Source organism: Phascolarctos cinereus, unplaced genomic scaffold (genome assembly GCF_003287225.1).
Source record: "Phascolarctos cinereus isolate Bilbo 61053 unplaced genomic scaffold, phaCin_HiC Scaffold_2;HRSCAF=192, whole genome shotgun sequence".
Taxonomy (NCBI): Eukaryota; Metazoa; Chordata; class Mammalia; order Diprotodontia; family Phascolarctidae; genus Phascolarctos; species Phascolarctos cinereus.
The window spans coordinates 42,388,156-42,460,047 of record NW_027555625.1 but is presented as its reverse complement, the minus strand read 5'-3'; the positions used below and the strand labels follow the sequence as shown (position 1 = coordinate 42,460,047).

General features: G+C 44.2%; 2 protein-coding genes across 2 annotated transcripts in view; both read left to right on the top strand.

The window, feature by feature from the left end:
* The first annotated feature begins 29,324 nt into the window (after positions 1-29,324).
* On the top strand, positions 29,325-60,243 carry CALB2 (calbindin 2). The gene is made up of 11 exons (XM_020963574.2): positions 29,325-29,518; positions 44,012-44,088; positions 46,352-46,441; positions 48,032-48,112; positions 51,776-51,832; positions 52,672-52,749; positions 53,468-53,523; positions 55,197-55,236; positions 55,414-55,467; positions 56,104-56,175; positions 59,556-60,243. The coding sequence occupies exons 1-11, from the start codon at positions 29,428-29,430 to the stop codon at positions 59,670-59,672; spliced, it is 813 nt and encodes a 270-aa protein (XP_020819233.1). The 5' UTR covers positions 29,325-29,427; the 3' UTR covers positions 59,673-60,243.
* Positions 60,244-67,782: 7,539 nt separating this feature from the next.
* The window catches only part of GOT2 (glutamic-oxaloacetic transaminase 2), a 17,544-nt gene continuing 13,434 nt past the window's right edge, over positions 67,783-71,892 (top strand). The window contains 1 exon segment of the mRNA XM_020963573.2: positions 67,783-67,969. Within this exon segment, the coding sequence (XP_020819232.1) occupies positions 67,884-67,969 (86 nt within the window). The 5' untranslated portion in view covers positions 67,783-67,883.

Genomic DNA, 71,892 nt, shown 5'->3' with positions numbered 1-71,892 from the left:
ATAGAGGGGATGTCTACCTCAAATACGTGGAGACTTTCCCTGGTGGACCAGGGGGATGAGGATGACTTGTTCCAATGGCCATGAAAGGGGCTGCAGCAGGCTCTGTGGAGAGCTTGGTCAGACACTGAAGACATCACGGACACTTTTGTCCCGCCACTGGACTTCAGTGAGTAAGGAAGAGAGAGTAAAGCTAATGACTTTGGGCAGCTCGGCCTCGCTTCAATCCAATTTACTCACAAATCAAGACATCACCCATGATCTCATCAGTCCTCTTCCAAAACAAAGAATGAGCAACAACAACCCAACACATAACAGTGTCAAGCACTGGGTGATGTGTGGGTATGCAAAGACAAAAAGGGAAGCAGTTCCTTCCCTCAACGAGCTTATATTCTATCAAGAGAGACAATATGTATATATGTGAATACGTAGAGAATAAATATAAGGGAGTTTAGAGGACATGAGCCTTTAGGGGTATCAGGAAAGGCTTCATGGAAAATGGAGGGCTTGAACTTTTATGGAAGCAAGGGACTCTCAGGCCAAGTCAAGAAGGGAATGCATTTCCCCCTGGAGGACGGCCAGGGCAAAGATACAGAAAAGAAAGGGAAAACAGAGTGTGTGAAGAATACTAGCAAGGCCAGGTTGGCCAGACGGCCAAGTTCAGGAAGGGGAATACTGCGTAATAAGGCTGGAAAGGTAAATGGCCAGGTCACAAAGGGCTTTCAAAACCAAACAGAGGAGTCTATATTTGATCCCAGAGTCAATAGCGTATCACTGGCATTTATTAAGTAAGAGGGTGACCCGGTCAGACCTGTGCGTTAGGAAATTCACTGTGGCAGCTGTGTAGAGAACGAACTGGAGAGAGGAGAGGCTTCAGGAAGGCAGATGAATTAAGAGGCAATTGCAACAGCCCCGGCAAGAGGTAACGAGGACCTGACTAAGGCAATAGCTACGTGAGTAGTGAGAGACAGAAGGACGTAAGAAATGTTGGGGAAGTAGAAAGGGCAAAACTTTGCAAATGACTATGTGGGATTAGAGAGAGGTAGGAGTCAAGGATACTCCCAACCGTGTGAATTTAGGTGACTGGGAGCACGGTGGTGCCCTCAACATATCTGAGGAAGCTCAGAAGAGGAGTGGACATGGGTGGGAAAGATAATAGGCTAAATTTGAGATACGTTGAATTTGACATGTCTCCTGGATATCCAGTTTGAAACATAAAACAGGAAGTTGCCAACACAGGCCTGGAGCACTGAAAGGGGCTACGTATCTAGATCTTGGAGTCATCTGCACAGGGACAATAATGAAACCCGTGGGAGATGACGAGGTCACAAGTGAGAGTATGTTGTTGTTATTGTTATCGTTCAGTTATTTTTCAGTTATATCCAACTCTCCTTGACCCTATTTGGGGTTTTCTTGGCAAAGGCACCAGAGTAGTTTGATATTTCCTTCTCCAGCTCATTTTACAAATGAGGAAACTGAGGCAAAGAGAGTTAAGTGACTTGCCCAGGGTCCCGCAGCTAGTAAGTGTCTGAGGCCAGATTTGAACTCAGGAAGATGAGTCTCCATGCCTGGCACTCTGTGCACTGCACTGCCCAACTGGAGTAGAGAGAGAGGGAGCATAAAAGAGGCAAAGACAGAGCCTCAGTGTACACTAATGGTTGGATCTTGCACGGTATCAATGGAAAGCAGTGAGGGAGATAAAGAACAAATGATAAGAGGAGAACCACAAAAGAGGAGCATTATGGAAATGCAGAGGTGAAAGGGCAGTCAGGAGTGCCATCGAGAGATCAAGAAGGTTGTAGAGGAAGAGACAAATCATCATGTTTGGCAATGATAAGTTCACGAATAACTATGGAGACAGCAGTTTCACTTGGGTGATGAGATCAGAACCCAGAAGGCAGAGCTGACAATTAAGGGGGCAGAAGAAGCAGAAATGAATCTCGGTGGCTTTTTCAAGGAGTTTGTCTGAGAAAGGGAAGAAAGGTATAGCTTAGCCTGGGTTCAAGTCCTGTCTCTGACATACAATGGCTGGAGGACCCTAAATAGGGGTTCACCTCTTGGTGCTTTAGGCAGCTCAATAAGATGATGAGTTGCAGAGGAGACAATGTGCATTGGTAGAGGGAGTTTGCTTACTGGGAGATCCATATTCCAATGAAATCAGTTGAAAAAAATATGTACCGTGGGTAAACTTATTTCCAATATGCTTTCATGTGTATGTGTTGTCTCCCCCTATAGAATACAAGCCTCTCAAGGACAAGAAATGTTTCATTTGTGTCCTGGTCTATGGTGGACCTAGTTTGTTGACCGATCAATTGATCCTGACAAAACCAGTCTTTGTCTACTTGGTTTTTTTGTATGTGGAAGTTTTGGCTTAGCACTTTTGAGTGATTGCGGATATTACTTAGGGGACTTAGTTATGTTCCAGGGCCTGATTCAATTAGTTTGCAAACCTGCACACTGGAGCGGCTGGAGGACCTTGTGATCTATAAGAAATACTACTTTCGTGAGTATTCTGTGCTTGACATCCTCTACGACAGTGGTGGGCCCTGCCACCCCATACAACCTTGGTGTAACCCTAAGAGCTATGAGATCAACCAGTCAAAGGTTGGGAATATGGCTCACTTCCCACTCTCCTTGCCACAGCCAATCACAAACTCGTCTCTGATTCAACTACTCATCACTCAACAGTCTACCACTCCACCAATTCCCACAGCAGGACTCTGGTTGACCCAGCGGTCAGCCCCTCAGATGGTTGTAACCTAACCACAATCCAGGCCCTTGCATCAACTGCATAGGCAAAATTACACACACACACACACACACACACACACACACACACACACACACACATACAGAGTGCACATAACCTTCTCTCCAGGCCACCTCAATACTCCAAGGCAGTGACTGCTTAGTAAGAGGTCTGCCCTCTCCTTTTTCATTTTCAGTGGAACAGAGTGAGTCACACAAGATAATCAGGCATGGATGGATTGTGTTCTATACTGTATATGCCATTACATTATCCTTCTTTCCCCCCCAAAAATATTCACCCTTCTATTGAACTTCCCTATTTTTGTCAAGGGATACCACTGTATGTCCAGTCATCCAGGTTTTCAACCTCACCCCACATATCCAATCAATTGCCAAATCTCATCATTTCTATTTCCACATCTCAAAAACCCATCCCCTTTTCTCCATGCACATTCAGCATTCTTCTAGTTCAAGGTCTCATCACTTCCTCCCTGGATGATTGCAATGGCCTCCCAATTGGTCTCCCAGACTCAAGTCTCCTCCCACTCAAATCAATGACCAATTGATATTCCTAAAGCACAAATCTGACCATGTCACTTCCCTACTCCAGTTGTAGCCTACTGACTCTAGAATCATAAGTGATTTTATTTTTCTCCAATCGTTTTTCATCTCAATTTTTGTAAACTTAATAATGTACACAATTAGGAGTAAATTAGTACACATACATAATATATAAACTAGTAAAACATATATATTTTATATATCAATATGTTTATATATGTAGATATATTTGGTGTGAACTGATAGATGTATGTAATCAAAAAAGTCTGGAGACCATGTTCTATGACAGTGGCAAATGGCATTCCTCTTCTTGCTTGATGCCTCACTTGCTAACAGTCTGAGGGTTGTCAAACGGACTTACCTCTGTTATATCTTCTAACAAAAGCTTCTGTGATTTTCACACAGTCATAAGAAATACCTGGTTGGAAGGCAGCCTTGAAAGTGATACTTTGCCAAGAGGCAAGATAGACGGTACAATGCATAGAGCATTGGACTCAGAGTCAGGAAAACCTGAGTTTAAATCCAGCCTCAGATACTTCCAAGCTGTGTAACCCTGGGCAAGTCACCTAATCTCTGCTTCAGTTTCCTTAAATCTAAAATGAGGATAAAAATGTCACCTATCTCCCAGGGCTATTGTGAGGACAAATGAAATAATTGTTGGTGAAGTGCTTAGCACAGTCCCTAGCTGTTATTCAGTTCATTTTTCAGTCATGTCCAACTTCTCATGATCCAGTGTGGTTTTCTTGGTAAAGATACTGGAGAAGCTTGCCATTTCCTTCTCCAGCTCATTTTAAAGATGAGGAAACAGAGGCAAACAGGGCTAAGTGACTTGCCCAGGGTCACACAGCGAGTAAATGTCTGAGACCAGATTTGAACTCAGGATAATCTTCCTGACTCCAGGCCCAGCACTCTATCCACTGCACCACCTAGCTGCCCCCCTAGTATGAAGTTAGCACTTAATAAATGCTTATTCCCTTCCCTTCCCTTTGTTCTACCAAACCATGTGCTCTTTTTTAGCTAAACAGTAAGTTCAGTGGTCTTTTATTCTGTATGCTTTTCAGTCAATTATGTGATTGTAATGATGTGATGTGATGTAAAGTATTGTTTGTAAAAGCCTACCCACTTTCTCCTTAAATCTTCATCAAGGATGCCTTTGACGTGTTTATAGATGATTATTGAAAAGATTTTCCATCAAAGAGATGCAGAAGTAGGCATTTCAGTTGGTGGTTATGGCTATTTTCTTTTTTTGTTGTTTTAACATGTATTTCTCTAATCAATAATGATGTAGAGCATTTTTATTTGACCGTAAAATGATTTGAATTCATCAATAGAAAACTGCTTGTTCACATCCTTTGATCATTTGTCAATTAGAAAATGACTCATATTTTTATAGATTTGACAAAGTTCTTTCTATATTTTAGATATAAGACTTTACCTGAGAAACAGTCTTTACGAATGTCCCCCACCCCCACCAATTTTCTGCTTTCTTTCTGATATTGGTTACATTTTTTTATTTGTATAAAACCTTTTTTAATTTAATGTAATCAAAATTACCCATTTTACACTCTACACTGCTCGCTATCTCTTGTTTATTCATAAACCATTCACCTATCCATAAGTCTTACAGGTAATATGTTCCATGTTCTTCATATTTTCTTGTAATCTCTCTCTTTTTTATTTTACTCTAAAGAAGCTTATGTTTTATTAGTGTCAACAATAGGTACATTTTTTTTCTTTTTTAAATTTTTAATTTCTTGGGGAGGGAGGTGGGGAGGGGGAGAAAAATGCAAAATGCAAAAGCTTATGGAAGTGATTGTTGATAATTCCAAATAAATTAATTAAAATTTTTTAAAAATGGTTATGGCTATTGTCTTGGTCACCTTTCTTGATAATTATAACATCTATGATTTTTTCCAAACATTTGTTATTCAGCCCTCTTTCAGATATTTGGGGAATTAATCCCTCAACAATCTCCAAATTGTGTCGTGCCTAGCATAGAACTCCTTTATGTGTACTTAATTTAGTTTCAATTAATTCCCTCCTTTGTTTTCTTCAGCATCATTTCTATTTCCTCATCTAGTACATTGGGAACTGTGATGCTAGAATCCAAATTTGGTGGTTCCATTGTTATTGATGGTAAAATAATTTGTTATAGAAATTTGACTGATCTTTTCTATTTTTATCTAATTATTGTCTCTTTCCAGGTCCATCCTTAAATGTCCCTGTATGTGTTCTCACCAAAGGTATTTGTCACTGTTGTAGCTTAACTGGGACTCTGACCAAGTGCTTTGCAAACATGTCTTTCTTTTCACTGATTCTCACTTTTTTTGGTTTTGGGTTTTTTTTCTTGTTGTTGTTGGTTTGTTGCTTTTGTTTTTGTTTTTGTTTTTGTTTTTTGTTTGCTTTTTGGTGAGGAAATTGGGGTTAAGTGACTAGCCCAGGGTCACACAGCTAGTGTCTGAGGCTGGATTTGAACTTAGGTCCTCCTGACTCTAAGGCCAGAGCTCTATTCACTGCACCACCTAGCTGCCCTTGATTCTCACTGTTTTATGAAGTGATATTATTCAGAATCATCCACCACCCTCTTCCAAAAGATTTTACAAACAAATTTATACCCAAAACCAGTATTACTTTAGCTGCCATTTTTGTATGCTTGTCAATAGACCTTGTATTTGCTAACTGAGGCAGTTTCTAGGCTTGTTTAGTCCATCAGTAAGCACTTATTAATCATCTAATAAGGGCAAGGCACTGTGCTAAGCATTGGGAATACAAATAAAGATCAAAAAACCCAGTCCCTGCTCTCAAGGAACTCATGATCATTTAATCTCCTTATTATGAAGACTGATTTATGTAGTTGATATCTCCTTGAAAAACAGTAATTTGTGTTTAATATGATTGTACATGTATAACCTATATCAGATTGCATGCCATCTTGGGGAGGAGGAAGGGGAAGGGAAAGGAGAGAAAATTTGGAACTCAAAATCTTATAAAAGTGAATGTTGAAAACTATTAATTAATTAAAAAAGAAAAGAAGAATTTGAGAATGAGTAAAAATTACATGAATGTGATTACAGGGGAAAAAAAGAAAAAGTAGTAGTTGCTTCTGCTGATGCCTATTCTTTTATCTTTTCTAATTTTTCAGCACTAATAGATTGTTTACATAAGTTAGATTGGAGTTGCCTCAATTACATACCCTGTCTTCTCATTTTTATTCTTTCTTATCATTTGGTATTGATTTTTATCTTTACTCTTACAAGCCAATGGTCTGACTATATGCCCACATTTACTTCAAAAATAACTCCAAGATCAGTAATCAGATGACTCCTACCTGTTAAGATAAAGTAAGTTTCCTTTTTCATACTATTTGATATTTATTATGTCCAGTACCTCATAAAGCTCTTATTAAAGAAAGTATTCCTGATCTATAGGCATGAGGATTCAATATAATTTATAAATCTATAAATCTTTTATGCCTGCTTGAACCATGTTTTCAAAAATATTATTCACCATTCTCCCCATGCCCATTTTGTCATCAGTCACCAAGCATTAAAGCAGAAATTGGTTTAATTTGAAGGTTCTAATCAAGCTCTTTATAGAATTTTTATACTTTCTCATCCTCTGCAACAGATGTTGGTGCATAAGCTACAATTATTTTCATGATGATCTTTTTGCAAATGCTTGTCATGAGCACTGCAGTTTTGAAATGATGACCAAATGTCCGATAAAATCATGTTTCCTATTGCCTTTGGACACATAATACTGAATCTGCCAACTCTTTTATCTATGTCTCCAAGGAAAACCAGGGGCCCTCCTTCCATTTAGTTGCAGTTTTCCTATGTCTTCTGATTTCATTTATAGTGAGAATGTTGAGACTTATATAATTCTGATCCTCTAGCAGTATGTCTGATCATTTGGTCACTGGACAAGACAAGTACCAACAACAAAGTTAAGGTTTATTGGTGACTAAACAACAATATTCAATAAGCATTTATTAAGTGCCTACTATGTCCAGAGGGTATGCTAAGTGCTGGAGATACTAAAAGAGGCAAAACCAGTCCCTGCCCTCAAGGAGTTCACAATATAATAGGGGAATCAAAAAATATACACAAACTATATACAAGATAAATAGGAAATAATTAACAGAGGAAAGGATCTAGAATAAAGAGGGGTTGGGAAAGACATCCAGTAGAACATGGGATTTTAGTTGGAATTTAGTTAGAGATGAGGAAGGAGAGCATTCCAGACGTGGGTGACAGCCAGAGAAGTTGCCTGGTGCCAAGAGCTAGATTATCTTGTTCATAGAACAGCAAGGAGGCTAGTGTCACTGGATCAAAGAATATATGGGCAAGGATTAAGGTATGAGAAGACTGGAAAGGTGGGAGGGAAGTAGATTATGAAGGGCTTTAAGAAAAGTGTTAGTAAGCATATCCTAGTGAGCCATGATCAGCACTGTGGACAGTTCCTCAGAGAAGGCAGCATGGAAAGAGTAGGGGCATGAGAACATAGAACTTGTTTTCAAGCAAGGTAACCTTTTTTTTTTAAGAAAAGGATATTCCTGTTCAATTTTGTTTTGATAGAACATCACTGTCTCTCATCTAAGTGAAGTTATATATAATTTTTCCATCTCCCTATCCACAAGACAGGCAGCTATCAGGATACAGTTGAGTACAGAAAGCCACTACAAATATTTCAAAAGTTCTATTAAGTCAGGGAATGTGGATGTGCATTTGGGTATAGTGGAGTGAAATCTGAATTGTGTCAAATAACCATTCTGATAGATTGGTTGTTGTCTAAGTAGTGGGGACAAAGCTTAAGGAATTACCCCATCTTCCAGCATGTACAGATCTGCCTGTGAATTTAAAAGTCCTGATTTTGGAACACAGGCTAAATAAATATCAGCACAGGAGGGGAAAAAACCTATTGTTTGCATTAGATTAGAACAATAGGATTTTAGAGCTGGAAGGAATCTTATCTACCGCACAGCCGCCAAAGCGATTTTTCTAAAGTGCAGGTTTGATAATGTTACACCTTTTCCTCAACTCAACCAATCCCAGTGTCTCTCTCTTTCCTCCTTCTTCAGTTGACATTTAAAGCTCTTCACAAGAAGGCTCCTTCTTTCCTATCTTTCTAGGCTTCTTACACTTTACTCCCCACCTGCCATATTGAGCTACTCATTGTTCTGTACATGAGGCTCTATCTCCTCTCTGCAATAGCTGCCCCTATGCCTGGAATGTACTCTTAGAATCTTTGGTTTCCTTCAGCATCACCTTCTGCAGGAAGTCTGTCCCAGTTCTCCCACACCCAATCATAAGATATCCCTTCCCAAATCACCTTGTCCTCACTTTGCATTTTTTTTTTGTGAGGCAATTGGGGTTAAGTGACTTGCCCAGAGTCACATAGCTAAGTGAGTGTTAATGTGCCTGAGGCCGGATTTGAACTCAGTTCCTTCTGACTCCAGGGCCAGTGCTCTATCCACTACACCACCTAGCTGCCCCTTCACTTTGCATATAATCTGAATGTAAGCTTCTTGAGGACAAACCATTTCACTCTCATCTTTATATGCGTAATGCTTAGCACAGAGCTTCACACATAGTAAATGCTCAATAAATGCTTAACGATTGATGGGGATGAGAAAATTCAGCGCCACATCCAAGGTCACATGAGTGTCTGAGCAGGGAGTAGGGCTCATATTTCCTGATTTCAAAGCTGGCATTCTTTCCTTTCAAGCTGGGTTTTTCTTTTTCTTATGATAAGTTCATGGGGGTAAATATAATGATAAAATTAAAAATTATCACCATAACCACAACCACTCTTTTCATTAAGGCGTTGCTGAATATTTTGTCTACATATGTGTATGTGTGTGCGCACATGTATTCTTGCTACAATCCAGTAATATGAACATGGAAAGTCACTAAGCTAGAGAGACCTTATTACTGCCACAGTCTCATCATTGTGGGTAGAGTAAACATTATTGGCTAGTCTCCATTTTTTATTGCTCCCAGTTTAAATTCAGCTTCCTCCATTTATACAATTTTTCTTTACCAATAGCAAAATGCTATTTTGTGCCCACCTCCAGCTCTGGAAAGATAGACCAAGACCAAAGGTCATTCTTTATTCATACCTGAAATTTCTCTTCTGAATGTAGGAACAGGGCTGTTCAGTGGCACAGCGGATAGAGTGCCAGCCCTGGATAGAGTGCCAGCCCTGGATTCAGGAGGACCTGAGTTCAATTCCGGCCTCAGACACATAACACTCACTAGCTGTGTGACCCTGGGCAAGTCACTTAACCCGGATTGCCTAACCAAAAAAAAAAGAAATATAAATACTGAATGTAGGAACAATCCCATGGGCCTTCAAAGAGACTTTCCTGGCTATGAGGGAGTTCTGCTGGATGCCTCAGGAGGTAGGAATCAAAACCTGAGCAGTTTTGATCCCATGATGCTGGTCTCCTAGCTCCTCCTCCCACAAGCCACTCCACCTCTTAGCTCCAGGTATCTGTTCCGGCTGTCCCCCATGCCTATAATGCTCATTCTCCTCTGCTCTGCCTCCTGCCTTCCCTCCTTGGCTTACTTCTAGACTCAACTCAAATCCAGACTTCTTCAGGAAGCCTTTCTTTCCACACCCAGTTTCTTCCTCTGAATTTACCCCCCTTTTAAACTGTATATTATTTTGTTTATACTCACTTGTTTGCATGTTGTCTCCCCTGTTAGAATCTGAGCTTCTTGAGAGAAGGGATAATGGTTTCCCCTTTCTTTGTACCCCCAACACTTAGCTCAGTGTCTGGTACAAATAATAATAATTATAAATTCTTGTTGATGATTCACAGGGAAAGACATGTGCCTAGTCCACAGACTGCCTCGACCCAGACAGGCTTCCTCAGCTTTCTTGCAACTGAAAACTTCAACCTTCCCTGACCTTCACTGTTCGCTCCTCAGTAGCAAAAGTTCTAATGAGCATCAGCTGTCATTCGGTGGCATGATATGTGAGAAAAAGACAGGGACTTAAGAGATCCAGGCTCAGGCTCTATGTCTGTCTTATGTGTAGTACTAAACAAAATGTTTCACTTTCCTGTGCCTCAGCCTCACTATCAGTCAAATGGGGGTGGCAGTCCACATTTTACCCACAGAATTTTTTTTTGACAGATGGCACCAAAGTGCAGATATAAAGTATTATAGAAAACCTAATATAATAATAATAATAATAATAATAATAATTAGTGTAGACACTCGACTGAACTGCAATCTCTATTGCATTTCAATAGCCCTCACACTTAGAATTCACGATTAGATGCTAACAGGTTTCAGGCAGCGCTGCTTTAGCTAGATTCAAACCATTCAACTAGAGATAAAGACTCCAGGTCCCAGTTCCAAGCCTCTCATTGTCCAGTCCCTTTAAAATGACTGCTTCTATTAAAACAACCTCTAAACACCCACAGGACCCTACAGTATATCTGAGACTGCTGTTATTTTAACCAGTTGTAGGTATCATTATTTATTGTTGTTATTTTAACCAGTTGTAGGGTAAAGGTGATAAAGGTGGGGCAGAGAGGAGGAGTTAAATCATTAGCACTATATTCCCAAATAGTAAAATAAATGTATGCCATTCATTCATTCAACAAACATTTATTGAACATCAACCCTATAGGAGTTCCCATGCTAGTCACTAAGAAAAATACAAAGATAAGGAAAGGCAGCATGGATGGCATAGGGGGCCATGATCAGAGTCAGAAAGACCTGGGTTCAAATCCTGCTTCTGATATACACAGGTTGTGTGACCCTAGACAAGTCACTTAATTTCTCAGCACCTCAGGCAACTCTAAGACTAAAAACAGCAGAACAGATGCCAATCCATACTGGTAAAGAGAATTTTCTTACTATGAGTTCCCTACATCAATGAAAATACAAGCTTGCCTCCCCCAGTCAATTTAAAAATAGACTCTAAGAAGCAAATGGGAGGTCTGAACAATATCTTGTGAGAGCTTTTAAACAGGAAGCATTACTTACAATTGAAGAAATTAGGAAAAATTTTATAGAGGAGGAAGTAGAATGTGAAATGGGCTTTGAAGGTTGGGACATTTCAGCAGGTGATGCAGAGTGCATAGGGGCTTCATGGACAACACTACCCCATACACACATATCCATCAAGAGAAGCTAACAAGGACAATAGCACTTAGCTATGGTCTCCCTCCCATGGACTGTAAGCTTTCTTTTGTTTCGCTCTGATGCACACAAGAAGGAACTCTCTCAAGTATCACTTTCAAAACTTCCAGATTAAATAATACTGATCTGTTCTCCTTCCAAAATCTTCAATGGAATACTGACTGTCTTCTAACCCACTCTGTCCCTAAATGGAGTTCATGGTGGGGAGAGACCAAAGGCCCTTTAATAATGTAAAGGTGGGCTACAAAGACATCCCTCATTCCCCCATCTAATGCCTATCATGACATAGCTTTCCTGGTAGTTGATTATAATATCCCCAAACTGCAGAGTCCAAAGTAGACACTATCTGGGCAAACCACACTAAACAATAAGTCATCATACTTCAGGGAGATTTCCCTGGACCAACAAGGCACAGGGGCCATGCTCAGTATTTATTCCAGCTTTTCCTAAGCTTTCTAGCATGATCATCCTAGTCACTCAATAAGACGACAAGAATTTTAAAAATATTTTAATTAAAATTAAATTTAAATTAATTAAATTAAATAATTTTAATACCCAGAATTTTTTAAAATTTTGAGTTCCAAATTCTATTCTTCCTTCCCTCCCCTCCCCCTCTCCCTGAGAGGGCAAGTTATGCGCGTGCAATCATTCAACAAGAATTTATTAAGCATTTACTACATGCCAGGCCCAGTGCTAAGCATAAGGGGCACAAAGAAAGGCAAAAATGGTCCTTGCCCTGAAGTAGCTTAATTCTAATGGGCAAAACAACATGTAAAGAAAGAGGTTCATAGCATGATATAGTACAGTATAGCTAGCCAGTTGACTCAGTGGATACAGCACTGGGCCTGAAGTCAGGAAAACCCAAGTTCAGTTCTGGCCTCAGACACATCCAAGCTGAGTGACCCTGGGCGTGGCAATTAACTCCTGAATGCCTCAGTTTCCTCAACTGTAAAATGGCAATAATAGTAGCACCTGCCTCACAAGGCTGTTTTGAGGATCAAATGAGATCCTATTTGTAAAATGTACTCAGCATAGTGTGACACACACAGTCAACACTTAATAGACGCTCATTCTTATCATCATCATCATAGCAAACATTGATATAGCACTTTAAGACTTGCTTAAGATAGATAGATAGGTCCTATTTAATATGAAGTAGGTGCCATTATTATAGAAAATTCCTCCAGAGTAGACAGAAATTCCTATTAGAAGAGGCAAGGCACTAGCAGCTAAGGGGATCAGGAAAGGCCTCCTACAAAAAACGGAGTTTGAGCTGAGTCTTGATGGAAGCTGGAGATTCTAGAATGTGGAAGGAAGGAAGCCTAGGAAATGGAGAGTCATGTTCAAGGAACAACAAATAGGCCAGAATACCTGTTGGCCTCAGATAATACCATAAAGTGATCCCAGAGGGAACAGAAGACAATAAACATAACAAGACGGAAGAGGTAGAAAGAGAACAGGTAGATCTTACAGAAGAGTGCAGTCCAAATCATCTAGCACACATGTATTAGGCAGCTACAGTGTGGAAGGGGCTTTATAATAATTGCTGGTGATGGAAAGACAATACACACACACACACACACACACACACACACACAAGCCAAGCCAGTTCTACTCAATGAGTAGGTAGGTTTCTACTGGTGATAGAGGGAGGATTGTTTGGATTATATAACATACAAACAGATTAGCATCTACATGATAATTGGGAAAAGCTGCTGTTCAGTCATTTTCCAGTCATGTCCTACTCTTCATGACCCCCTTTGGGGTTTTCTTGGCAGAGATACTAGAGTGGTTTGCCATTTCCTTCTCCAGCTCATTTTACAGGTGAGGAAACCAAGACAACCAGTGACTTGCCCAGGGTCACACAGCTAGTAAACATCTGAGGCCAGACTTGAACTCAGGAAGATGAGTCTTCCTAATTCCAAGCCCAGTGCTGTCTCCACTGCACCACCTAGCTGTGAGGCTGGTGACTTTGCACAGCACTGCCTCACTTAAATCCAATTCACTTGCAAATCAAGACATCACCCTCCTGATGTCATTGGTCCTCTTTGAGAAGGAAGGACAAACAACAACAACATGGTGGGTAGTGCATTAACTTAACCCTGAAGAAAGCTAAGGGCTCTCTGAGTGAAGGTGAGGAAGAAATACCTCCAACTCTGGCGTTCAGGCACAGTACAGCATGGAAGATGGGGGGCTCAGTGTGGGGCACAGAAGGTAGACCAGTTTGGCTGGCATGTAAAGGAAAGTTTGGACTGCAGTGAAGTAATATGAAACAACTCCCAAAAGGTAGGCTGGGTCTAGACTGTGAAAGGCTTTGAATGCCGGGCTGACAAGGTTGTGTCTTATTCCACAAACCACAGGCAGCCACTGACACCTTCTGAGCAACAGAAGTGGTGTAATGTAATGAATATTCACTGGCTAGGGGTGGAACTATCAGGGGGAGAAACGATACTCTTCAAAATAAGAGGCTTGGGAGTAGGGGGGGGAGGGGAATTGCATCAGAAGTAATTCCTGAGCTCCAACTGACTTCAGAACACCTTTGTATATTCCTGACCTGGTGACTACAAAGGAAAAATTATATACTTTTAATTTAAACACATATGGGGGCAGTTAGGTGGCACAGTGGATAGAGCACCAGCCCTAAAGTCAGGAGGACCTGAGTTCAAATCTGACCTCAGACCAAACACTTGACACTTACTAGCTGTGTGATCCTGGGCAAGTCACTTAACCCCAATTGCCTTAAAAAAATTAAACATATATCCTTTTAATGTAAAAGTTCTGTTCTTTTAATCTTCTATCAGTTTTTTTTTTAATTTTTGTTTTCTTTTCAGTTTTCAACATTCACTTTTATAAGATTTTGAGTTCCAAATTGTTTTTTTCCTCCCTCCACTCCTCATTCCCCAATCATAATGCAATCTGATATAGGCTACATGTGTACAATCATATTAACCATAATCAGTCGTTTTTAATTGCATTTTTTTTCCAAACGTGCCTTATTGCATTTTAACCCCCAAGTCTGAATCAGTTGGACTGACCTAGCTTAGGCCTGCCCCAGAACAGCCTCTGACCTATAACTATGTGTATGACTTTGGGCAAATCACTAAACTTCTTTGCTGTTGCTTGGTCATTCCAGTGGTGTCAGGCTCTTCACGATCCCATCTGGGGTTTTCTTGGCAAAGTTACTGAAATGGTTTGCCATTTCCTTCTCCAGCACATTTTACAGATGAGGAAACTGAGGCAAGCAGGATTCAGTGATTTGCCCAGGGTCATATAGTTAGTAAGTGTCTGAAGCTGGATTTGAGCTCAGATCTTCCTGACTCCAGGCTTGGCACTCTTATCCACTATGCCACCTGGCTGCCCCTAAATTTTCCTGGACCTCAGTTTCCTTACCTGTAAAATTAGGGGGTTAGATTACATGACCTCTGAGGTTCCTTCCAGCTTTGAACCTATCCACCTATGGTGTTTTAGTCCTGGGATCAGTGACTCAGCTGAGCTCAAGAATAGTATCCTCCACATTCTGAATGCCTCCTGACAGGCAGGGCTCTATCTCTTGAATATAGATGGGAAGCAAAGCATTAAGGCAGCCCTGCAGTGCTCCTGTGGGGCATCCCAGCAGCTCTGGTAAGGTCCAGTTAGCATGTGAGGCAGAGATCCATTAAATGGACGACTTCTCCCTACAGATAGGGCCCTGGCAGCAGGGGAAGAGAAGTCTGACTGAGTCTGAGCTCAGTCTGGAACTGGCCCAGAATACCTGCCTGATATTGGCAGATGATCCCCATTCTTCTCCTCTCATCATCTCTCCCTAGGCGATGGGGCATCTGCAGAGACACTCCAGGGAGAAGACTAGGATGGGGTCATGATGCCGTGGTAGTTCAAGAGATGGCAAAGCCACTGGGACAGCGGGGAAAGGCCCTCCTCTGGTTCAACCAATTTGCTCCCATTGATTTTTCAGATCAAAGGGGCTGGCTCACAAATCAAAAGATGCTCCTTTCCTTTGCCTGCTAAACTCAACCTGGCATCTTGCAGATTCCCCCTTTCGGCCTTGATTAGACTTGCTGCCAAGGACACACATAATCAGCAGCATGGAGTTGGGCCAGGGTGGGGAGGAGAATGGGGAGGTGAATCAGCTGGCTGGTCCAAGGTCACCCAGGCAGGCAGTGCCAACCCAGATTCAGCACCCAGAACCCCCGGGACATGTATCTTATCATTAGTTAAACCAATTTGCCTCTGGCCTAGTCAACCCTGCCCCCGCCCCCAACTCCCCCAACCAGGGGCTTCTTTTGTTATATTTTCAACAAGGCAGCATGATCTCCTAGAAAAAGAAAAAAAAAACAAACTAGTAGAAAAGAAGCCAGGCTGTGCTGCACCACTGACTCACTGTGTGAGTGACATCCTCTGTGCCTCAGTTTCCTCATGTCTAAAATAAAGATAATATGTCTTGTCTGGCATTTTTATGAGGGTCAGTTGAGATAGAAAGATCCAGAAAAGCTGGTTGGTATTTAGACAGCTAGGTGACACTCTGCATAGAGTATTGGAATTGGAGTCAGGAAGACCTGAGTTCAAATTCAGCTTCAAACATGTGTAACTTTGGTCAAGTCATCGATCTTAGCCTCAGCTTCCCCATCTGTCAAGCGGGAAAAAACAATGACACCCTACTCAGAGAGTTGTTTTGAGGATCAACTGATATAACATATGAAAAGTACTCTGCAAATCTACATAAATGCTGGTTAATATTATTATTAGAAAGTACTTTGAAAAGTTATTTTTAAAATTATAATACCACTGTAGCTAATGGTTATAGAGTATTGCAGTTTATAAATTACTCTCATCAGAGAAACTCTAATAGGTAGGTAGTGCAAGTATCATTATAGCTGCCGCCACCCCCTTTCAGCTTCCATTTGTGTGTTTTCTTCCCCCCGTTAGATTGCAAAATGCTGGAGAGCAGGGACTATCTTTCTTTTTTCATATTTGTATCACCAGGTTTTAAGAACAGTGATAGGTGCTTAAGAAATGCTTATTTCCTTCCTTCCCTGCCCATTGGCTTGACATCATTAGGACTTGCCTCACTGGCTTGGGGAATTCTTCCCAGGCTGATTCAGAGAATCATTGATTCATTGAGAAGAGATCTTACTTAGTATATTTATTCTTTTCATTCAGCAAACATTTATTAAGCACCTACTAAGTGCCAGGCTCTGTGCTAAGCACTGGAGATACAAAAAGAGGCAAAAAACAGTCCCTGCCCTCAAGGAGCTTACAATCTAATAGAGGAGACAACATGCAAACAAATATATACAAAGCAAACGATGTACAGGATAAATACAAAACAATTAAAGAGGGAAATTAAAAATTGAAGAGAGAATTAAGAGGGGTTGGGGAAGGCTTCCTGTAGAAAGTGGGATTTGAGTTGGGACTTAAAGACAGCCAGGGAAGTCCACAGTCAGAGCCAGGGAGAGAGAGCATTCCAAACATGGGGGAGAGACAGAGAAAAATGCCAGGAGCTAAAAGATGGAGTGGCTTATTTATGGAACAGCCAGGAGGCCAGTGACACTGGGCTGAAGAATATGTGTTGGGGATAAGATATAAGAAGACTGGAAAGGTGGGAGGGAGTTAGGTTATGAAAGGCTTTGAATGCCAAAGTGAGAATTTTCTATTTGATCCTGGAAGGCATAGTGCTGTTGCTGGAATTTATTGAGTTGGGGAGTGGGGGAGGGTAACACAGTCAGACCTGAGATTTATAGGAAAATCATGTCAGTGGATGAACAGAGAATACCAAGGAACGATGCCAACGCAAAACAGGCATCAAAGAACACAGAGTATCAAAGTTGGCCAGGATCTCAGAATTAAGCTGGGAAGGAATGTTAGAATACAGATTGCTAAAGCACAGAATCTAGTGCTGAAAGGACCATAGAGATCATCGAGTCTAATTCCATTTTACAGATGAAGAAACTGAGGCCCAGAGAAGGGCAGGGATCTTCCCAAAGTCACACAGCTAATAAATGATAGAACCAGGACTGGAACCAGGACTGACTCTCATTCCAGAGCTCTTCCTTCCTCCTGGGGATTATCTGTGTCAGTTTCTTAGATCATATGGGAGAAAGTATCTAGAACAATCCATCATTCTCCTTATCAATAAACGCTTCCCTAGAAGCCCAGAAGCCAGACAGTGTGGCAGGAAGTGTGGTATGGGGGAAAGATCACTGGAGTAGGAGTAGCAAACTTGGGTTTTTACCTTGGCTTTGTCATTATCATGAACTTGTGATGTGTTCTTTATTTTATTTTATGTTATTTTATTTTAGGTGAGGCAAATGGGATTAAGTGACTTGCTCACAGTCACACAGCTAGTAAGTGTCAAGTGTCTGAGGCTGGATTTGAACTCAGGTCTTCCTGACTCCAAGGCCAGAGCTCTATCCATTGTGCCACCCAGCTGCCCCTGGTGTATTCTTTAAAGAAACCACCTAGTATAGTAGAGAATAATGGATTGGCATCGTTGATCCGTCATTTCAGTCATGTCTGACTCTTTGTGATCCCATGTGGGTTTTTCTTGGCAAAGATACCATAATGATTTGCCATTTCCTTCTCCAGCTCATTTTACAGGTGAGGAAACTGAGGCAAATAGAGTTAAGTGACTTGCCCAGGGTCAAGTAGCTAGTAAGTATCTGAAGCCATATTTGAACTCAGGAAGATGAGTCTTTCAGACTCTAAGCTTGATGCTCTATCCATTGCATCAAGACTTAGCTGCCAGACTGGTTATTAGGAAGATCTGAATTCAAATCCTCTCTCTGACACTAACTGTGTGAGCTTGGGAATGTAACTAAGTCAGTCAACTGGAGGTTTCTTATCTGTAAAATAAGGAAACGAATATTCGTAGTTCCTACCTCATAGAGTTGTTAAATTACACACACACACATAGTGTATATATATATATATGTAATGTTTAGCAAATACTTTCTTACAGGGTAATATACAATAATAATAATAATAATAGATAGCATTTATGTAGCATTTTAAGGTTTACAAAGCACTTCACAAATATTATCTAACTTGATTCTTGCAATAACCCTAGGAGATGGGCGATATTATTCCCCCCATTTTACAGGTGAGGAAGACAGAGGTTAAGTGACTTGCCCAGGGTCACACAACTACTAGGAGGTACCTAAGGCTGGATTTGAACTCAGGTCTTCCTGACTCCAGGTCCAGCACTCTACCGACAGCGCCATCAGGCTGTATTTTACCTACATCACTTCACAATGAATGCAATTCAATAAATGTTTATCAAATGCCTACTATGTGCCAGGCACTGTGCTAAGCACTGGGGATACAAAAAGAGGCAAAAGAGAGTTCCTGCCTGCAAAGAGTTTACAATGTAACAGAGGAGACAACAGGCAAACAAAGTAGACATAGTGAGCTATATACAGGATAAATAGGAAATACAGAGAGGAGAGCTGCCGGAATTAAGGCGGTTTGGGAAGGCTTCCTGTAGGGGGTGGGATTGCAGTTGGCAGGCCAGTAGTCCAAGCAGAGGAGGCAGAGAATTGCAGGTTCAGGGAACAGCAGCAAGAATGCCCGGAGCCAAGAGACGGAGCGTCTTGTCTATGGAACAGCCAGGAGGCCGGCATCCCTAGATCGAAGAGGTGGGTGCTACCTTAACAGCAGCAGCAGCATCTCCCCTGAAGAGCCAGCTCCAGCCTCTTCCTTTCCCAGTTTCCTCATTGTTCGTGCCACAATAATCCCTGTTCTACCCCTTTCACAAGGTCGTTGTGAGGAGGACCTCAATGCTATGCCATGTAAGGTATTAGTCTTCCTTTTTCTCTTTCAGACCAGGGCCATTGACACCCTGGCACCATCCCTGGAGCTGGCTTGGAGACTGCCTGGTGGCCATGCTGGCATCCACATTCCATGCAGAGATCTCCCTTACCAACTGGCTCCTTGAAAAAGAGGACGTTTCCTTTAAAAGCCGAAGCCAAGGCTGACAGCGCTGGGGGCCAGAGGCAGCTCCTTCTGCCCACCCCCACCTCTTCCCCTGTGCCTGGCTCACTGTGGTCCTGCCAGTGGGCTGGCGCAGCCAGTTGCCCATAATTGGATTATCCAACTCATTGCAATGTTTTTTGCACCACTGCTCAGGTCATTGACAACAGCTCTAGCTCGGGGGAAAAAGCAGGAAGCTGAAGCGCCCTCCAGGGCCGGCTGGACAATGGGAATCTGCAATAGGCAGTAGGGTTGGCCTAGGTTTTTCTCCTTCGGGGTTACCTAACACATCCTCTTCTTGGGAAAGCCACAAATAGGTATCAAATAAATAATATCTCACTATGTTTCTAGACCCATGTAGCCTGAGGACATTGAAACTCTTAAATGCTAGGAGGAAAAGGGAGGAGCCCATTTTACAGATCAAGGTCACCTAAGCATACCAGTAAATCTGCAATGGAGATGTAACTTTATTACTCTTACTGAATTACTAGGACCTAATTAATATTAAACATTTACTATGTATGAGGTAATTTGCATTGTGAGGGATAAGGGAGAGGGAGGGAATAAGTCTTTATTAAGTGCCTACTATGTGTCAGGCAGGTGCTAAGCACTTTCACTTGATCCTCACAACAGCCCTGAGAGGTAGGTACTATTCTGATCTCCATTTTACAGTTAAAGAATTGAGGTACTATCTTTACATGTAATTGGAAAAATTAAATACTATTAAGTGGGAAAAAAATAATAAATGTCAGAGGCAGGATTTGAACCCAGAAAAAAAAAAGAATAGAGGCAGACAGAGGTTGAGTGACTTGCCCAGGGTCACATAGTGTCTAACACAGAATTTGAACTGGACCTTGAGTCAGCTATTCCTAACCTCAAGCCCAGTCCTCTATCCACTCTGCCACGTATGCCCTCAAAGGGCTCGTACTCTAGTGGGGAGAATAAAATACCAATATAAACAAAAACCATTAAAGCACAATAAAAGAATGAATGTCAGTATTTCAATGGGGAGTAGTTGAAAGTTAGCCACTTTGGGCAAGGGCGGGGCAGAGAATGAGAGGTGAGAGGGAGCAGCATTTGGCCACCACAGACAAATTTATAGGATTGTAGAGCTAGAAAGGAGGGATCTTAGAGATTACCTAATACATGCTCTCATTTAAAAATTAAGATTTAAGTGTAAAAAAGATTTTAAAAAAGAAACAAAAAAGAGAGAGAGAGAGAGAGAGAGAGAGAGAGAGAGAGACAGAGACAGAGACAGAGAGACAGACCAAAGACTGTAGAAGTACTTAACCAACAGCACTATTCAGTAGCCTTGGAAGGATTATTAGCACTGTTCCTGGGTTATAGAAGAAGCATCCCCATGGGCCTGTAAAGTTGTCTGTGGTGCCCAATTTCTGATCCTCACTCCTGTTTCTTCTCTTCTCTCCCTCCCTCCCCACCCCTATACTTGGCTGTGGCTAGCTTTCAACTAATCTTCACCAGTGCTGGTGACAGCTCTCTTACAGAATGGTAAATAGCATAACCAAATTCACACCTTTCAGGACCAGACTCCAATAGACAATCAGCTTTTATCTCTTTGGGTGCATGTTTGCTACACACTCCCACCGGAGGATTAAGTAGCTGTAAAACAGCCAGCCACAGAAGTGTTAAACACATAGTCCCCTCTGCACACCCCCACAACGTTCTCTTGTTTTGTTTGGGGGGGAGGGCGGGTAAGTGTCGAGGTGAATAGAGCGCCAGTCTTGGAGTCAAGAAGACTCATCTTCCTGAGTTCCAATCTGGTCTCAGACAATTACTAGCTGTGTGACCCTGGGGAAGTCACTCAACACTGTTTGCCTCAGTCTCCTCATCTGTAAAATGAGCTGGAGAAGGAAACGGCAAACCACTCCAGTGTCTTAGCCAGGAAAACCCCAAATGGGGGCACAAAGAGTCTGAAATAACTGAACAACTGAACAAAAAGCACCCTGCTACTGAGGGATCGAACACATAGCCCTTTCTCCATCCCCCACAAGAAGCTCTAGCTCAGCCCAAAACAGATGAAAATGTAATTTGGTATTATTGCTCTGTAAGAAAGAATGTGTGGGATGAATAAAGAGAAGCATAGACAGACCTCTATGGACTGATGCAGAGGGAAGTAAGTAAAGCCACGAAAACAACATGCACAATAATTGCAACCATTTAAATAGAAAGAACTACACACCAAAAAGTCAAAAGTAAATGTAACCAAATTACAAAGATCAAGCAGGACTGGAATAAAAAAATGTGAAACCCACCACTGTGGAGGTCTACAGGTGCCACACAGGTTTTCAGTGATACTGATTTTTTTTCCTCTCTAAAAATAAATACCGTTTGTTTTATGGGATGACTGTATGGGAAGGGGAGAGGGAGAGATACTTATGGTAACTATGATGACATAAGGAACAGAAGTTATCAATGTAATTGGGAAATATTTGACAAAGTAAATAAAAATGTAATAAAACATAGATAATATCCCATTTTAAAACTAAGTAAATAAGCAGCCAGCAGGGATCCTTACATATGGATTAAGGAGGCTGTTTCTATTTCGGTTTGACACCACTGGTGTAGAAGACAGAGACCTGGGCTTGGAGTCAAGAGGACCTCAGTTCAAATCCTGCCTCAGTCATAGATTGCCTATGTGATGCTGGGCAAGTCACAGCTTCTCAGAGCCCCAGAAAACTCTCTAAGACATGGATTCTTAACCTTCTTAACCTTCCATGTACTTAAATGTAACTTCCATGTATTTAAACAGAAAAAAAAATACATATTTATTCGCACTGACCTCTAAATAAAATGTAGTATATCCTTCAATGATTATTTTTAAACATTAAAAAAGAAACAACTTCTGAGGAGGTTCCAGCAGACTGACTGGCCAAGGCAGGGTGTGGCACTCAAACAAAGCGAAGAATTACTGCTTTAAGACGAAAAGGTGCTGAGCAAGTACTGATCTACACCTATAGCAGTCAGGTCTTTACTGTACATTCCCTATGCCAAAGAAATCACAGACCTGGCCTTTAGAAAACAAAAAAAAAAATGCAATCATCCAGCATGACATCTCTGTTTGAGAATCCCAAAGTACTTTTTTGAAGACTATAAAAAGAAAGATACATTGCATTGGGCTGCTTCTTCTGCTCTTGCTCCTCCTCTTCTTCCTCCTCCTCCGCCTTCTTCTCCTTCTTCCTCTTCTTCTTCTCCTCCTCGTCCTCTTCCTCTTCTTCCTCCACCCCTTCCTCCTCCTCCTTCTTTTCCTCCCTCTTCTTCTTCTCCTCCTCCTCTTCCTCTTCTTCCTCCATCCCTTCCTCCTCCTCCTTCTTTTTCTCCCCACATCTTATTCAATAAAATTATCAGACCATATTCCTAGGCCAATGAAAAGAGCATTGTCACCCACCAAAGGCACAGAACAAGAAAATAAAGGGAGTCAACTCTCTGGGAACTCTAGGGAGCTTGGCAGCCCAACCGCTATTTGGTTTGGGGTTGAGTATATAATTGCCAGGTGAGCATGGGATTGCCAGTGCTGGGTCCCTAGTGTTGAATAGAATCAGATAAATGCCCAGCAGCAATGGGTAGAGCCTCCAGTGTTTACATACTTATGGAAACGTTAAGGTTTACAGGGCTTTCTTCAAAACAAGACTATGTCATAAGTAGTACAAGGATTATTATCCCAATTTTGTAGATTGGAAAGTCAATATGCCAGTTAAGTATCAGGGCCTGAATTTGAACCTATATCTCCCTACTCTAGTTCCTCTACACCACACTGCCTATGTTGATATATTCTTGCTAAGAAGTTGGTTTGGGTTTATAAAGTATTTGAGATGGGTCCCCAACTATATCATAAGATCCTTAAAGGTAGAGATTTCATCTGGGCAGTTAGATCCAGGGACACTTGCCTCTTTGCTCTTCCTGGACCAAGACTCTCCATCTCAGCTCTGGGCATTTTCCCCTGGCTGTCCTTCATGCCTGGAAGGTTCTCCCTCCTCCACTCTGCCTCCTGGCTTCCCTGGCTTCTTTCAAGTCTCAGCTAAAAGCCCATCCTCCTAAAGCTTTTCCTGTGCTTCCCTCAGCGCTAGTTAGTACCTTCCCTCTGAGAGGATCTCCAATTTATTCCATATATATTATTTGTACACAATTGTTTCATATTGTCTCCCCCGTTAGCTCCTTGAAGGGCAGCGCTACTTTTTTTAATCAATCTTTGTATCCTCAGCATTTAACATACTGCCTGACACATAGTAGGCAATTCACAAATGCTAATTGACTTAACTTGATTTGACTAAGTAGTACAGTTAGCCTAGAGTCAGGATTATTAAGCCTAGAGTCAGGACAACCAGAACTTGAATCCCACCTCAGACACTTAGAAGCTGCAGGATCCTAAACCAGTCACTTAATCTCGGTCTACCTCAGTTTCTTCATCTATAAAGTGAGGATTTTAAGAGGAGCAGGGTTTCTGTGAGGATCAAGTGAGATAAATATGTAAAGTGCTTTATAGACCTCAAATTGACATGTAAAATGCTAGCTGCCATTATTATTTTTACTTCCTGTCTTCTATCTGACCCTAGAGCAAAGGTTATTAACTTTTTTTATATCATAGACTCCTTTGACAATCCAACTAAGCCCATGAACCCCTTCTCAGAATAATGTTTTTAAATGCATAAAATAAAGTACAGAGGATGGCAGAGGAAAACAACTATGTTGAAATGCAAAATATTTTTAAGCCAAGTTGACAGACTTGTTAAGAACCTCTGCCTTACAGTACCTAGAAAAGGGTTTGGCACACATATGAGGCACAGCCAATGCTTGCTGGCCTGACTGTTCTGATCCCACTTATCTACACCCTGGGCCTTCCAGTCCCCTTCCCAGGCCTACTGTGTCTGAAGTCAGTAGCTCTTTATTGAGTCCAGAACTTGGAAATGAATGAATTCATATTCTTTTCCTCTGCACTTTACAGGCAGAATATTCTATTCACTGAATATAAATTAGCAAGCTCAAAGCAACTCTCCAGGCAGAGTGAGAGCAAGAACATGCAGCCCCCTCCACGGATTGCCCAGAAGCACCAAGGAGGTTCACTGAATGCCCTGGTAACCTCCAAAGGAGAGCTGGACCTGCCTACCACTTCTCTCTTGGGGCTCGGCTTTATGGATTACTTGGGTACCAATGTGGCTCAGACCATCATATAAGCTGCTTCCTTTCCAGGGCTAATGGGGTCTGGGGTGTCAGGATGACTGACTCTTTTCAGAGGCTGGAAAGTTTTTTTGCTCTCCCGAACGGCAGTGGGCCACAGGTGCTATAGGGAGTAACTGTCCATTCAGTCTGAGACACTGAGGCCTACCAAAGCCTTCCTTGCATCCTGAGGAGTCCTGGGGACTGGACATTCCCAGAGATCCATCTGTCTGTTTGGGGGAGAAAATTCCTTTTTTTTTTTGTCTTGGCAATAGTCCCAGTTTCCCTATCATTGGGAAGTCCCATTTAGCCAGGAAATGGGACAGGTCTGTTTACTAACAGTGCCCAGGTAGGACACACTGCCAGGCCCTTCAAGCACAGGCCCTGCTATGTTTGGACTGTTGTCCTGCCACAGGAAGGAATGCTTCCCTCTCTCCTTATTTCATAATTGCTCATACTTTTTCCTTCCAAAAAGCTTTTGCTGTTCTCATTTTATATAATCTTTCCAATAGTCTTGAGGTACAGTGCTTTAAAGACTACAGACACTTAATGATCCTGGATATATTGTGCCAGGTTGCATTATATTACACTGTACTGTAGTGAGGGCTTGAATGATTAGATCCATTTTACAAGTTGGACCCAGAAGAGCAATGGTACTCACCCAAGGTCATAAAACAAGTACATGGTGGCAACAGGACGGGAATCTGGTTCATCTAGTTCTAGCCCAGAAGTCCTCCTGCCAGAGCCCTCTCTCCTGTGGTTTTCAATTCACAGTGGAACTTCATTGATTAGGAATTTGGGCTTTCCTCCGTGTTTACAGTAAACTTGCCTGGCCACATGTCCTACCTTCTTCACATATCCACAGTCCTTGGATGAGCTAATACTTCCCTGGGGCATTCAGCTCATAGGTATTCCCCGCCCAACAGACTGCATTCAAGGGGGAGCTGGAACTGGGTTGCTGGCAGTCATATTAGTAGAACGTACCAGCAAAGGGCAGGAGGGGTACCAAAAAAAGAAAAACAAACTTGATTCTTAATATTTCAACTACCAGGGCAGTATCTTTACTCTTCTAAGTCCTCTGACAGCAAACCTTCTGCCCTCATCAGGGTGACCCAGAACCCCTTTAGTACAAGAATGAGGGATCCTCACAGATTCACATGCCAACTGAGCTTCAGGGCCTCACCCTCCTCCTTTCAGGCCCACTTACCTAATGGGTCCTCCTCCTTCCTCTGGGTACCATCCAGCCTCTCCCCCACCACACACACACACACACACACACACCTGTTTCTATGGAAACCACTGTGTTCCCGCATCCCTTTCATCTGAAAGTCTGGGAGGCAAGGCTGGCTCCGTGGGCACCCTCAGCAGCCAGGCCTGACCTTTCTAACCTGTCAAAAAAGACCAGAAACAGACCCAAAGAAAAACTACCCAAAAGCAAAAGGCTGAGGATAGAAAGAATATTTAGAGGCAGAGCAAGAGCTGGGGGTCTGGATTCGGAATTTTTTTTTCTTTGATGAAACCAAAAATACCACCAGATGTTCAAGACCTGCCAGGTGAATGCACAGCCTAGCGTTTTTTCCCTCCTCCTTTGCCCTTACTGTCCATCATAACAGCATGTCCCTGTACCATGGGAGAGTCGTACTGGAGGATTAAAAGAGGTAGGAGAAACCTCCAGATGGGAAAGGGGGTCCTTGATCAGGGGCATGGGCTGAATCAGCCTCAATTACCCTTTCCCAGGATGGTCGTGGGAGGAGTATTGAGCTCCAGCCCCTGGGGACACTGGTATCACACAGGGAGGGTCTGACCTCGGGGACATCGTCTAGTTGACTTAAAAATTCCCACAGAAACCTGAGTGTTATCTCTGGTAAATAGCAGGGGAAATTAAGAAAAGCTTCCTTGGCTTTGATACTTATTAACAAGGTGACCTTGATGAACTCATTTATTTACTCTGGCCCTCAACTTCCTTATCTGTAAAATGGGAGTAATAACACTTATACCAAAAGGCCATCAAACACGAAGAAGTGGGGCTAGAACCAGATTAAAATATAATTGGGAAATATTTAACAAAATAATAAAAATGTAATAGGATATAGATAATATGTGAGTTTCTAAGTCAATATATGACCAGCAGGAATCTTTAAGTACAGTTTAGTGGCCCCTATTTATATTTGAGTCTGACATCATTTGCCTTAGATCCTGTCCCTCCCAGATAAGGTCCGAAGCCTGGATAAATGGCCTATAGGCACATAAGGCCCTCCCACACACTAATAATCTGGGCTTCTTCTCTTGACCCTCCCCAGCCAGAGTCTGAGGTTGGCATGTGTGCTGGGGAGGGGGTATGAAGAAGAGCATCATTGCCCTCCAGCACCTATCCCTTGGAGATAGAAATAAGTACAGGGGCAGAGGGCAATTCAAAGACTTAAACTTCCACCCTTGGGGACCTAGGGAAATCCAATAATGAGACTCCACAGAAAAGGGACAAAAGAACTGAGGTCATGGCCCAAGATGTTCAAAATAAGAGTCCACAAGCACTTACAAGAGCAGGTTTAAATATCACCTTAATCCTATTGTGACAATATTCAGCATCTCTCTAGGCATTGTCGGTTTGGTTGGCTCCACTCTATACGAAATAGGGAAAAGGCAGCATTCTCTCCATTTCTGAGTAAAGGAAATGAGAAGTCATTTGTCTTTGGCCCTTGATGAGGGGAGAACTCACCAGCTGATAACCCAGAAATCCTGTTTGTCCACCCTATGTTTCCTGCAGGAGACTTCCCTCCAATGGGGCTGCAACCTCCATGATCCACTGTCTTTCCAGGATGGTACTGGCCAGGGCATTTCTTAGAGCTTACTTCAGCCAAAGCCACAGTGCTGCTTCTACTCCCCTTAGGATGAATGCATGGGGAAAACTAGCATCTGTGGTCAGGGCTAGCTGAATGTGGCCAAGAGCATCACAAGCAGTCTTCAATTTCCTGATGGAGGACTGCATTCCAGTTTCTTCTCCCCATTTCCATTCTTTAGGCACAGCAAAGAGAGGTAGCCGCCATGCTGCCTTTGTAACCAGTGTGGACATAATGAGTCATTGGGGAGGCAGAGAGGCATCAGGTGGGAAAGAGAGAAGTGACTCATGTCATCTGGCATTTTTAAAAAGTCCTAAAAATTCATAGAGACATAAATCACTCCCTAATTCCCATCAATAAGGTAACCCAGGGGTGGGGAACCTGCAGCCTTGAGGCCACATGTGGCCTTCTAGGTCCTCAAGTGCAGCCCTTTGACTGAATACAAGTTTGGGTGCACTTGAGGACCTACAGGGTCATATGTGGCCTTGAGGCCAAAGGCTCCCCACTTCCAATAACCCTTTCTCTCTTTCGGGCCACCTCAAGCTGCAGCAGCAGCAGCCCTCCCTCAGGTCATGGCACCCTTTTGTCATTTACTGAGGGAGTATCGGGAAGAAAGCTCTGAACTAAGAGTTAGCCCTAGTACTGTGTGACATTGGGCAGGTCGCTTAACCACTTCTCTGATATTCAGTTTCTCCACTTCTAGGATGGCAATCATAGCTCTGGCATTAGCTAACTCCCGGAGCTGTTTGAGGAAAGGAAGCTGAATGCAAACTAGTATTGTTTCTCATACAGTGTGAGCTAGAAAGGGCCTGCCAGGTCATTGAGTCTAACTCCCCATCTTTTAGAGATGAGAAAACTAAGGCCCAGATTGTGGTTTTTCCACTTCAAGGCTGCTCTGCATGTGCTTCTCAACCATAAAAAAAAAGTTGGGAAGAGGGGTACAGTGTAATTTGCCCTGGTCCCCACACCCACTGGGATGACCCAGCCTCTCTCCTTCACTTCACTTAACAGATTATCTCTCCCTTCTGAAATCTCTTTTTCTCCATCCTCTCCTCTCCCCTACTGACCTCTCAGATTCACCTCCTCCTTTCTCTCTTTCTTCGTCTTTTCTAGGGACTATTCAGCTAACACTCATCAACACATGTTAATGAGCATTAATTCACATCTCTGCTGCTCCTAGTGATGGAGCAGGTGGAAGCAGGGAGGGGGCATAAAGCTGCCAAGATGCTGCAGTGAAAGGCAGGCATCCACCAGGCTGTGCATTCCTGATGGGGGGGTCTAGGGCTCAGCTTCTACGGCCCAGGGGACGAAGGCAACCCCAGCATCCCCCTCTAGGAAGCTTCAGCTTCTCCAGGAGGCCGTTCAGAAGTGCTCTGGGTCAAGGTGGGACAATCTCTTGGCAAATCCCCAGAGAGCAGAACTGAGCTAGATGGTTGCTGAGGGAGCTTCCAGCTCTGATCATCTATGGCTCTGGGAATCCTGACCCCGGAGAGCCCACTTGCTCCTTCTACAGATAGAACAGGATGGCAAAGGGCAGGATGGAGACAGTCCATCCCACTCCCCGTGTGGATCCCACCACTGGTTTGTGCTGGTCCCTCTGGACCCAGACCAGGAAGGTCTGATCACCAGGATGGCTCCCCCTCAGGCAGTAGAGAAGGGCAGGGTAAGGAATCAGAAAGCCCTAGGTACAAGGCTCCTCACACTCCCTCATCATTACATAGCTTCCTCAGTATCAACGCAGCCCAGTCCCTTCCAGAGCATCTCCTGGCCCCAGATGCGCCCCCACCTGTGCCTCCCTCGGGAACCCGGGGGCTCGTTCGCTGCATCCGTGCGCCCTCTAGTGGAGGCCGCTCCCCGCGCGCCCTCTCCAGAGGCTCTGTATATAAAGGCGGAGAGGCGCTGGGACTGGACGCAGAACTGGGGATCGAGAGTCCGGGAGCCGCAGAGAAAGCGCAGAGCTGAGCATTGGCCCGACCTGCCCATCCATCATGGCTGGACAGCAGCAGCCTCCTTACCTGCACCTGGCCGAGCTGTCGGCGTCCCAGTTCTTGGACATTTGGAAGCACTTCGATGCTGACGGTCAGTAAGAACTGAACTTCATTTTTCTTATCCAGACCTGGGCGGTGATGGTGGTGAGGGCGATAGGGGATAGGGGCTCAAGGAGACTCTGGGTCAGGACAGGTGCGTGTCAATTCCCGTCCCGGATCTCTTGGGGCTCCACACCTGGTCTGGCTTTGGGAGAAAGTCCGCCTGCTCTCTTTGACAACTGCCAAGCAACTTTTTCCTCCCAAGGCAGTTCAGGGATGCTTCTCTCTGGCTTTCTCCTCTCCACTGCGGGCAAGTTGGAGCATTCCTAGAGAGATGGAGAGAGTGAACCGAGTTCCCAACCATGACTCCCAGAAAGAATCATAATTGGCTGTCTCTAGCTGCTCTGTCCCTAAGGTCACTGCCCCGAGGCTCAGGACTTCTCAAAAGAAAACCACACCCAAAAAAATCCTCACACCTTTTTTCCCCCAGATTCTGCCTGTAGTTTAATAATCGAGCACCAGCCGTGCCCGCTGATACTGGCAGTCCTGTGACTATGGCAGAATAGAGGGGAGGGATTCTTCTGGAAATTTGCAACCTGCCCTCACTTTTGTCCCTGTGTGCCAGCTGCTGTGACCTCAATCCAAAGCCCATTTAGAATGGGGAGTCCTTCAAATGAGCACTCTACCCAAGCTGAAGCAGAGAAGGGTGTGGCACCCCAAGTGCTAAGTAGGGCTCACCAGCCAGGGAGAAGCTGTGAAGCCTCTCTCCCATAAGTGCTGGGCGTCTAGAAACATCTACATAAAGGCTCCAGGCTGGATAAGATGACCTCTTGAGGCTCCTTCCACCTCCAGAGCTCTAGCATTCTGCAGAGCCGTGATTTAGTCATGCATGAAAGCTTCTTGCAATGGCTTTTGCATGGCCAAGGAAATCTCCCCCATCTGTCCAAAACAGACAAACCAGCTCTCTGCTCAGAGGTCCTAGCCAAAGGGAGCATCCAAAATCCTTTTAGTAGGAAAAGAGTCCTATTTAAGCAGTAGGTCCCTTTTGCAAGACACAGGTAATGGGAAGACAGAGGGGAATGGAGGGGAACTCAAATTGCTGGAGTCAACTCTGATTTTCCCTAGCCTTTGGTGAAGGGGCACAATGAAAGGAAAAAGCTAGAAAAACAAAAAGGACTTAATTCCAAGGGATCCTAGGTTCAATCTTTTGTTCTACCTCAAAATAACCGTAAGTCATTTCTCCTATAATGCCTTGGTTTCCCAGTTGGTCAAATTAGGAATGACAGGGGAACAAAGGGGAGATTGAGCTTTCCAAAAAGTATGTGTCCATAAAGTCTCTTAGGTTAAGAAATGAAGAATAATTGTCCTCCAAGTTATACATGCATTACCTAAGGATCCTTTGTTCAGTTCTCTGCTCCAAAGACTTGTGTGGAATTGAAAGAAAGTTACCAAGTAGCCAAAATTATGCCAACCTTCTCTTTTGTCAAACCCTTGGATTTTATGGGAAACATATAAAAGCCTTGTTATTTAATTACACAATGACATTTGTTTAGATCATACTTTTTAAAGTATTGTCACATCCTTAATACCTACACACACTCCCTGCCAGGTCTACAGAGGACCTGGTTGATTACCCCCATTTTACAGTTGAGGAAATTGGGAGATTGGGTGAAAAACTTCCCAAGATACAGAATAAATTAGGGGCTTAACCAGGACTAGAACCCTATGTCTTGTCTTAAGGCTACTTCTCTTTCTGCCACTTGGCACATCTGGTTTGGTTCAGAAGATTAGCTTTCCAGGAGTAATTAATAAGATCGGTCTGCAGTTTTCTCTTATATAGTGTCCTAGAGGCTCAGCCCTAGAGTGTTTTTTTTTTATTCCCTGGGGAAGAATAACCCCAGAGGGGGATCTTGAGAACAGCTGACCTAAGACTAGCCTCAAGAGCCCTCAAAGGCCATACCTCTTCACCCCAAAAGCCCTGGTCTAATAAATAATAACTCATATTTCTATGCTGTTTTAAGGTTTCCAAAGCATATGTTAACATATATTAAAATACATATAAAAATACATATATTAACCTATTTGATCTTCACAACAACCCTTAAAGGCATGTGCTATTATTATTCCTATTTTATAGAGAAGGGAACTGAGGTTGAGAGATATTAAGTAACTTGCCCAGAGTTACAAAGCTGGTAAGCTGGATTTAAACTCAGGTTTTCCTGACTCTGAGCCTTGCACTCCATTCATTGAGCCACCTCATCATTCAGGGGCATTCTACCAAGAGAGCAAACAAGTGGTTCCTCATCCAGTGCCTCTGCAACAAGTTTAGAAGTTGCAATCCCTCAGGAGGTCTCTGGAGGAAGCATATGAGCAAATAATTTGACACAATCTCTTCTGTTGTCTTCATGAACACAGTGGAGAAATATGGGCAAAATGGTAGTACAGTTAACTAGCTTTCAAACTGGTTGAATGACCAGACCCAAAGGGTCATCATTAATGGGCTGACACCAACTTGGAAAGGATCCCTAATGAAGTAGCCTAGATATCCTTGTGCTGTTGAACATTTTTATCAGTGACTTGGTGGGAAATAAATTTGCAGAGGGCACAGAGCTGGGAGAATTGGCTACCATTTGGGATGTCAGAGTCAAGATACAAAAGAAAATCTTGACAGGCTAGAATGATAGGATGAAGCTACCAGGATGAAATGTAAATAGAGATTTTTAAAAATCTAAATTCCTTCACTTGGAAAACTCATTTTCACAAGGACAGGATGATGGAAGTATGGCTAGCTAGACAACAGTTTTATGAAAAGAGATATATGGGTTTTAGTTGACTGCAATTTCAAGGAGTCAACAGTGTGATGTAGCAACCAATAAAAAAGAATTAAAAGAGATATCATGTCCAGAACAAAAGTGGTGATAGTTCTACTAAAATCTGCCCTGGTCAGGCCACAGCTGGGGTCTTGTGTTAAGGTCTGGGAGCTATAGTTAGGAAAGAAATTGACTACATAGGATGCATAGCAAGAAGGATGACAGGAATGGTGAAAGCTTGGAAACCATGCCTTCTGAGGACCAGCTGGAGAAACTAGAGAAGATTTGTGGGGGAAGGGGTAGAGGGAGGACAACATGATAACTTTCTACAGAACCTTAAAGGATTGTCATGTGAAATAAAGAGAAAAAGAAGCACTGGTATTTGCATAGTGCCTCGAGGTTTGTAAAAATGCTTTACACACCAATCCTGCCTTTTGTCAAACAGTCACAAGGTACTAATTTGATGCTCACAACACATGATCTCATTTGAGCTTCACAACAACCTTAAGAGGTAGCTACTAGAGGTATTATGATGTCCAGAGGGAAAGAGGCCTTAGGTTTGTTTTGATTGGGTCCCAGGAGACAGGCGTAAAAGTTGCAGGGACAGATTTAGGCTCCATGTGAGAAAAAAATATATATCCTAACAACTGGAGCTGTCCAAAAAAGGGAGAAGAAATAGCTACCCACCATTTAAAGTCATTTGGAGCTGAGGCTGAATGGCCATTTGTCAGGAATGCTACAGAGAAATTCCTTTTTTAATTTTCTGGATGACCTCTGACCTCCCTACTTTATCTATCCTGGGATTCAGTGGGTGTGGATTTAACAAGTTGGAGGGAACACATTAAAATCCTAGGACAACTTTTCAGAAATGAAAAATGACTTTGGGAGGACAACCAGTGGGTACAACTGCCTGGAAATCAATGAAGGGAGTCTGTGCCAGGTACTTGGGCTCCTGTGCTGTACAATTTCTGCTGACTCTCCTCTTTCTACCCACTCACTTTCTGCCTTATTCGTCTGTCCATCTCACCTGCCTTCTCCTGACTCCTCCCTGGTCTCTTTCCACAGCTTTGATTTTTTTTGTTTATTTTGTTTTACTTCTGGCACCCTTCCCACTTCTAATGCTCCCCCTGCCAATCAAATCCTCAGAGATATTCCAAGAAAGCCTCCCCTGGCTCTCCTAGGGGCACCTGGGGCTCACTAGAGTCCAATTAACAACTCCCTACTACCTGTGAGGGGGACTGACTCCCCATTCTCTCAGGCTACCTACACCAGTAAACAAGTGGAGAGATAGATCCTAGGCAAAAGCTAGAAACTGATATATGAGTAGATCTGATGCCTGGCTTCTTTTCTAAAACCTTGGGACTAAGACAGTCTCCTTGGTAAAAAGGGGTGGGGGAGTCTGTTGCCAGAAGAAGGAGATGTGTGCATCATTTTAATACCTTTGTCCAAGGAGCTGTGACATATTCACAGATGTTAATTTCATCAACTCTCATGTCTCCACTTTGGAGTTGAGAAGCACCAGATATTTTGATTCACATTTTCAAGAATGAGAATCTGGGGCTCAGGTAGGGAAGGTAGTGTGCACTTGTCACACTGCAAGCAGAGCCAGAGACCAAACCAAGAGACCGGCTGTCCAGTCTCCAAGCCCACTCTGTTAGCCTATAGAGCAGTGGTTCTTAACCTGAGGTCTGGGAACTTGCACGTATGTGTATGGATATACAGGAAACATAATGTGTTACATACTTTTGATAGCTTTATTTCAATAGAGTTGGTTTCTTTCGTCATCCTCTGCGTTTTATTTGTTGTTCAGTCATTTCAGTCATGTCTGACTCTTCATGACCCTGTTTGGGGTCTTCTTGGCAAAGACACTGGAGTGGTTTGCTATTTCCTGCTCCAGCTCATTTTACAGATGAGGAAACTGAGGCAAATAGGGTTAAGTGGGTTGCCCAAGGTCCCACAGTTGATAAGTGTCTGAGGCTGGATTTGAACTCAGGAAGCTAAGTCTTTCTGGTTCCAAGCTCAGTGATTTATGCACTATGACACCAGCAATTTTATTTTACTCACTTAAAAACCTTTTTCGGAGAAGGGCTTCACGAGAGGCTTCACTAGACAGTCGCCAAAGGGGTCCAGAACACAAAAAAAGGTGAAGAATCCCTGTCATGTGTCCTACTATGGCAACCCTTCAGATGCGACAGCTGCTGTTTTGTGATGGTGGGTGTGGGAAGAAAACTCAGCCTCTTAAAAGTGGGTCAGGAGAAGAGGGAGTGGGCAGCAACCAACAGTACTGCTCCTGAAAAGCAGCCCCCAAGACATTCTGGGCACTCATGCCATTGTCTGTCAACCCTTGCCCTACTACCTAGAAGGAGGTGGGGAACAGTGTGAAGATGTCACTGCTCTGACAGGGGCTACGTTAAGGCATCTCAGGGGAACAACAGATAGAGCCTGGACATGGAGGCAGGAAGACCCGAGTTCAGATCCTGCTTCATGAGCTTTATGAGCTGGATGACCCTGGGCAAGGTGCCACTCCAGCCTCTCTCAGACTCAGTTTCCTCATCTGTAAAGATGGGGATAATAATAGCACCTGCCTCCAGGGTTAGCGTGAGGATCGAATTGAATGCACAGTGTTTTGCAAAACTTAAAATGTGTGGCTATCATCATCATCATCATTATTATTTTTATCATTATCACTACATGCGAGGGTCAGCTGATGCTGGGTCATAGGCACATGGCCTCTTCTGCGCGCCCTCTAAAACCCAGCACTTCATCAAGAAAGCCAGGCTGGCATCCACCACGTTCCCCATCTCCCATGCCAAACGGGCATCAGAGTGCTCTGAAGGCAGTACCTTTCTCTTGCTGTTGAGGGTAGAAATATACTGGCTGGACCAGCAGTCAGAGGGAGAGAAAGAAACTAGTTCAGAGTATTCTGACCCATTACTTCTACTCAGTGTTCTCACTAGAGGCAATGTCGCTTAATGGGGAGAGAGCCACCCTTGGAGGCAGGAAGACATGGCAAACATGCCAAGTCCGACACCTCTCTTCTGGGCAGCTCTCTGCAGCGGTAAGTGGCGTCCTCCTCTGCAAGCTTGTGACACCAGTGAAAGAAACCACCAGTCTGATCTTTCTAATAAGATGACCGAGAATCACAGGAGTATTGAATCAGAGCTGAAGAGGCCCTTAAAGGCCATCTTATCCAACCCTCCTGTTTTACATATGAGCAAACTGAGGCACAGAGACTGCAAGCAACTTGCCCCAGAGTCACATAGCTGATGAATTTGAGAATCTGTTTGAGAATACCCAGTGTATGACACAGCAGAGAGTACCCATTAGATTGTGAGCTCTCCAAGGGCAGGGGCCATCTTTTGTCTTTCTTTGTGTCCCTGGTGCTTGGCACAGTGCCTGGCACACAGCAGGTGCTTAATAAATATTAATTGACTGTTTATTGACTGACTGACTGAAGAGTATCCTCTCAGAGTCGATTAGACAATTGCCTGATGGCTTAAAAATGAGGGAATAATAACAAATAATAATAGGTAGCATTTGTATAGCACTTTAAGTTTGCAAAAGCACTTTACAAATATGATCTCATCTTTGGTGCAGTGGATAGAGCACCAGCCCTGGAGTCAGGAGGACCTGAGTTCAAATCTGGGTCTCAGACCAGACACTTGACATGTACTAACTTTGTGACCCTGGGCAAGTCACTTAACCCCAATATCCTCACCAAAAAAAAAAAAAAAGATCTCACTTTATCCTGAAAACAACTCTTTGAGTTTTTAATTTTTTAATTTTTATTCTTTTTAATTATGTTTATTATTTTTAAGGTTTTATTATCCTCTTCATTTTACAGACAAGAGAACTGAGGCAAACAGAGGTTAAGAGACTTGACCAGGGTCCCACAGATAGTAAAGGTCTGAAGCAGGATTTGCACCCAGCTCTTCTGTCTCCACAGCTATCTGCTATGCCATCTAGCAGCCTGTCAAGTTATTACCTCCATGTTACAAATGAGGAAACTGAGGCAGGCAGCGCTTGAGTGACTTGCCCAGGGTCCCAAAGCCTAGTAAATATCTGGAGCTGGATCTCAACATGTCCAGCCCTTTCATCCACTTCCCCCCTCACTGGAGGAAAATTAAAATGTCGTGTTTGGTGGCCTGGTATCCTGGACCTCTGTCTACTCTGGTCCTGGAACTTTGCCCACCTTCGGAGGGTGGAGGACAACAATGTATTCAGATCCACTCAGCCTCTCCTGCAATTCAGTTTGCCACATGCTCTTGGATTCTTGCTTTCAGGTACATGAAGACTCAAGCATAATTGGATTTTTGGGAACTGGAGGTAGGGGGATGGAGAAGTAAAGCTCAGATTCTATCCCCTAAGCCAACTTTGGTCTCATCCCTTTACCCCTGACCCTCGCTAGGACCCAGCTCAGCTTATGGGGCTGCGCCCATCTCTGGGGGTTCAAGACCACTGTAAATAGGGTGTTAGGGAACTCAAGCTGTTTCCCCTCCCCCAACTCACCCATTCTGGAAAGTACAGGAAGAGAAAGGTTCCCTCCAGGTGCCAAGACTACCTTATTGCTAAGAGACCCTTCCCTTTCTTAGATAGCGGTAGCAACAGTTTCTGAAGGCTTTGTTTATTTCTGAAAGACTACTCCCATCTTTGATCTCTCTTCTCATCCCAGCCAAATGGAGTTTGTTTTTCATTTTAAACAGATGACTCCCTGGGCTTGCCTGCGGGTACTTGTGAGGGGCAGGGAGCAGGGGCTGTACCGTCCTAGCCTATGCCACTGTCTCTGCCCAGCACACCTTGTTTCCTCCTCCTCCAGACTCAAACTCCTCTACCCTGAGAGGTTTCCAGGACTGAGAAGCCCTTGAGAAACTGGTCCCAGCCCCCATGGAGCATCAATTAATAGCAGTTCAAGCTTGAGCTACTTCAAGAACAGTCTCTCAGCAATACCCTAGAAGGCTCAGCCTCTCTCCAATGATATACTGCATCATCTTCCCTCCTACTTTTCTCATTTCTATCCCTGCCCATTGGCTTCACCTGTCTCCCCCCTCTCTTCTCTATAGCATTCTAGCATCTCCCCCTTTCTTTCTTAGTCCATCAGCTCTAACCCCCTGCCCCTCCCATTTCCAACTCCCCAGCATCGGCTCAAAGAAAGACTATTAACGTAGCCAGAAACGGGGACCTCCATCCCACTTGAGTTACTCCAGCCTTGCTGAGCCCCAGCAGATGAGGTTAAAATTCAAGCAGCCAAGGAATTCATTTGGCTACCTTGTGTTGAATCCCTTTGATAAGTATTATGGCAGAGATTCAAAAGAAAGAGAATACCCAGTATTACTGATCAGGTTTGGGACTTCAAGGAATATAGACAAAGCTTCACACGAAGTGGTTCTAACTACAAAACGTATCGAATGAGATGCAAACTAAATGAACAAATGCGTACAAGGAGGATACAAGAAGACGTCTTTAGTCCACATCCCGGACACCCACTGGGTCCGCATCTTTGTCTGGCTCAGGGAAATGAGGCTGCATATGTAAGCACTCCCAAAAAGTTGGCTCCATCCAGAAAACAAAAGCCCAACTGCCAGACGGCTCACAGATTTTAGGGGCTATGCATATTTATGAGCTAGAAAAAAGGAACTAGAGCTTCTTACACATACTAGAGTAATAATAATAATAGCTAGAATCTCTATGGCACTTTAAGGTTTACAAAGCACTTAATATGTTATCTCATTCAATCCTAACAACTCTGTAAGGTAGGTGCTATTATTATCATCATCCCCATTTTACACTGAGGAACCCGAGGCACAGAAAGGTTAAGTGACTTGGCCAGAGTCAAATAGTAGTAAATGTCTGAAGCAGGACCCAGACTCAGGTCTTCCTCACTTCAAGACCAGCATTTATGAACTGGACTATTGAGCTGAGTAGGTCAGAGAAACATCTACACAAGGGTTGGTAGAATCCCTTTGGACTTTTGGCCTGCCCTCATGGAGATCCATTAGACACTCTAGCTATCTTTATATGGATGTCTCCCATCCCACTCTGGGTGAAGTGGCTGATCTAACTGGCCTGCAAAACTCAGATTTGTGATTAAGTGGATAGCCCAGGGTAACCAAGCTGTTGTCTGAGAGAAACATCTTTGGGTCCTGAGATGATCAGGACAAAAGTAGAGGTTCTGAATCATTTAATTCTCTAAAAAGAAGGTGATACCTTATGGACTTCTTCCTTCCTGAAGGAAAAAAAAAGTATGTCTTTGGATTATTTCTGGTCATTTTGCTCTTTAATAAATTTGCATCTTTATTCATCAAAAGAGCAACAAGACACTTTCAAAAGGTATTCATACATAGATGTGAGGTGTTTATTCAGTCTGTATAAAGTGTGTCTGCTTATTTCTGGGTTTAAAATTGCAAAACACCCGACCATGGCCTGCAGGTTGGGAAGGAAGGTTGAGAGTCACTTGAGCTATTACACCAGCATGCAGCAAGGAGAGGACGACAAAAATGGACACAGCATCTCCCATGGGCCCTAGACGGCCCCTAAGGTCCCTTCCGGCCCCAGATCTATGGTCCTGTGATCCCTGGGGGTTCTGGGGAAATAGAAGCTGGCACTAAGCAAGGGCTTTTCACCTTTCTTGTGCTGTGTCTGGCAGCGCCTCAAAATAATGTTTTTAACTATATAAAATAAAATACTAAGGAAACCAAGCAGAGTAAAATACAATGATCAAAATACATATTTTTTTTAAAGTTCATGGACTCTGGATCAAGAACTTTAACCTACAGGGATTAAGACAGGACACAGGATGTACATATAAAAACTAAAAGCCACCTGAGTGATAGGTTGTATAGTAGAGGTTATAACTGTCCAAGGAATTCAGAGGCAGGAGCTGTAAGCCTGGGCTGGAAGAGTGAAGGGAGGCTTTGTGGAGGAGAAGAGGCCTCAGATGTCCCTTGAACCATCTCCAGGGTGGAGTCTGCCTTGGCACAGGGAGCTCTCTCAGCAACAACTTCCTCATACCAATGAAATCACAAGATCAGTCTCAGTCTATCCCTTTGCTACTTACTCATATGCAAAAGATCTAGAGTTTTCGTGGATGGCAAGCTCTATGTGGGTGAATAGGGAAACCAAAAAATAAAAAAGCTGAAAAAGGCAGAGGGAAAAGAATGAAGAGGTGGTCATCCTGCAGTACCCTAGCCCCTCACCCCGGCAGAGCATTTCTGCAGTAATGTGGTCTGATTTGGGTACCAGAGCTTATGAAGGGCACTGACAAATCAGAACGCATCCGAAAACAGTGATCAGGGGGGTGAGAATCCCAGACACTGTCACACAAGGGTCTGGGGTTGTTTAGCCTAGAGAACAGAAAATTTAGGGAGGGATGTGATAAGCAGCTTCCAGTAATTTCTGGTCATTTTTTTAAACGCCTTTTAACTAAAGCTTCCTGGCTCAGTGCAGAGTCTAGACCTGTACAGAGTCTGGCCGAGGGCCCTATGTGACCTCAAGGCCGCAGGTCTAGAACCAATCTCTTCTGCCCCCATTGCTTCTATCCTAGGGCCTTGTCTCACATGAAATAGGAAGAAGTTGTGACCTTATACTCTGATTTGTTGGGTTAATTGGTTGTTGTTAGCTACTCAAGCTTCACTTCCCTTTCTACCTTATACCCATTTGGAACTGAGACCCAACTATTGCTCCCTCAGGGCCATCCTCCAAGAATTAGAGATCTTTTCTTTGTATCCCTAGTGCTCAGCACACACAAAGTCTGGGACACAGTTGGTATTCAATAAATGCCTGTTGACTTGACATGACGTGGAATGCCTGATATTTTCAGACTGTAATATAACTCATTCATTCTAACAATATTTGTAAATGCAAATCTCACAGAGATGTAAAGAGGAGCCTTTCTGTGTTTGTGCAGCAGGGTTCTCTGGCACTGATAATGGATTGCGCCCATCCATCGGGAAATGTTACACAAGGGTAGGAGTGTAACAGAATATTACTGTGTTATAAGAAACAATGAATCAAATGAGCACAGAGAACTATAGAAAGACATATATGAAATGATGCAAAATGAAGTAAGCAGACGCAGAAAAACAATAACTACAACAACGGAAATGGAAAGAACCACAAGACATTTGCAACTGAATACTATGAAATTTAAATATCCAAGACTGATAATTACAAAATAATGATAATAATGATAATGAATATGAGAATGCACCTCTCTCTCTTCTTGGCAGAGATGAGGAATTATGGGTGTGGAACACTTCAGATAATGTCAAGACTTTTTTCTGTTTGCTAGTTTTACAGATCTGGGTTTTTTTTCCCCCTCTTATTCTTTGTTACTTGGGACGACTCTCTGAGAGGGCGGGGGGAGAGATATATGTTGGGAAATGAAGATGATAAAAACAAAAGATATCAATAAGAATGTATTTAATTTTTTAAAATTGCATCTATCACCCAAGAAGTACTAAATGTTCATGATCATATTCAATGGAAAAGACTGTAACTTTCATTTTGCAAATGGGGAAACAGAGGTATGGAGAGCACAAATGAGCTGACTAGTGTCAAGTCATTGTGGCATACCTAAAGTCAGAAAAAGGACCCAAGATCTTCAGGTTCGCAGACTAGCTCTCTTTCTTTGCTGCTGTTCATGGGAAGCAGATTTGCTAAAAGGTTAGGAAAAACTGGTAACTATGGTAACCACATCCTTATCCATGCCCACTGGTGTGGGGCTTACCTAGAGGACAGGAGCCCTGTAAATGCTGTTTGGGAATGAAACCAAGAGTCTGGTTCTTTACCCTGAAGGGGCATGAGGGTGGCACCAACCTGTCTCAGCCCCATGTCAGTAGAGCCCTTGGGTGACAGGTTGGTGCCACCATGAGGGAACCTCTAAGTGGTTAATAGCATCCTAGTAGGGACCAAATGATGATGGGCCAAGTGCCTTCTGTGTACCCGATGTGGGCAAGACTGGCATTAGATGGGTAGGGTCTGTATTATGAGATAGACATTTGTAGATGCTTTCAGAAAGGTGGACGGGCAGCCAGTAACCCTGGACCTATTCCCACAGCCTACCCTCCCCTCGGGCTAAAACTCAGGCAGCTCTGCTTCCTCCCATGCCTACTTACTTCCCCCCTACTCTCCATCTGGGCCCCAAACCAACTTGGTCTGGAAATGGTCTAACAGAGTACTAGACTTTAAAAGTCAGGAGACCAGGTTTCTGGTTTCCACAGCCACCAACCAGCTCTGTGACCTTAGGCAAATTATTCAACCTCTCCGGGCTTCAGTTTCCTCAGCTATGAAATGGCAGATGGATGTGACCCTAAGCAATGATGTCTTCTTGGTTAAAGGAAAACTCTATCTAAAAGTCAGAGGCCATCATCAGGACAAAGAAAGATAGAAAAGAAAATATCCAGTTCATAGGATTAGAGCTAGAAGAGATCATTATAACTTAAGCCCACAGTTTTACAGCTAAGGAAATTGAGGCCCAGAAGAGTTAAGTGATTTGCCCAAAATTAAGTTAAGATTTGCCCAAGGGGCAGCTAGGTGGCACAGTGGATAAAGCGCCAGCCCTGGAGTCAGGAGGACCTGAGTTCAAATCTGACCTCAGACACATAACACTAACTAGCTGTGTGACTTTGGGCAAGTCACTTAACTCCAACTGCCTCACAAAAAAAAAAAAAAGATTTGCCCAAAGTCACACAGATTTTGTAATACATGATAGAAATGAGATTCCCATTTAGGTGTTTTGATTTCTGATTCACCTACCAATATTTTCAGCACATTTTCCTTTAACATCAAAGGGAACCGTTAAAAAGGAACTGCACTGTTCCCTGAAACGCCACCTTCCCCTCTCAACCAACCCTGCCCAACCAACTAATTTGCTCTGGCATTTAAGAACGTCTTGAAATTTTACCTCCTCCAGAAGCCTCCTGGGACTAATCAGAAGAGATGTGACACATTCCGCCCAACATTCCCCTCTTTCCCCATCAAACATGCAATGCCAAGATAAAACCACCCTTCTCTTACTTCCCTACTCACATTTTTTCCCCGACTCGCAGACAGCATTCATAATTTATGTTACTTATTTCTATACACGTTCAATAGTTAGTGTTTGATTAATAATGTGCTTGACACATGTAGGTCTGTCTCAGGGGTTCTGTCTGAGTCTAAGGTCCCCTGGTTGATATGCAGAAGGGGAACGGAGGATAATATTCTCAAGAGGCCAAGGGGAGAAGTCCTAGAGAGGAAGAAAGGAAACAAACATTGATTAAGCACCTACTATGTGCCAGGTACTGTACTAGGCACTTTATGTATACTTCCTCATGTAATCCTCACAACCACTTTAGGAGGTAGGTGCTACTATTACCATCCCTATTTTACAATTGGGGAAGCTGAGACAGACAGAGGTTAAGTGATTTGCCCAGGGCCACAGAACTCAGAATATTAAGCTAGATTTGAACTCAAGTTTCCCTACCTCCAGGCCCAGCATTCTGTCCTCTGCACCACCTAGCTGCCTCTGAGGAGACCCATTCTGATCAGGATACTAGGGTTTCAGATCATATCACTGCATTCTCCTAGGCAAGCCCCTCAACTTCTTTGGGACTCGGTTTCCCCCTATGTAAAATATGTAAAATAAGATAAATGTAAAAAATATGTTAAAATGTTTAAAGTGGAAGAATAAGAAACCTGATGGGCTAAAAACAAAAAATGGAATTATCCTAGAAAAGTTCCTCGGTCGTGCTCTGACTCAGTGAAGACACTGTTGGTTTGATGCCCTAAGGAAGTTAATGACAAGAAAAGATCCATAGGTAGAAAAATATTCAGAGCAGAACAGCTAGAAATGAAATGTGTGCCCAGCAATGGGGGATGGTTGAACAGATTGTGGTAGATGAATATATTCTTGTACCCTCCGGAACGAAGACTGGTAAGAATTCAGAAACCTGGGAAGGTGTGAGTGAAGGAACACAGAATAAAAAAGGTAAGAGTCTAAGCAACAATAGTCATGACTATAGCAAAGTGAAGACGGGGTCCGAGGCACTGGGACCCATGGGCTTGACTCTTTCATGGGAACAGGCTTTGAGAGGGGATGCTGCTTGGGGGTCGGTCTGTTATCTACTGTGTTCAAACTAAATGTGTCCACAGAAAATGAAAAATAAAAACCTAGTTTTAAAAAATGAACTCAGACAAGGGAGTTGGACAGGATAACCCCCCTGGGGTCCCTTGCAGCCATTCCACCTTGTGGCTCAAAGTCTTGCCTCCTCCATGATGCCTGCTCTCTTGTTCCACCTTCTGTGAAGTCTGACCTGTGCAGAAGGACCCTTCAGCGTGTATTATCTTGTATTATAAAGGGCTGTGTTCCCCCACAGTGCCTAGTGGGAGTCGTAAGGTAAACATACTGCAAACATACAGGGAGTCCGGGAAGAAAGAGAATGAAAGGAAGGAAGAAAGGAAGAGAAAAGGAAGATAAAGAAAGGAAGATAGGAAAGAAAGGAGATACAAAAAAGAGAAGCAAGGAAGGAGAGAAAGGAAGGTAGGAAGGAAAGAAAGAGGAAGAAGTCATTTGGGTTAGGCAGGCAGGCACCAAAGCTGGGCTTAGTTGATTAGGTGATTTATCAGCAAAATGAGAATGGCAGCCCTCTGGGGGCCTAGGCTTCCTGCTGCCCCTTCCAGCCTTCCATCAGTTTTGCTCCCCAGCCCTTTACCCCAGGGTTGACGGCTGGGGTTTTGTTGTTTCTCTCATCCTGCAGGAAATGGATACATTGAAGGAAAAGAACTAGAAAATTTCTTCCAAGAACTGGAAAGTGCGAGAAAAGGAGCTGGCATGGTAAGGATTGTTGATGTTCAAATTCTCCTTTGTCTCCCCTTGCTCTGAACTGAACTTTTTCTGCCCATAGCTGGAACCTGGGCAGAAGCCAGACCAGGACCCCCTGCCCACATGTGCCCACAGCTGGTTTGGCTTTGGTGCCTGCCTGCCTAACCCAAACGACTTCTTTCTCTTTCTTTCCTTCTTATCTTCCTTCTTCCTTCTTTCCTTCCTTCCTTATCTTCTTCCTCCTTTCCTTCCTTCCTACCTTTCTCTCCTTCCTTGTTTCTCTTTTTTGTATCTTCCTTCTTTCCTATCTTCCTTTCTTTCTTTATCTTCCTTTTTTCTTCCTTTCTTCCTTCCTTTCATTCTCTTTCTTCCTGGACTCCCTGTCTCACTCAGGCTGAAAATACAGAGCCGACCTACTGCTGATCCACACAATTTCCTACTTGGGCCCATTCACACCTCCTCAGGCAGCCTGGTGGCTCCCTGCTCCTGGGGCTCACCATATTGGTGCTGGATTTAAGGTGGCCACTAGTACAACTCAGAACTCCAGAGCTCAATAATCCACCAGCTTTGGCCTCTCCAGGACCAGGAATTCCTTCTGCACACTTCCATGCATGGCTGAGTTTTTATTTTCCATGAAGGAATTACTTAAATAATACTGAGCAGCTGATTCTTTGGTTGTACAGTTAAAGAGCTAGTTCCAGGTCACTCTACATTCAGAGTTACTAGTATTTGAGAGCCTACCAAATGAGTTAGAGATAAAACTGAAAATGTCTTTGAACTAATACCACTGGATGGGACTGGCCTATGAGCCAATGAGATCTCCTGGAAGCAGGCTCCAAAACCTGTTCTGTATAGGGTATGGCACCAGCAGCCCGCTGCACATGCTCATCAGGACTGGGCCCATTGGCCAGTCCCGCATTGCACCCAACTCAAGGCTAATAGAACCTGGTATCTCTTACCTGGGCATCAAGAGCTATATATTGTGCAGACACTAGAGGTCAGACTCTCATTGTGTAGTCCAGCCTGCTGTTCATTCACCTTGCCTAAAATGAATTCAAAGTTACTTCCAAATCACTTAGAATAACAATGAGATTATTTCTATCATATTCCTGTTGGTAGTGGGGGGCATGGGGCCAACAAATGCTCATCCATTAAAGGTGGTTATTAGGACCTGAGGTAAGACTTTTCCTAGAGGAAAGCATTGTGGTCCATGCCATAAGTGGGAGCCTGCTGCTCTTTCTTAGAAAGTCACATTTTCTCCAAGAACAACTCTAGGTGTAAGTTGGACCTATGAGGTCCCTTCCAACTTTGAGATGCTATGAATTCTCTCAAGCTTTTTCCCCCCCAAAAAAGCAATTTATAATACTAAAAAGTTGGTTTAGACTCCTCCTTAATGATTCATATGTGGACAGATTTAATTTTTGAACATATAAAGCCATACTTCCAAGTCCACTAAATAACCAGTTCCTAATAGTTCAAAAGCCACATTAATGTAGGGTTTAGGATCAAGTAAGGAGATGACTATAATAAGCCACAGAAATGACTCTACTGCCAGCTACACCCAATAACATGCTGTGTAACATTGTCCCTCTCTGTCCCTCAGTTTCTTCTTCTGTGACATGAAGGTCAGATTCCCCACCTATCTGGCTGCCTTAGAGACTTCAACTGTAGCCTTCCCTGAAGTGTGACCCCTAGCCAGAATGATCACTGTATAATATGGCACTCACTATTAGCATGTCTGAGAGAACTGGAGAATGTCAAGAACACTAATTTTAGCATGGCTATGAGATTCAGGGTGGAGTACAGTCACTTACATTCAGCAGGGCATGCTGAGGCATTGTACCTTCCTTTAGAAAACGTGTAAATGGGACAGGGGCAGGTCTTGGAAAGTTAGAGGACAGCCTGGCATAGTGAACAAAGAGCTGGTCTTGAAATAGGGAAGCCCTGTGTTGAAACCTAGCCTCGGACAGATATGGGCTAGGGGACTCTGGGCAAGAGCTGCAGACAATTCTCTAAGGTCTGCATTGGCGGAGAGAGCTTCTCTTCAGGAGGTCCCTACACTGAGAAAATCACAACTAAAAAAAAAGGAAAAGGAACCCAAACTAGAGTAGCCAGTTTGGGACTGGCCCAATTTGGAAAGTGCTGGCCACTATCCATGACAACTAGGTAGAAACTCTTCCCACCCACTGCCGTGTCGGAGGGAAGTTCCACAGAGGCAGTCTAGGGGTTCAAAGGAAAAGATCCACTGAGATTCCCCTTCCTTGTCTTTCTGAAGGAAACAAAGAGTGGGAGCTTTGGGGAGAAGATGAAGGAGTTCATGCAGAAGTATGACAAGAATGCAGATGGAAAAATTGAGATGGCGGAGGTGAGTTCTGCTGTCCTGATAAAGCACCCTTCCCCGCTTCTCCCATTAATCCCCATGGGTTTGGGATTTGGGGCTGCCTGGGAAGACTGGGGTTTAAGTTAGAGCACAGGAGGGGACAAACCCAAAGGGCACTGGAGAATTCCTACTTGCTTCCTGAAAAATGGCATAGAGTTGAAGTAAGAAAACCACTGGTGATGAAGTAGATAGAGTATTGGGCCTAGAGTCAGGAAGACTCATCTTCCTGAGTTCAAATCTGGCCTCAGATACTCTCTAACTGTGTGACCCTGGGCAAGTCACTTAATTCTGCTTGCCTCAGTTTTCTCATCTGTAAAATGAGCTGGACAAAGAAATGGCAAACCACTCCAGGATCTTTATCATGAAAACCCTAAACAGGGTCGTAAAGAGTTGGACACAACTGAAATGACTGAACCTAGGGTCCAAATCCCAGCTCTGCCATTTATTAGCTATGTGGACCCTGTGCAAATCACTTCTTCCATAAAATAAGAACAGTACGGGGTAGATATGAGGGTTAAGTAAGATAACATAGGTAAAGTATTTTGAAAACCTTAAAGTGTTATATAAACATAAGTTATTATTATTCCTCCAGTTATTTTACTCTCCTGGGAAGTGAGAGAACAGCAATGACCAAACACGCTCAGTGTGTCCCTTTGCACAGCTAACATCGTGGAGATCTGCTCCATCTTCTTTGGAGGAGGCTGCCCCTCCTCCGGGCAGATCCTGCCCAGTACAGGCACACTCCATTAGCAGAATCTGTCTCTCTCTTTTGTCCCCCATATACAGCACAGAAGGAGCCCCAGTCATAATGATGTCACTGGGCACACTGAGGCACAAGATTGCCAGCACTGTGAGTGCCAAAGATTGCATATATGGATTGATTTTTGAATGGCAGGAGTCAGAGTCACCCTTAGATAAGATACTAAAGTTGAGAAATTGAGCCAAAGTTAAGATCAAATGAGATAATATGTATGGCACCTTGGAAACCTTAAAGCACTAATATAAATGCTGGCTATTATGATGTAGTTCTCTCTTCCCCTGCCTGTTCTGGTGGGCTTCTCCCTACCTCCTGCCCCATGTCCCAGACACCCATCTAGGATCTCTTTCTTGCTAATAATGCAGGTTTGGCATTAGAAAACCTGGGCCTCACTCCTGGCTCTGCTGTGCACCACCACGTAAACTTGGGCCAAGAACTTAACATTTCTGGTCTAAGTTTTTTCATCCATAAGACCTCTGAAGTCCTTCCTAGCTCTAAGAATGAAGAGGCCAATTTTCAATAAAGTGTTCGTTCATAAGCTGTTCTGTCTTTCTAACTGAATTACAGCCCTTCTCTAGGAGGATTAATTGTATTTTAAAGAGCTACTACTCTCCCCTGGTATTCCTTGCAGCATATGCTTCACATGCAGGACTTGTAGAGGGTTGGGAGTGGCAGAGGGGCACATCTACCCTTCATGCTTTGAAGGCAGTAAGCAAAAGGAGGTGCCACCTTGACAAGGCTGATGACTGACCTCAGAGCGGTCAGGTAGGTCAGGACTGAGAAGAGATCCTCACCAGCCTCTTCTCTGTCCCCTTCAGTTGGCCCAGATCCTGCCTACAGAGGAAAACTTTCTGCTGTGCTTCAGGCAACACGTGGGCTCCAGCGCCGAGTTCATGGAGGTGAGCACTTGACCTTCCAGTATAGTCCACGCCCAATCTTCTTCCTCCCGTAGACAGAACTGTCCCTTCCAGAATCCAAGGCCAGGCGTGACTCTTTCTGAGGTTGCCATTCATTTGGAAAAACAGCCCAGAGTCATGCTCCAGGGAGAACAGGGCAAGTCAGGAAACTGATCTCTTGAGTTTCCTCTAGTCCTGGGGAGGCCCCAAGGTTGGCCCACAGCTCAACATACTAATGACTGGTTGGGCAGATCCAACAGCTTTCTTCAAGAAGCTCAAAATACTTTGTAGGCATCCTGTTCCCCTATAACCCCTGAGTAAAGGAAGGGAAAGGGGCCAATGTATTTTTTACTAAAGATTAAAAAAAAACTGAGGCCCAGGAAAAGGGAAGTATCCTGGATTCTAGTCTTAATTCCACTTCAGATATTCATTTTGTGACTAGAGAAATCATTTCTTCCTTCTACACCTCAGCTTTCCTTCTTACAAATGCATATTGTTAGACACTTAGGTACAAAAGGTTTCCATTCTTTTTATGTTAGAAAATGACCTCAGAATTTAATGATCTTATAATGTCCTCTGTATTCCTATAAAAAATATTACAGAACCGGCCATGACTCAAACACATGGGTAATGATTTACCAACCTGCTTCCCATAGCCCTGTTCTTCACTTGACCAGTCTCAAAGCCAAATTCAAACCATACCCACTACATACACTCCCTCTCTACTCTGGCAAACAGACAGGGTTTTTTAAATGGGATTCATGCTGCTGTTTTAATATGTTTCAAATCAATCTCCATTTAATAGTCCTACCACGAAAATTCATTGCCAAAAATGACTAGAAATTGAACTCAAGAAACAAAAACCCTTCAATGAAATCCCCATATGCAATACACACTGGCTGAGAACTAACAGTTTCTCGGGGTGGAGAACACATTTTTAAAATCCCAACATTCCCTGGCACATGTTGGCATTCATATTCAAATGCGAGTGTTATCAATTGGCAAAGCCAGCTCGGAGCGAATCCAAGACATCAGTAGTTTTCTGTGTCTAATACGGCACTAAAAACATTTTTAGGTGGCTTTTCCTTCAAGGAAACCCAATGGTTGACACATAGATTAGGGTTCTATTCTTGGTTATTCACCTGACTAGCAAACTGGAACATCTCAGGGTGGCCCACATCTAGATACCCTAATTACTTCTTGAACTGATCTAACATCACTTTTTTTTTTCACACCTAGACCCTTCTTTTCATTATGAGCTTGTTAGCCAGTCAACAAGCTTTTATTAAGTGCTTACTAGGGGCCAGGCACTGTGCTAAGTTCTAGGGTATAAAGAAAAGCTAAAGTGGTCCCTGCCTTCAGGGACGGTTGGATACATTCTAACAGCGGAGACAAGATACATACAGAGTAAACGAAAGGCTAAGCGAAATGAAATACAGGTAGCTGGCGAAGTGGAGTCAGGCAGACTCATTTTAGTGAGTTCAAATCCAGCCTACTAGCTGTGTGACCCTGGGCAAGTCACTTAACCCTGCCTGCCTCAACTTCCAGCTAGAGAAGGAAATGACAGTGTCTTTGCCAAGAAAACCCCCAATGGGGTCACAAAGAGTCAGACACGACTGAAACCACTCAACAACGAATGAAAGGCAACCTGAGAGGGAGGGCATGCAGTGAAGAGTCCTCAGTTTCCCCTCCTATGTAGAACCAGAGAGAGATTAATTGGAGCAGAGCACAAGACAGATTAAAATGGAGTTGAAAAGAGGCCAAGTATGTGTGATCATCGTCCTTCTCTCTGAGGCTGAAATGATTTGGAATCCATCTCTGGCTTCAGCCCTCCTGAGCTCCACAATAGCTGAAAAGCAGATGTCCCAGGATAATAACCTCCTAAGATCCCCGCCCCTCCTGAGTCTTTCCCCTTTGCAGTTTCTATCAGCCAAAAACATGAAATAGGCTGCTCAGCAGCACAAAAAGGTTTGTGCTCTCAGAGAACATGAATGCCGCCTGCTCGGAGCACCGAGTCTCTCTAATTTTAGCCAAGCTTCAGCACCCCTTTGGAATTTCAAAAAACCCAAGTCTCTTTACCTCTTTGTCTTGAATGAAAAAAGAATAATGATCCAACTGCAAAATGCAGAATGCTGAAAGATGAGAGCCAGCCACCAAGGTACAAAGCTGAGGACCTGGGAGGAAGAGAGGGAAGGAAAAGTTTGGCCTTGGGATGATCTCATTTCAAAATTTGGTTCCCGTGTTTCACCCTCTGAATGGCCTGGGGTCTGAGCTGTACTCTGTCCTGTAGCCCCGCTTCTTTCTGTCTCTTTATATCATTGCCTTCTCTCATAGGGAAAAAATCAGCCCAATTGGACTATCTGAAAGTATGGATCCCCCTTCTTATCCCTTCAAGTGGGCATTGATCCACTTATCCTTGGTCAAGGAAATCTTCAATGGAATTGGGTGTGAGGGTTTTCTTGAAGAAAAGGAGGCGCTCTCAGAATTAGATATTCCCCAACCAGCACAGGACAGAAGCTATTTGCTAGCTAGGCGACAAACTGATAGCGCGCTGGGCTGGAGTCGGGAAGACTCATCTCTGTGAAATCAAATCCAGCCCCAGACACTAGCCGTGGGACCCTGGGCAAGTCACTTAACCCTGTCTGCCTCAGTTTCTTCCTCTGTAAAATGAGTTGGACGAGGAAATGGCAAACCGCTCCAGCATCTTTGCCAAGAAAACCCCAAGTGGAATCTCAAGCAATAAGTTTTGTCATCAGTGGAATGAGCAATAGCCTTAAGAAGGGGAGAGAGGTAGGCTTGAACCCCAGTTCTCCACCCTTGTTAGATATGTGACTATAGACAAGTCACTTGTCCTCATCTGTAAAATGGGGGCAATACCTACCTTATACAACTGTCATTTTTATTTTTTAACATCCATTTTCAAATTTTGAGTTCCAAATTCTCTCCCTCCCGCCAGCCTCTCGCCCATCCATTGAGAAGTCAAGCAATATGATACCCATTACACATGTAAAATCATATAAACCATGTCTATATTAACCATGTTGCCAAAAAAAAACAAGGCAAGAATTTTTTTTTAATTTACAGAATTGTTATTAAGAAAGTGCTTGGCTACCTTAAAGCTATGGGGGAAATAAGGGGTCTGAGAAAGAAATAGGCCTTTTTCTTGTCAAGGCTAACACCCTCTCCACGTGCGCTTGATCCTACTCTCCTATCTCCTCAGAGACCTTGTCCCATAGATCTTCCCTCCCTCTTGTCTTCAATCTCTGCCTAAGGTTATGGCCTCCAAGCATGCTCAGGTCTCTCTAGACCTTAAAAAAATCTTGCTTCTCACCTCCTTAGAGGCAAAGAGTGTCTCGTGTTGTCTTCATACCCCAGTTTCTATCTATCCTACATCTTAATCCCCAGAATTGGGCTGGGGCACCTAGAAATGTTTACTAAATTCAACAGAGCTGGGGTTGGGACACTGGCTTGGAAGGCTAAGGCCCAAAGGGTGTGGGGAGGAGAGATAAGAGATAGCTAAATCCCGAGTACTGTTTGGGATCTCCAAGGTCACTCTCTTCCAACACTGACATTCTATGATCAGATGCCCTTCCCAAAGACTGCAGAGATTGGAGCACTGATGGCCACAGAGGGCCGTTTGCCAACCGTCCAACAATTCCCTTGCAGGCTTGGCGTAAATATGACACGGACAGGAGTGGTTACATTGAAGCCAATGAGCTCAAGGTAAGTGGCCATAGAAAATGGAAGGATGGGCACTGCACGCCTGGGTGCTCCTGGGTCATGTCTTCTTGTTCATGTTACCACGTTCCCGGGGTACAGAAGTCCAGAAACAGGCCCCTGGCGAGAAGGCTGCCTGTGGGGTGAGGGCAGGCAGAGGGAGAGACAAAACCAGAAAAGAATATAAACAAGTTCGATCCCTTCACTGCATATCTTGTGAAAAGGGTAATTAGAAGATTTCCACCTGGAAAGCCAAGACAACTGTCAGTTTTCTCAGCTCCGGGCCAGCCAGCTGCAGAGCTAGGTGTTAGATGATGCATCCCGCCCCGTGACTGGGTGCAGGAGCAGTGTGGTCACGCCCCTGGTGTGTGTATTGGAGCAGTGATGTTCTTCTGGGATGGGAGCTTTTCTGAGTTTCCAGTTTCCAGGTGCATTGATTAGGTACCAAATTTGAGGTAACAAGAAGGGGAGAAACTGTTCCCCCACCCCCGGGTCACTCAGAAACCGGGGGAAATAAGACAATGTGAATGCAGCCTAAGCAGACATGCCCTTCCCTTCAGACCAGGCACATCCCTGACCAGAACAGATTCTCAGTTGTTGCTGATTGGCTCAAGGAGGCAAGGAGGCATGCCATGCCTCCCACCTCAGGGACAGACAACCTGAGGAAAACTTTGGTAGGCTTCACTGCCTCCTCCATCTATCTCTGTGCTCTCTGACCCTTTTTCTTCCTTCTTCCTTACCAAGTACCTATGCCCTAGACCAGCCAATTGTATTCAGGAGTATTACTTAATCCCACCAATGTCCCGGCAGGCTCACTGGGTCACTGATTCCTTCTATGTTTTCAGGGATTCCTGTCAGACCTGCTGAAGAAAGCAAACCGGCCCTATGATGAGCCTAAGCTCCAAGAGTACACACAGACAATAGTAAGTAGAAAGCTTCCCCCTAGGACAGGAGAACTGAACTGGAACTCAGCCTTTGTCCCAAGCTGATGAGGCTCTGATCCCAGAATTCCACTTATCTCAAACCCAAGACAGACTCAGGCCAGCTGGCCCAGAACCCTTATTTCAGCATGCCTGTGTCATACTCAGGACCCTCCTCTACTTCCTGCTCCCCACCTTCCATGCTCCATCCTTTCAAGAACTAGCTGGAATTCTGAGCCTGCCTTCACCCCTGAGCCAGCAGGAGACTTGGGGACTGACCATTTCCATGGCAACCTCTGCTGCTCCAGCAAGGGAGAGATGAGGGGAGCTAGGCAAGACTCTGAAAATAAGCCAATTAGGGCTCAGCGAGAAATGAGAACCTGGTTTTCTAGCTTCTCTAATACAGGAAGAAGGGAGAGGATGGAGTTTCTGTGCCTTCCTGCTATCACTTTGGGTGCCATTTCTAAGTGATGTTCATTCCTGACCTCCATATAGCCTCAGAGGGAAATAAGCAATCTCAGGGTGTCCCTGCACATTATCCCCTTCCTCCTCCTTTCCAACAAAGCCTGAAGCATAGTTGGTAAACAGGAGGTAGTCGGGAAATGGCCAAGGTTCCAAGAACTTGGTGTCACATCGGTCTTTGCCCGACTCCGCCTTATACATGAAGGAGGCTGGTCGGCTTGCAGGCCAATAACCCAAATATCTTTCTGTATCCCAACAGCTGCGGATGTTTGACTTGAATGGAGATGGTAAATTGGGCCTCTCAGAGATGTCCCGGTAAGAGCCACCTCACACGTCCAATATCATTACCACAAATATCCTACTGGTCGTCAGCCCTGCTTTTTGTGGCTGTGATCCCATCACCCCCAGCCAACCAAAAGGAAAGGCATCTTCCAGCTGAATTCAACAAACATTCATTAAGCACCTACCATGTTTAAGGAAGGGTGGTAGATGCTAATAACAGAAAAATGAAAAATAATATAGTCCCTACACTCAAAGAGCTTTCAGTCCTAAGGAACAAGGAGAGGGAAGAGGCAGGCATATAAATCACTGTAAGACAAATTAGAAAATTATAATGCATATAAGAAAAATCAAAAAAAAAAAGGAAAAATCAAGAATTGCCTGAAAGGTTCATGGAAGGAAGGGTATTTTCTAGCTGCGAGGATCAGGGAAGGTTCATGAATAAGGTGATTCCAGAAGTAGGTTTTGACCCAGGGAAGAATGGGAAGAGGAATAAAGGAGGGAGGGGAAGGGAGACCATGGCGGGGGAGATATTGTGCTCAAAGACTCAAAGATGGGAGAGAGCTGGATGAGGTTAGGAGACCATGGGGGTTGCTGTCCTTTGTTCTCCAAAAGGACCAACATGGCATCATTATGTTGGAGTCGAGGTACAGTGTGTCCAACTGTGGCTGATCAGACCACATGTGGTCCAGTTCTACTGGAACACAAAGAACACGGATGGGAATACTATGAAATTAGACTAGATACTGATGCCAGAGGGACTCAAATACCTAAGGAATTTCTACTTTATCCCGCTGGCCATGAGAAACCGTTGAAGGTTTCTTATTTGAAGAGTGCTGTGATTAAACCTGGGCACTGGGAAGACTATTTTTGGCAGCAGGATGAAGGAAAGAGGGTAAAGAACAGAGGTGGGGCAGCTAGGTGGCACAGCAGATAAAGCTCTGACCTTGGAGTCAGGAGGACCTGAGTTCAAATTCGGCCTCAGACACTTGACACTTACTAGCTGTGTGACCTTGGGCAAGTCACTTAACCCTGACTGCCTCACCAAAAAAAAAAAACAAAAAAATTAGAAATGGGGAAAAAAAAGAATGGAGGCAAGGAGTCTAGTTAGGTAGCTATATTAACGATGCAGGAGAGAGCTGAGGTAGGCCTGAAATAAGAGTGATGAGTGTGAATGGAAAGAAGGAGCCCTAGAATAGAGATATTTCAGAGGTGGAACCCAGAGTACTTGACAACTGATTGGATGTCTGAGGCGAGGGGGGAGGAAGCATCAAGGGCGATGGTACTGTTTTGAGCCTACATGACTATGGGGGTAGCAGTAGCATCACCAGGAAGGGGGAAAATAAGAGGAAGAACAAGTTTAATAAGAAAGTTGACAAGTTCGGCTTTGGATGTGGTTAATCTGAAACGTTTCCAAAGAGAATAGAACTAGAAATGCGGAATCGAAAGTTAGAAAAAGAATTGTGCTTGGAATATAAATCTGGCCTTAGTCTAAAATGACAAAGGAGGTCACAAGAGTGGGTGAGATCTCCCAGAAATGAGAAAACTAAATACTACTACACGATCCCCACCAAGTCATTTCACTTGTTTTCTCCCATATTTGGACTTTTCAGTCTTCTCTAAAGATACTAACCTTCTCCAAGAATCCTTTGCCCTGCCTCAGTTTCTCTTGTCTATCGTTAATCTACACTCTAACATTTTCCTTCCAGACTATTGCCTGTACAGGAAAATTTTCTCCTTAAATTTCAGGTAAAACAGTCCTTTTTTCTTTCCCTTTTCTGTGCCTTCTTTCCTCTTCTTACTGAATGTTGCTCCCACAAGCCCCTTTACACACACACACACACACACACACACACACACACACACACCACACCCCCTTTTAAATTGATTTTTATTTATTCACCCAAGCATCCTCGATCCTTACAGGGCATGAAGCTGACTGCAGAAGAGTTCAATGCTATCTTCACATTTTATGACAAGGTAAAAAGTAGGCCAGCATACATAAAGGAAAGCAAGGCTGTATTTCTAGTGGTAAAGGCCAGAGATAGGAAATCTGAAGCCTCACAGCAGAAGAAAAATGATTAGAAATACCCAGTTTGGGATTAGGCTGTCTTGGTCACTTCCAGCCTCCTACTGGCTCATCAATGACATTTAGCATTTTCCTTCTGACTAGGACATCCTTTCTGGGATGTGGTGGTAGCAGCCCTTACCACATGTCTCTGGAAAATGAATACGTGCATCTTTAGCTTTCTCTTAAAACCTCCTCTCCGGAACGGCTTCCAGGAAGTTGTGAAACCCTTTTTGACTTTGTGGGGATCCGTTCAGCCCTAGTGAATAATAACAAAACATTAAAGTAGTCCATGCATCAGCAATCAGAACAACTATTTTGAGAGAAATAACTGGCCAATTTGGGGAAAAAAAATGAATGATTGATTTCTCTCTCCGTTAAAATAGTTACGTGACTGAATGGACTAGATTGGCCAGTTGGTTTAAGATTGTATCTATTGAGCCTTAATATTCCTCAGCTTGGGCTGAGTGATGGGGAGATGAGGTTGCTGGAGAGGGGGGAGGGAATTACTAGAAATCCCCTGACGAGTGTCTGCACTCAATTCACAGGATGGGAGTGGCTACATTGATGAGAATGAACTGGACGCTCTTTTGAAGGACCTGTATGAGAAAAACAAGAAGGTGAGGAGGTCTTTGGGGAAGGCTTTTGAGGTGTGACTCTGACTGCCTCAGCCCATCCCATGAAAATCTGAGGAGGATTTGCACCAGCCCAGTTGCCTAATCTAAGCAAGCTTCCTATGTGAAGGAGGATGTGGGAAAAGAAGGAGCAGATGTGAGGTGGGAAGCTATGAGACAACAGAATAGGCCAAAGAAGAAAGGCAGAATGAGTGAGAAAAGGGGGTCACGAGCAAGTCGGTTTTCCTGGAACAGATGAGAACCCCTAAAGTCAAGCACGCCTCTCCCACAATGATTCTGCCTTTCTACCTAACTCCCTTCATAACTCTGAACTGATTCATGGTGTGAAAAAAGCCTAGAGAATTGAAACTACCAAGAATGCTTCTCTGTGTAGTGTTGGTCCTGGTCGCATGCTTCTAGGTAGCATAGGGAGAAGAGGAGAGGGGAAGATTCTGAAGGTAATAAATGTAAGGATGCACTGGCTAATCACCTTGTAATTCTGCTTAAGAGGAGCCAGAAAAAAATCATTAAGAAAGGAAGCAAAGCAGTCAAGGCCACTGCCAGAGAAAACCAAATCTAAGGCAGCATTTTGGACCCAATGAAATGACAAGAGCAGAAAGAACAGCCAGACAGCAGAGGTTCACAAAGCCTAGGTATGAGCTGACCTTGGCGTGAACTAGAGGGCTGCCTCTCCGGGTGAATAAAGAAGGAGATGGGATAGGGAAAGCCACAGATTTGGTTCAGGTCTGAATGTGGGGAAAATTAAAATGTCAATTAAAATGCAAGATTTTAAACTGGGGTGAGAATGGAAAAAGTACTCATGGGAGTGGACACAGCAAAGCCCAAAATGCCACAAAGTGGAGATACTATTGTAACTTGTAGCTGTATATATGAAAAATACCTGGAAGGTTTAGACCAGGGGTGGGGAACCTGTGGCCTTCTAGGTCCTTGGGTGCAGCCTTCCGACTGAGTCCAAGTTTTACAGAACAAATCCTTTTTTGAAGGGGATTTGTTCTGTGAAGTTTGGATTCAGTCAAAGGGCCCCACTTGAGGACTTAGAGGGACCACATGTGGCCTCGAGGCCACAGATTCCCCACCCCTGGTTCAGACTCAGGTGTGTGAAACTTAATGCAAGCTTCCATTCTGAGCTTTAGTGGAGAATAAGAGACACACATCCCAGAGCTCACGGTCTATTTCAAGTGGGTGCTTCCATCCAGAACCGCTTCCCAAGGAACATCTGATTTTTAGCCCGGACTTAGGGAACACAGGATGTGAATGCCATCAGCTCACCTGGAGAAACTTCCAACTCAACCACTCTGCAGGTTTGGTGTTTGGTCACTTAAAGGGAGAAGATGATGCAAGCTATGAGCTTTCTATAGCTAGAACCTGGTTTGGGGAGAAGAGAAGTGATTGTGGTAGACCCTGGTACTTCAAAGGCATGGATCATTTTCATGAGAGCTCTTAGGATTTTGTTAGCCAGTCAATAAACATTTATTAAGTGCTTGCTGCATGCCAGGTGCTATGCTAAGGGTTGGTGATACAAAGAGGGACAAAAGACAGCCTCTATTAACAGGCAAAGGTTTGAAAGGCGTTCTGTAGAAGGCAGGATCTTAGCTGGGACTTGAAGGAAGCCAGGAAAGCCAGGGAGATTGTTGAATTCTTCCATGTGTTTGAAACCCCTAGAGACCTCCTAATCTAGTCATCCATCAGCTTTTCCAAGGAGTCCCAAGAAGAGAGCTTCTGAACAGATCTTCTCTCAGCTCTCAGTGGAACACACAGAAAAGGAGCTCTTGGCTTCCAGATTTACCACAATGCCGGGTCCTCACATTCCCTCACTGCACGGTGGTAGGATCTTGTCAAGCTCAGGGCCTGAAACACGGGGCACCTGCTTTCCTCCCACCTTTATTTTGCTTCTTAATTGGCACAGGACAAACTGAAAAGAGAAATTAATTAATTAAATTAATTAAGTGGTGCCTCTCCCTGGCTCAAAGTAGGGCCTTGCACTGAGAGATGCTGACTTTGACTTCCCAGCTCTTGGTTTTTCACAAAGATGGCTATAGAAACATACAGATGTTTGCAAACCATTCTTTGACTTAGAACCAGAGAAAAGCTGGGAAGCAGCAGGATGAAGAAGGCAAGTCTCAAATGAACAAAGTGGTTCACCTTTGAACCCCAGAAAAGGGGATGCCAAAGGTCCCCGCCAAGAACAAAACAATAACACAGGTAGCATGGCTCAGAGAGGGCTGCTAGGTGGTAGAGTGGACACAGCACCAGCCCTGGAGTCAGGAGGACCTGAGTTCAAATCAGGCCTCAGACACTTACTGCTGTATGACCCTGGACAGGTCATTTCCATCCTGTTTGCCTCAGTTTCCTCATTGTAAAATAAGCTAGAGAAGGAAATGGTGAACCACTCCTGTAACTTTGCCAAGAAAACCCCAAATGGGGTCACAGAGAGTCAGACACAACTAAAACGGTTCAATAACAAGTTCTCGGAGCTCTGCACAGCTGTGATTGGGTGGGTCCTTCAGTCAGTCACCTCTGTGGCTCAGTTTTCCATCAGTAAAATGGGGGTAATGCCACAAACACAGATGAGCAGGGATGCTACTAAAAACCCAGCTTCCACAGGCCATCCCCTAACTCTAGCCACCACAGTGACCAAGCACGTGGACCTGGTGACATCTCTGCAGTGAGCAATGCTGGAATGCTGCTGACAGGTTTCTGTCCCGGTGGCTTCCTGCCCTAATTCAGCTTTATAGAACAATACTGCAAAGGTGTAAGCTGTGTCAGGCGGCACGTTGAAAACTGGCTGCCACGTAACATGAAGACATGGGGAGGGGTGTTTAGACGGTACAGGACAGAGCTGTAACAAACTTAAACATCTGATGCCACTGACCCCACGCCCATACTGGGCAGTAAGGGCACTGTGATGCGGCATGAGGCTTTAGTCCATGGCAGGAGGGGGAGATCTCGCAGTCTGTCTGGTTGTGCTAACATGGCTTCCTTCAGCAGAGTCCTTTGGCAGGGGATGCTGAGGTATGTCTTAGGTAGTACTGACTCTATCACATATTCCAAGACCTTCCTGTCACCTTCAAGGATGTGGATTGTTTGTTATAGGAGGAGGCTGGGTGAGGGGAATTTATTTGTAAGATCAAGATTTAGAGCTAGGATTAGAAGGAGGATCAGAGTCCAAGCAGGGATTCAGATTACTGAGTTCAGTGTTATATTCACATGGTGTTCAGATAAACCTTTTGTATTCCTGGAGTGGTTCCAACTGCAGAAAGGCTCGACTGTGTGTATGACAGGGAGTGAGGCCCTAGTCTTGCATTTCTAAGTGGCCACCTGTACTGACCTCTCACCCCTTCTCTCCCTCTCATCTGGTCTCCTAGGAGATGAATATTCAGAATCTCACAAGCTACAGAAAGAGCGTGATGTCTTTGGCTGAAGCCGGGAAGCTCTACCGCAAGGACCTGGAGATTGTGCTCTGTAGTGAGCCCCCCATGTAAAAGGGGGTGGCCACCAGTCCCCCTCCTTTCCTGCCAATTCTCCTCTCCCTTCTTCTGCCCTGCCACTTCCACCAAGACCTAGAGATGATGAGGCCCCGAACATCCCCTGCTACCCGGCACAGCACACCCAGAGAGCAGGAGAGGAAAGGAGTGGCCGCTGCTGATGGATGTTCACTGAGCCTTCCGTCCCACATCACTTCCACCCCACCCCAGGCTAGCTTTGCTGCTCTGCTTGTGACTTGGATTAGGGGAGAGGGGCCCTAGTTCTCTTTGCTGTGATGCATGAGCTCATATGTTATATGATCTAGGCTACTGCGTCCAATAGGGTGACAGTCTATCTTGCTCCCCAGTGTCCCTCCTCTGCCCTGGTTCCCCAAGTCTCACCTGCCCCCTTTAACTGGTGGTGTGTAGTTTCATTCCTCCTTCCAGCTTCTGACTGTGGCGAGAATGTGACCTGCCTTCCTTTTCCATTTTGGTTTTCCCCTGTTTTCGCTTTCAGTTTTTTGTCTTATTATTCACCAAAGAAGAGTTTACAAACAATAAAGTGGAAAAGTTCTGCTACTCAAGCTCACCCACTGGCTTACAACCTGTACTCCTTTCTCGTTAGCAGTCCTAACCCATAATGGGCTTAAAGAGGTGGTTTCTGCCTCCTTTGTGACAAAGAAAGTGGGAAATAGCCATGGGAATGCCTGGTCTGTGGCAACTACCTACCTAGGAAGAGCGACTCATTTGTGAAGATACAGGCCTGCATCCTGGGAGCTCAGGAGAGAGGCTGGGGCTAGATATATCCACCAGGGAGCCATCTGCATAGAGATAATAAGGAAGCTACTGAGAGAGCGGGTGAAGGAAGAGGGCACAGGACAGAGCTTTGGGCAATACCCACAGTCAGGGGCGCAGCAAAGGAGACGAACAAGAAGAGAACCAGGAGAAAACAGGGTCTTGACATCCCAGAGAGGGTGGTCGACAGTATCCAAGGCTGCAGAGGTATCAAGGATAAGTACTGAGAAAGTGCCATCAGATCTGGCAATTCAGAGTTCACTGGGGACTTTGGAGGGGGCAGTTTCAGTTGAGTAAGGAGTCAAGAGTAAAGAAGAGGTTAAGAAGCTAGGAGACTAAAGCCCTGGTGATTCACTTAATGGAAATAGGGACTTTGGGGGAAAGGGCAGTTTGGAAAGAAAGATAATGCAATCCCAACCCAACCCGCCTATACATGCTGTGCTACTCACTCCCATCAAACAACGAAAAGTGAAAAGGAAGTAGGATAGAGAGAAAGGGAGGGGAAAGGGGAAAGGGGAGAGGAGGATTAGTCACTGGGCACTGCCCTGGAGCAAAGAGCACTCTGTTGAAGGGCACCTATACCAGCCATGAAGTGAGAGAGACAACAGGGCACAGGTCTCTGGATGGGAGAGGGGGGAACTCTGCCTGCACAGCAAGGTGGGAGCTTGTGTTATTAGGCGTTAATTGTCCTGAGGGATCCTCATCATCGCCACCCACATCAGCTTCCATGTACAGTGATAGGGAAAGAAGTCCTGGTCTCAGCACAAAATCTCTATTGACTAGAGATCATATAGACCTTAAAACCTGAAGATGGAGGGAGAAAATAAGAACTTATTAAGTGCTTGCTATGTGCCAGACACTGGGCTGATAAGCATTTGACAATTATCTCATCAGATCTTCACAACAACCCTGGGAGGGAGACAGGGTCTTCACCATGCTCATTATCTGTTATTAAGGGAGAGGGGAGAAGGGTTGAAAGTGACTGGTGTCAAAAAAAAGACCATTAACAAGCATCAGTTAAAAAGAGAATAATTCCTCTATTGGCATGCAAGATCTTTAAGAGTAGGAATCACCTTGGTTTTATTATGGTGGTGTTGTCTTGTATCCATGGTGCTTAGCGCAATGTCTGGTATGTAGGAAGCAGCTAAAAAATTCTTTACCTATCATTCTCCTAACCACACATGCTCAACCCACCTCCCAAGTCTTGGTATTTTTACCTCCACCACATCCGCTCCTTTCTCTCTCCCTCCTGGCCACCAGCCTAGTCCATCTTCGTCACCTCTCTCCCGGACAATTACAAGGCAGTGGCCTCCTAATGGGTCTCCCTGCCTTCAATCTTGCCCTGTTCCAATCTATTCCCCACACAGCTACTAAAATGATCATAAGCTTATCAACTGATCTCCAATGATTTCCTTTGGGATCAAATATAAACTCCTTGGTTTGGCTCTTAAAGGCCTTAACAACTTGGCCCCAATCTACCTCTCCAACTTTGTGATACACCACTTCCCTCCCTGGACTCTGTGGTCTAGCTACACTGGCCTTCTCGCTGTGGAACCCCACCTCCCATCTCCGGGTCTTTACTTGGACTGTGTCCCATACTTGAAATGTACTCTCTCCTTTTTTTTGCCTCTTATTTCCCTAAAAATGCTACTCAAGGCTGTCTTCTGTACAAAGGAAGCCTCTTCTGCTCCTCAGAATTTACCTAATATTGTCTCCCCAAACAGAATGTAAGCTGCCTGAGGGCAGGGGCTATTTCATTTTTTTGTTTGTTTTTGGTTTTTTAGGCAATTGGGGTTAAGTGACTTGCCCAGGGACACACAGCTAGTAAGTGTCAAGTGTTTGGTCGGAGGCTGGATTTGAACTCAGGTCCTCCTGACTTCAGGGACGGTGCTCTATCCACTGCGCCACCTAGCTGCCCCGGCTATTTCATGTTTGTCCTTATATCTCCAGGGTTGAACATGGCGTTTGGCACACGGGGGGTGTTTAATATATTGGTTGGTTGTTGCCCTTCACACTTGAAGAGGACCAAAATGACATCACTATGTTGGGGTCAAGATACAGTGTTGTCCAACTGTGACTGATCACATCCACATCAAAAGCTTCCATTGGAGGCCTTCAGGAGAGTGTGTATTGTCCTGGAAACTGGACTTGACTCCTGCTTCTGCAACTCACTAGCTGTATACTCTTGGGCAAGTCCCTTAACTTCCTGAGCCTCAGTTTTCTCATCTGTAAAATGGGAATAAATATATTTGTACTACATCCCTCACAGTACTGTTGTGAGGATTAAATGAAAAAAAAATATGATGGTACTCTGGAATCATAAATAGCTACATACAAATATAAACAGCCCTGCTCAGCATATATTTCAGTTAGGATCTTTCCCAGAGCAGCTCAACCTTGGAAGCACCTGGCCTCCAAAAAGAAGAGAGAAAGATCTGCATACTGTCATAGGAAAGAGGTCAGTGATCAACTTATATTTCTAGACCAGCAGGGCTAAAATGTCTTTGGTGAGCCCTAGACCCAGTAAAGGCAGTCCTTCCCCACGACAGCAAACAGATGCACTTTTTTTTTCTCCTAAAAACTCTGATGTTTACCATTGCTTTGAACTGTCTCAGCTCCCCAAAGTTCCAGGCCTTATTGATCCCAACCCTGCTAATCATTCTTTACTTCATCTAACTTCCCTCCTTCATCTTGGAACACTCCAATGAGGTAATGTGTGTGAAAGTCGCCACAAGATGAAATTCATTGACCCAGTAGTGAGGCATTCCTCTGTGCAAAGCACTCTCCAAGGCACTAAACAGACTCCATCAATGGTTAAAGTAAGACTCTTGCCTTTAAGGAGTTTACAATCTTGGGGAGATAAGGCATAAGATAAAAGCCTATAAAAAAGTCTACAACTTCAGAATCAAACAATTCTGACTATTAGGTGACTGGCTCTTAGATATACCTTGGCAGTACCACAGAACCCCTTGGGGAAGTCTAGCCAACATCCTCTCGGTGACTGATTCCCCGTCACTGGCTGCCTGGCAAACATGGAGGCCAAGAGAAGTGATTTCCCTTCTGGTCTCCAGCTAGCAAGGTCAGCCTTGTCTCAACTCAGTCCTTTCTGTCACAGCTGCCCTTTCTGAAATGAGACCACTGCGCATCTCATGGTGTTCCGGTGCCAGCTGCTGGCCGAGCTGGGGTGAGGAGAGCAGGTGGCCATGTTTCTGGATTCCTGTGGGGGCACAGCTTTGGCCTGGCTCCATCTTATTAGGGAGTCCCAGAACTTGGCTTGTTGAGATCCCTCGGCTGTCATCCTGTCATATCAGAGGAGCCTGGGGAATTTGGACTCTAGCAAAAACATGGTTTTTTCTTTTAATGATGCCTTTTAATCCTTTCTGAAAGCAGGTATCTTTGTTCCTCTGGCTGAAGGGAAAGATGACAGCATTCCTACAGACAACCGAGAGGAACTGTGACTGGTTTCTTAAGATTCTTTCAAATGTAAGGAGGCTGGAGAAAAGCTATTTGGGACGAAGCTGACAAGGAACATGGGGTGAATTTGGTTTTTGCCCTTTTCTTCCTCTCCCAGAATGCCAGTTAAGAGCTGACTACATTCAGACTCACCAAATCATTAAGAGTGGGTGAGCAGGCAGATTCACTCTTTGCAACTCCAAACAAGAAGCTTAGGGAAATCCTACCACAAGTTTCATCCACCTGGGAACTTTTTCTGTACTTTCCAAGTCAGGGGAGTGGAGCCTGCTACAGAATCAAGAGATTGTTGATTAATATTAATATTAATTATTGAGACTATTATTAACATTAATCAATATCAGCCATATTTTCAATTCAAAGAACCACAGAATGTCAGAAATCATCTAGTCCAATTGCCTTACTTCGGGGGTGGGGCACCTGCAGCCTTAAGGCCACATGTGCCTTCTAAATCCTTAATCCTTAGAAGACCACATGTGGCCTTCTAAGTCCTTTAGAACTTGTTCTGTAAAATTTGGATTCAGTCAAAAGGCTGCGCTTAAGGATTTAGAAGGCCACATGTGGCCTTAAGGCTGCAGGTGCCCACCCCTGCCACACTTTGTAGATGAGAAAAATGACAGTCCCATGGAGAAAGAGTGATTTTCCCAAAGTCACCTTGCAAGACAAAAGCCTAACCAAGGCCAGAGTCCAGTCTCCTCTCCTTCAGGCCAGCGTTCTTCCCATCCTGAGATGGGAGTTCAGTCATTAAAAGATTTCAGTTTAGTTCCTGGCACAGTAGTATAGTAGTTTGTTGAAAAGAATTCATCAAATTCAGCTGAAGTGAAGGAGGCAGTTCTCAACTATTTTCTGCATTTACCATCTCCTTTCAAGAGGGGGAAACACTCAAGAAGCTTGCCAATTATCTATGCATGTGATTGGGGTTTACAGGGTGACACAATGTCCCTGTACATATAATATGCTTAATGGATCTTTGTTGAACCAGACTGTATCTAATGACTTCAAGCTGGTGCTCTTCCATCCCCTGAGGAAAAAAATCCTCCAGTTCAGAATCCCCCAAGGAATTTCCTATTTCTCTCTAGGAGTCAGCCCTAGTCTGTACAGCATCTGAATATTATTGAGATACATTAAGATGACAATGGAGACCATAAATTCAGTCAAGGGACAAGTTAAGTCTGGGATCTATGGAAGAGAAGATTGGGACAAAATGGAACAGGGAAAGAAAAAGAAGAGAATGAGAGAGGAAAATAAGAATAAGAAGAGAAACTCCTAAATGAGACCAATATTTTCAACCCATATCTCTGATAAAAGTATGATATCCAAGATATAAGGAAGGGATATAAATGTATAAAAACAAGAGCCATTTCTCAATAGGGAAAGTAGTCAAAGGATGGGAACAGATAAGACATTTTCAAAAGAAGAGATGTAAACTATCAAATGCCAGATGAGAGAATGTTCCAATTTGACATTTATCTTAAAAAGCCAAAACACTATACAAACTCTTTGCCCCTAAAGAGGTCAATGAGGGAAAGTCCCATATTTAGAAAAATATTTATATCAACCCTTTTTGTATTAACAAAGAACTAGAAAGTTAAGTGATTGCCCATCAATTGTGAAATGACTGAACACACTGTGGCATACGAATGTAACAGAATATTGCTGTGCCATAAGAAATGACAAATATGAAGAATTCAGAGAAACTTGGGAAGATCTGAATGAACTGATACAGAGCAAAGTAAGCAGAACCAAGAGACTTCAGTACTCTGATTAATGCAGTGCTTTCAGAGGACTAACCATTAAGCAGACAGTTTACTTTTTGGTAAAGTGGTGGAATATAGTAAGTGTGAAATGAAGCACATGTTTTCAGACCTGGTCGATATGTTGACTTTTCCTTGTTTGACTATAATTATTATTTGTTATTAAGGAAGAGTTGGAGAGAGAGGGAGCATTTCAAAGTGAGCAGTATCAAAAAGACCAACAAACATTAACTAAAAAGAAAATAAGAGTGGTAAGGAGAAGAGAAGCCAAGAGACGGAAGAGGAAGGGCCTGGGGGAATACAGAGAGAAGGGTGACAAAACATAACAAAAATGAAAAAAAGTTAAGAGTGATTTTGTAATGCAGAACATTATTTTGCCATTTAGGTAGTAGGGTCCTTTAAGCCATGGAAAGCAAAAGTTGGTGCTTCATCTTGCCCCAGACCTCTCTCCTTCTAAATCTAAACAATAGTGAAATGTACTCTTGCCTAGCTCAGCATAGCCCATACCTCCAGCGCAAATGGATAAGAAAACTTGCAACATTCACTGCTTTAGATAATTATGTTTATACCAGAGACCAGGACACCTGGACTGCTTTGTGTGATCTCTGACCTGTAATGATGGGGTGCTCGGGTGCTTGTGCTTGTACTTGTGCCCCAATTTCTCCCCAGTCTCAGAAACACTGTCTCTGACAACTGCTCCCCAGCCCAAGGACACTGTGCCTAGCAGTTATTCATGCATGGGCCTCAGCACGACCCTTATCTCTCTCTCCCTGGTACAGCTACACAGAGCTGGGCCCCTCAGGCCCCAGCCCTCAGATCATGTCTCTGGAAGCCTCCCAAGTCCTTAGTAAGTTCCTATCTTGTGAGAAAACTTTCCCTTGTTGCAGAGCATTCTCTCATCAAGACAGAGGGAGAGGGGTGTCCTTGGCCAGCCCAAGGACTCTTCCTCCTGCCAGACTCCAAAGATCCATCCCCCTCCCTGTCCCGTATATTCCCTGTACTTTCCCATCCATAGCCCCCAAAGTCACCTGCACGTTTGGATTACCTCATCAGTGTTCCTGGCATTTCTTTCCCATGCTCTTTTCCATATAAACCCTAGCTCTACCCCTGATTGGGCTGCTTGATTTGGATGTGCATACCCCTTGCAGCCGCACGCTAATAAATCCACATTTTAAATTACATCTGGGTCTCGCTCGCTGATTTCTCGGTACAACAATTTGAACAATACCTAAGACTGGGGTAGAAAAAGCAATAATGCTACAGATATTTGCTATTTCACCAAATCTTTTAGGTAAGAATAATCTTAGAGCCTTTTGCCAGGGGTTTTCCACGGCTGAGGGCGACACAAAAGAGGGATTTACAATTGACTTTCAGATGGGTACAAAAAGCAGAAACAGAGAGCCATCTCCTTCTTTTGCAGGGGTTTGATTCACGTGAAAATCTAGCCATTGGCCCTGAAAAACCAAGAATGAAGATTTAACTCATGTAGCAATGGCCTCTCCTAGTGGCTTTATGATGAAAATAGCAGCCGGCTAAGAAAACTTCTGTAGTAGAGAGTGTCTATGGCTCGATTGATGGAATGTGGTGTAAAAACCAAAGGTATCGATAAGGCTTCTTAAAATACAATCAATAGGCTTCCTATCTCCTACCATTCGGACACCAAACAAAAGTCGAGTGTCACTCCCGTGGTAAATGGAGGGGCACACAGAGAGTATTCACATAAAACACCTCAATATGAAGAGCCGGCTGTCATCAAGGACAGGTAGGACTGAGAAAAGATGGGCTGGTCCCGTGCAAAAGGGAGAGATAACGGTCTGATGGTCCTGGCGTTCCCCTGGCAACCAGAGGCATCCAACAAAGGGGAGAAGGTCCCATGGCATGGAAGGGGAGCGCAGGGCTGCAGACAAGAGTAGACTGTGACCGTGCAGTTGGCACAGCCAGAGGGAACACCGTACAACTACGGACCTGCCCCTGACAGCAGAAGAGAGGGGCGGGAGAGGCTGGGGCCCCGAAGGGCCTGCGCAGGGTCCTCCCGGTGCGCAGGGGGCGCTGCGGCGCAAGAGCAGCGCTTCCGGGGCGGTGCCTCTTGCGGAGCTCCGGGGGCGGGCTCTAGCTTTACCTTCAGCCGACCGGCAGAGGAGGTTCTGTGTGCCCGCGTCCGCCAGCCCTCTCGCCAGCAGTCGCTCAGCTCTCCATCTCTCTGCTCGCCATGGCGCTGCTGCACTCCTGCCGCCTGCTCTCCGGAGCCACCTCCTTCCAGCCGGGCCTCGGCTCGGCCGCCGCCGCCAGAGCCAGGTAAGGAGCTGAGGAGCGCCAGAACGCGCACGAGCCCCGTGGCCGAGGAATTTTGTCCTTCTGAGGCTGCCGGACGCCATGATGACGTCGGGCCCGGGGAGCCGGGACACGAGGCCGGCGAGGCTGTGCGCCCGCGGCTCGCCGATTGGCTCCGGCGGGCCAAGGGGGCGGGACTCGCGGCGGGGGCGCGCGTGCCCTTGAAAGGGCTCGGTGGAGGGCAGAGGGGCGTGCCCCCAGGGCCGGGCACGGTGGTGAACCCCGGGCATCCCTGGGGCCGGCCGGAGAGGGGACGGGGCGGGTAGTGCAGCACGGCCGGACCGGGGTGCTGGAAAGGGGCCAGACCCTCGAGCAGGGGGAGTGGCGCCCCGGGGTCCCTGCTAACTATTTCCTTTGAAGCCTTGTGTCTTTAAACTGAGGAGGGGTCTCGAGGCCTCTGCAGCCGCCCAGCCCCCAGCCTGCTTTCCCCCCCCCCCGCCGCCTTGGATTACTGAACTTCATCCTCCCCACGGAGGAGCGTGCTTCCTAATCCTCCGAAGAAGTGCCGCAGTTTAGGCCCCCGAGCCCGGCCGCGGGACCCTCCCCACTGTGATGCCCGCGGGGTCACGCGGGGCTCAGGTGGCTCCTGCCGCCCCAGACCTTTTCCAGCAGCCCCGGAGAACGAAACGCTTCTCATGGTGATGCTAACACGTTTCCATTCCTAATCCGGTGAATAGCAAAGGGGGGTCTCCAGTTTTTTATGAGCATAAAGGGAGACCAAAAAGTTAGAGAACTGCCCCTTGGATGGATGGATGAAAGCAGCAGACTCGCTTCCTTCTCTTCCCCGATGAGGGTGTCAACGGAAAAGCCTTGGACACGCTTAGGTAGTCTTCTGGACTCGGAGCTGTAGGGGAGCGGGGAGATCACCTGTTATAGAGGTGCTTTTTGTGTGGCAAAGCCTATGCGCTCCTCAGAATAATGTTTTTAAAATACGTTAGATTAAAATATGTAAGTTAAGTTGCATAGGTTTACAAAGGAAGCCGGAACACCAAAATATTTTTTATAAAGAAATGAATTCTCAGACCCCAGATTAAGAACCCTTGATCTCATAATCCAACCCAGTCAATGGATTCCACAAGCGAGATGCAGAGGTTTACCCCAACCTTCCCCACACACAACACAGACACATTTCCTTTCCCCTGATTTGTTTCTCATAATCAGTAGTCAAGGTCTGTTTTTCAGTGTCCTTTTCCCAGTGCATATAAAAATTATATGCATGCTATCCTGTAGTGGTTACAATGGAGCCTATTAAGTGTGCAGTAGTATTATGTCCTTTAAAAATGTACATATCTTAATTCAAAAATTCTTTATTGTTTAAAAAAAATTGCAAACCATCATCTGAGCCTTCAGCAAGTTCTTATCTTCCTGCTGGTCAAGGTCTTGCCTCTGTGTTGATGGCTGCTGGCTGATCAGGGTGGTGGTCTCTGAAGGTTGAGGTGGCTGTGGCAATTTCTTAAAATAAGAGGAGCATGAAATTTGCCTCATCAGCTGACTCTTGCTTTCATTTGAACGCTTAGAGGCCACTGGAGGCTTATTAATTGGTCTAATTTCAAATTATCCGGTGTTATAGTCAGCACACACATTTATGATTCATTGGTCCCCAAAACAATTACAGTAGTGACATCAAAGATCACTGATAGATCATCATAGCAGATATAATAATAATGAAAAAGTTTGAAATATTGCAAGAATTACCAAAACATTACACAGAGATATGGTGTGAGCATATGCTTTTGGAAAAATAGCATCGATAGACTTGCTGAAGGCAGGGTTGCCACAAACCTTCAATTTGTAAAACAGAAAATCACAGTATTGGAAGCACAACAAAACGAGGTATGCCCAGGGACTGGGAAAGTGCTGTTCCAAAGAAAATTTGGGAAAGGAATGGTTAATATGAGATGTACTAGAAGAGGAAAAATTTGAGATTCCACTGTAATAAAATGCTAAGAAACTTCTTTAGATACTAGCGGTGTGAGCAAAAGCAGGAATTACACCCTGTAAAGGTTGAGCATTTTCTGCAAGGCACTAAAGTCATGTTTAACTTATTCTTACAAAATAGGGAAACAAAGTTGGTAAAGGATTGGAGGGTGGTAAGATCTTTTTCATCAAACTTTTTAAAACCTAAATTGCTTTTTGTTGGTGTTATGCTAATTAATATGTTTTCATCCAGTGGCCAAATTACTTGTATTTGAAAAGAGAAATGGTTCCTTTTGACTAGGTGTAATTTTTTTCCTTAAAGCTAAGAAATTCATCTTTCTCTTCTGTTAGGGTGAGCAAGATAGAATAGAATCCTGGAGGAACCTAGTGTGACAGATGAGGGGCTAACTGACTTGCCTGTATGGCCTTCTCATTTTCAACTAATTTTTTTTTTTGCGGGGGGGGGGTGCCTAGGCAACGAGGTGAAGTGACTTGACCAGGTTCACACAGCTAGTAAGTGTCAAGTGCCTGGGACAGGATTTGAACTCAGGTCCTCTTGACTCCAGGGCCACTGCTCTATCCACTGCCCCACCTAGCTGCCTCCCTTATTCAACTATTTCTAATGCGTACCGTGAAATCCACTGTAGAGAAATAAAAGGTAGACTTTGTGCTTAGAGCAGAATTAAGGACATTGAAGTTCACCGGGTGAATCTGGATGTGGAGACTAGGGCTTTTTCAGAACAGCTCCCTGCAGAAAGTAAAATAAAGTTGGGGGCAGGGGGCAATATGTTGGAGGGGAAGGGTACAGAGCCATAAGTTCATAACTTGGTGGGGGAAGGTTTCACATTCTAAAATAAGAGATCGAGGGGCAGCTAGGTGGCACAGTGGGAGAGCACTGGCTCTAAAGTCAGGAGGAGCTGAGTTCAAATATGACCTCAGACCCAACACTTGACACTTACTGGCTGTGTGACCCTGGGTAAGTCACTTAACCCCAATTGCCTAAAAAAACCCCAATAACAATAAAATATGAGTTCATAGTAAGAGTCTGCTCAGATCAGATATAGAGCCATTCACTAAAAATTTCACTCAGTTGACACAGCTGATCTTCAGCCCACAGCATCTAATGGAGAATGTTGTCTACAATATCTCCAGAAGTAGGGTTGTTTGACACCTATAAAGTTAGAAGAGGTTTGAATGAAGCCCTTCTGTTAGCTTCACTTTGTCTGGCAAGTACTCCAAAATGCAAATGCACATCCTTCATTGTGAGTGCACAGTATATTAACATTCAGCCTTCTTGATCTTAGGTAAAATGTGCCTCTACATTTCTTCCCTACCCATCTGCTCAAATACAGTGTAGTCTTGGCTCACTTAGGGAGCAGCCCCCAGGGGATAAGGAAAAAAGGAAAAGGAAAGAAAACATTTAAGTGTCGACCCACCACTTGCCATACTGTACAAATATTTGATCCTCACGACAACTGGGAGGAGGGTGCTATTTTTATTCCTTTTTCAAAATAAAATTGGATAATAAGTGAGTTTTATCTTTGATATTAAAATGACTTTAACGTCCTTCCTCAGCTAGGTGGCAATGAAATAAGTAGGATAGGAACAAGAGCTACCTGTGACTTGTTTAGTCTCATCATTTCCAGTCTATCTGAAATCTATGAGTTGGAAAAAAAAATGAAAACTTTCTTTAGCCTCATTTTAGGCGCCTGTTCTTAGTACCTAATGATGTGTTCATTTCTGGAACTGTGCTAGGACATAACGTAAGGACACCAAGTTCTGAGACTTACACTAGATATTATAGGGATTTTTTCCCCTGGACTTTTAATGTATTTTCTGTCTACCAATTCTACTATTTATAGTATGTGTATTCACATACATGAAATAACGGGTACATCCCCTTCAAATGTGCATTAAGGCATATGACGTTAAAAGTTTTATGAAAACTATAGTTTTCATTTACTGAACAC

Excerpts from the sequence above, each read along its gene's own strand:
- CALB2 (XM_020963574.2), top strand. The coding sequence starts at position 29,428 with ATGGCTGGACAGCAGCAGCCTCCTTACCTGCACCTGGCCGAGCTGTCG. Across the intron at positions 55,468-56,103 it reads TCTTCACATTTTATGACAAG|GATGGGAGTGGCTACATTGA; the intron begins GTAAAAAGTAGG and ends CTCAATTCACAG. Across the intron at positions 56,176-59,555 it reads TGTATGAGAAAAACAAGAAG|GAGATGAATATTCAGAATCT; the intron begins GTGAGGAGGTCT and ends CTGGTCTCCTAG.